The sequence below is a fragment of the Rutidosis leptorrhynchoides genome, chromosome 8, assembly GCF_046630445.1.
Source record: "Rutidosis leptorrhynchoides isolate AG116_Rl617_1_P2 chromosome 8, CSIRO_AGI_Rlap_v1, whole genome shotgun sequence".
NCBI lineage: Eukaryota > Viridiplantae > Streptophyta > Magnoliopsida > Asterales > Asteraceae > Rutidosis > Rutidosis leptorrhynchoides.
This window is the reverse complement of record NC_092340.1, coordinates 35,138,147-35,210,235: the sequence shown is the minus strand read 5'-3', so window position 1 is coordinate 35,210,235 and position 72,089 is coordinate 35,138,147. Positions and strand designations below refer to the sequence as shown.

Genomic DNA, 72,089 nt, shown 5'->3' with positions numbered 1-72,089 from the left:
ACACAGAAGCAGTTAAAATATGAAAGCTTTTTTATGGTGATGTTATACTATTCTTGATTCTTTATGTTTATGAAATTGAAATTTGATTTTGTGTTATAATCTCTGATAATTTAATAAGAATATGTAATATGTATATAGATATATGTATTGTGTGATATGTTGAATTGGAAAAATTAACGATAAAAGAAATTGATAAAATGGAGATGAATAGGAAGAAAGGAATGAATTTGATTTTATTAGGATTTATGATTTATGATTTTGGGACATTGAATATCGAAGAAGAAGAAGACACAATTACGCTCATCGTCCTTGTAGTTTAATGACTTTTTTACCCCCACATTCTCTGCACGTGATAGGAGGGGTACGGCAAAATAGACAGAAAATAGACGGGAGGACGAGGGATGTATATTTCTGATACATTAGGGACGAGGGATGCACAAAAAAAGAAAAAGGACAAGGAGTCAAAGTTGATGTAAAGTTCAGGGACGAGGAATGAAATTTTGTCAAATACGAATGATACTGTATTCCTTTACATATGTTGCAGCATGTGTTTTAAGTTTATTTTTTGTTGATGAAATGTAAGACGCATCTAAGGTGTTTGATAAAATGTCTGAAAGAAATGATTGATTAAGACATGCAGGCGGGAGCAAGAGGCACCTTGCGTCCTTGCGTTCCCGGGGAGCAAGGTCGCAATAGGCACCTTGCGCCCTTGCGTCCCCGGGGAGCAAGGTCGCAATAGGCACCTTGCGTCCTTGCTTCCACCGAGGAGCAAGGTCGCAAAGAGGCATCTTGCACCCTTGCGCCTTGCGCGGGCAAATTGTCAACTTTTTTTTTAATGGGTTCTGAGTCAAACACGTTAGAAAAAATGGGCATTTAGATGATAATCCCAATAAATATTCACGTGAAAAGGTCTAATCATAAAGTAAACCAATTGCACTTGTATTTAGCTAATTAGCGTTTGGCCCAAGCCCACTTTACTTATCATCCATGAAAGTGTTAGTGGAGATTTTAGGTTAGTGTTTGTGCCAAGCCTGTTGTACTTATCTACTTGTGCATTCTAGTGTTCTACTCAATTATGTGTTATGGAAGATAAATTGATTATCATGTTTTGTTTTTTTTTTTTTTTTTTTTTTTTTTTGGTTGCAAAGCAAGCAATATATTAACCAACCAAACGATTACAATGTTAACATAGCCTAAACCGTAAAATCTAAAATACTTGTATCCTCACCCACGACTTTGTGCCTCTAAAGTCAAAGATACCATTGTATTAATTATTATCTCAATGCAAAATGGTTTTATTGAATTTCTTTGAAGATGAATACGTTCACTTAATTATTATCTAAATTCAAAGATACCATTGTATTAATACATCTATTGTTGAAGTCCAAATCCATTACAAATGTCATGAAATATGGGCTTACTCTACTAAGGAGTCCATAACTATTAAGAAGTTTTCTTCCTGCTACAGTTTGTATTAGATAGGGGAAATTCGTCAAAATTTCCTCGTTATCGGAACTCTTTAATAATACCTCCTCAAAAAATTGAAATTGAAAAATATGACCCCATTGACGCATCACGCACCACGCATCACACACTAACCAACCAGAAACACGCATGATGTGTGTTGACCATTTACAAGACTCACTAACCAACCATATACACACGCACGCAAACATTTAAAGCACACACCAACGGTGATTATCCAGAATTCGTTCGGCTCATTTCTTTTTTTGCATCTTGCACTCTCGGTCGTAGTTAACATTGAATATACTACAATAATTACTCCCGGATTACCACTATTAACACCCGAATGTGCACCATAAAACCCACTTTCGCGTTCGTATGAGAAAAAACCTTACACTCGGATATATAAAAGTTGGTAATCAAGAAGTTGGACAATTGAAGAACATCTATAATGGCAAAAAATCATGTAAAATCACTTTTCTAAGCTTTTATTGTAACATCCCGTTTTTTCCGTACGTATCGAAAGGTAAATACTTAATCATTTGTACGTTTGTAACTCGTTGTTTATTCGTAATTGTGTAGATATATATATATGTACTTGTTAATGTGTGCGTATATAAGTTTGTAAATGAGTTTCGGTTAGTGTTAAGTCTTGTGAGACTTAGATATGAGTTTTAGACGTGTATTGGAAGCTTGAACGAATTGAATGTTGTGTAAAACGATTTTTATGTTTAAGGTTGTCGAACTAGCCAGATAGTGCCTTAGGCCGCGCCGCGACAAACGGGTCCGCGCCGCGGCAAAGCAAGCAAACCAGGAACAGAAGTTGAGTTAAGAAGGGTCAATTTTTATGTTGTATGTTGCGCCGCGACGAACTGGCCGCGCCGCGGCAATTCTGCTGGACAGGTGCCGAACTTAGATCTTTTTAAGAGATTTTGAAGGGCAATTTGGTAATTTGACGTATGGATCAGATTGGAGCATTAAATCTGCACCACTAGTTCATTTAATTCATTTCCTTTTTCAATTTCTTTCTTTTTCTCTCCAAAAAAACCTCAGCACCCATTTAGATTAAAAGTGAGATTTGAGAGTGAAGGATTGAGGGTTGATCTTTGGAGCAAGAATTAAAGTTGTTTCTTGTGTCTCTAGCTACGCGTTGATAGTATCGGTAAGTTCCAACTCTAAGTTTTGAGTTTTAATTGGTTAATGGCTAGGGTTTTGGTTACTAGAGACTTGTTTGACCCATTTGAGGATAAAATGGGCGAATTTGGGTTATGTTGTTGTAATGGAACCCTAATAGCCACAAACTAGGGTTTTGGTCTTGTGATTTGGGGTTGTAAGTGTCAAATAGTGTTGCTAGTCACTAATACACTTTTAGATTTATGAAAGAAGTGTTAATGGGTAAGTTTGGCTTGATTGAGAGGCTAAGTAATTTAAAATGGGTCAAAATGTACTAGTTGACCTAGTTTGGGTGAAATGGGTATGAATTACCCTAAGTTTGTGTTAACTGAAGTTACTAGACTTTAATTCACTAGCTTTAGTGTTTAAAGTCGAGTCTTGGCCATTAAAGGGGCGGTTGTGGTGTGTTTGAGTCATTTAATGCGAGTTGGGTCATTAAATGCTCAAGTAGGTGTAATGTGGTTAATTCCACTAGTTGTGTATTGAAATTGTACTTAATGTATTAGGTACTTTGCTTTGAAGCTCGGAAGTGCATAATCATCACCGAAGTGTTAAGGTGAGTGAAATAACTATATGCGTGCATATATGATGTATTTATTTGTGTAGTTGAGTTGTGAAGTGTCGACGTGTTAAGACACCACTCCTCACGTGGCGAGTGAAGTGTCGATGTGTTAAGACACCACTCGGGAGTGAAGTATCGATGTGTTAAGATGCCACTCCGAGAGATGTAACGAGTGAAGTGTCGATGTGCTAAGACACCAATCGGGGTGAAGTGTTGAAGTGTTAAGGCACCACCCGGGGTGAAGTATCGACGTGTTAAGATGCCACCCGTGGGGTTAGTGTACGAAGTGTTAAGTGCACTAATGGTTGTTATGAACTCCGACGATCTTTAAACACCGTTCCCTCGTTCGTTTGGTTAATCATGGTTGTGTGTGTGGATTGTAGCATATTATATTATTTAAACTATATGCTATTGTTATGCTAGCTCGTATGGTGGAAGGTTTAGTGTTATACTTGTGATGGTATGATTACTTATAATGCTAGCATGTATGCGGTAAATGCGTAAGTGATTGCAAGTAAGTAGGTTGTATATGTAAACGTATAATTGTTGCACTCACTAAGCATTAGCTTACCCCTCTCGTTGTTTATCTTTTTAGATGCAGGCGTGGATAAGGGCAAGGGAGTTGTTGGGCACTAGGTGTCCCTTGATGATGTTATGTTGGAGCTTTTGGAAGTTGGCCTAGCGTTTTGGGTAGTTTATCCCCAAACCATGCTCGATGTGTTGTTTGGTTTAAAACTATCATTTTTGTATTGGTCAAACTTGTATCACATTCGTTAATGGCCTTTGTGCCTTTTGTAAACACTAAACTTGTTGTATGTTTTAACGAAACGTGTGGAATGGTTTACATATTTAATTGGCGCGTAAATGTGTATTATTTAAAAAAAAAAATTATCGTATGAAATACGGGTTGGGTTGTTTCAAGTGGTATCAGAGTATGGTCTAAGGGATTTAGGCGACTTGAGATAGGTGCCTAGACTTAGACTTTATTGTGCATGCGCTTTTATGCGGGACTTGTAGGACTTTGGGTCTAATCGAGAATTGTTAGTGCTTTGGTTATGTGAACTAACCTCGTGCTAATTGATTTGTGTTGTGTTTAGCAATCATCAAGCGAGATGGACGTTGTACTAGCAAGTTAATGCGACGTGCTCGCGTAACAATGATTAGCTACCATTGTTACGGGTGCAAATCGTGTCAAACAAGTAATGTACGACGATTGTTGAGTAAGATGGAGTAGTGTGGGGTATACGTATGTGCATACGTGTTACGTCCTTTTGTTTCGTTCGTTGTTTAATCTTTTTCGTTTTATAGAATGAAGATGAGAAACGGACACGACACCGAAAATGGGGGCACTAGTGAGGACCCCAAATTCACGGCTAAAGTCGAGGCCATTTTGAAAAGTCAACATGCGTCTTTCCTTGAAGATGTTAAGAAAATGTTTCTAGATACGATTGACGAGCAATTAGTCAATGTAGTAAAGGAGCAAATTAAAGTTGTCCTTCAAGGGGACAATGTCGGGAGACGAGACTTTTTCTATAAGAATTTTAAAGATGCTCAACCTCCTACTCTTGAGGGCGAAAGAGACCCGTTAAAGAGTGCCCGGTGGATCTCCGATATGGAGGGGGCCTTTCGAACTTGTGAATGCCCGATTGATAAAAAGACAAGGTATGGTTGTAGCATGCTAAGAGGTGATGCGAAGCTATGGTGGGATGCAAAAATCCAAGTTTATGGCGAAGAACAATGCATGGATTTTACTTGGGATAAGTTCAAAACGGAGTTCTTCCAAGAGTACCGAACTTCGGCCGATCTTACTAGGATTAAGGACGAGTTACGTTCCTTGAGGCAAGGGTCGATGGATTTGAATACTCTTAAATCCGTTTACTTGTCGAAAACTCAATTTTGCCCGGAGTATGTCGGGAATGATAAAATGTTGAAGGAAGACTTTTACCGAATCTTGAATGATAATTATCAAGAGAAGATAAGCGTGAATGTGGTGAAGAGTTTTGATGAGTTATTTGATATGGCCAAAGGGTTTGAGTCACTCATCTTGAGAAAGAGTGGCTTTACCTTCGGCAAAAAGAAGTTTGAAGCTATTAGTCATTCGAACTTTTCTAACAAGAAGGACAAGAAGGGCTCCGAGGGTGTTGGTAGTGTTAAGAAGGGTGCTTCCGGTGATTTTACTTATGCTTGCTACAATTGTGGGCAAAGGGGGCACATGGCTCGTGAGTGCCCAAAACAACTATCCACAACCAAGCTCACTTGTTTTAACTGCGGTAAAGAAGGGCATAAGAAGTCGGAGTGTCCCGACTTGCGGGGTGATCATGTTAGGAGGTTAGAGAAGGCGGCGGGCACGGCTAAGGGGCGAAATTATTTGATGACCAATGATGAGGCCAGGCATTCCAATGAAGTTTTCTCAGGTACTTTCATGGTTAACTCTAATCCGGCAAAGATATTATTTGATAGCGGTGCTAATTTGTCTTTTGTATCCCCTCTATTTGTGTCTAAGCTTAACAAATCGTTAGCTAAGTTAAGTCATCAGCTAGAAGTTGAAATAGCGGATGGTAAGACGGTACTAGCGGTCGATGTGTGTAAAGATTGTAATGTTGTGTTTGGTACCGAAACGTTTAAAATCGATCTCATTCCGATGACTTTGGGTGAGTTTGATATTGTTATTGGCATGGATTGGCTCGATCATTATAGAGCCGATATTGCATGTCATGATAAGTTCATTCGTGTGAGAACCCCAAGTGGGGGAGAGTTGATTATTCATGGTGATAAACGAAGAAGACTCGTACCATTATGCACTTATGCACGGGCACGACGTTTTCTCAAGAGTGGTGGTGTATGTTATCTCGCTCATGTAGTTGATACTCGTGATGAGCCACCACCCATTCTTATAATTCCGGTGGTTAACGAGTTTGAAGACGTTTTTCCGGATGAGTTACCGGGTGTTCCGGCGGAAAGACAAGTAGAATTTCGCATTGAGTTGGTTCCGGGAGCTACTCCCATTGCTAAAACTCCTTACCGTTTAGCGCCGACGGAAATGCAAGAGTTGTTAAATTAAACCCAAGAGTTGCTTGAGAAGGGTTTCATTCGACCGAGCTCCTCGCCATGGGGTGCACCGGTTTTGTTTGTGAAAAAGAAAGATGGAAGTATGCGGATGTGCATCGATTATAGGGAGTTGAATAAAGTGACGATCAAGAATCGTTATCCATTGCCTCGGATTGACGATTTGTTTGACCAACTCCAAGGTGCAACATATTTTTCTAAGATTGACTTACGGTCCGGCTATCATCAAGTGCGGGTCAGTGAGGAAGACATAGAGAAAACTGCTTTTCGAACGCGTTATGGGCATTTTGAGTTTATAGTTATGCCTTTTGGTCTTACGAATGCACCGGCGGCATTCATGGATCTTATGAACCGAGTGTGCCAACCTATGTTGGACAAGTCGGTAATTGTGTTCATCGACGACATACTTGTTTATTCTAAGAGTATGAAGGAACATGAGCACCATTTGCGTGAAGTGTTAAAGACATTGCGGAAGGAGAAGTTGTATGCAAAATTCTCCAAATGTGAATTTTGGCTAAGGGAAGTTCAATTCCTTGGCCATATTGTGAATCAAGAAGGTATTCAAGTAGATCCGGGGAAGATAGAAACGGTGAAGAGTTGGGGACAACCGAATACGCCTACGGAAATCCGAAGCTTTCTCGGATTGGCCAGTTATTATCGTCGGTTCATCCAAGACTTTTCTAAGATTGCTTCTCCTTTGACTAAATTGATGAGGAAGAACGTAAGGTTCAATTGGGAGAACGAGCAAGAAATCGCTTTTCAATTGTTAAAGGAGAAATTGTGTCAAGCTCCGGTGTTAGTGTTACCGGAAGGGGTAAAAGACATGACGGTTTATTGTGATGCTTCTTTAAATGGGCTCGGGTGTGTTTTGATGCAAAGAGGTAAAGTCATCGCTTACGCCTCTCGATAATTAAAGGAACACGAAAAGAGATACCCGACTCACGATCTTGAATTGGCGGCGGTGGTTCATGCGTTAAAAATTTCGCGCCACTACTTGTATGGTGTCAAGTGTGATGACCCGGGAATTTCTGACCAAATTTAAACTTAATCTTTATATAGTTTTGACACGATAAGCAAGGTCTGTAATGTTAATGTTTTCAAAAAAAAAAAAAAAAAAAAAAAAAAAACTTTGAATTGTGTTAATGTAATCAATTACCCTTCGATTATTCCCGACGATTCACGAACAACTATATAAATAGATGCATACAGATATTATTGAAATAATATATGATTACACTGTTGGAATTAAATATGTAAAATTACATGCGATGTAATGGAAACAATATTTATAAATATATATATATATATATATATATATATATATATATATATATATAATTATGTATATAAATATTATTTGTAAATATATAAAGTTATATTAAATCTAATTGTTTAAAAATATATAATATATTTGTTTTAGTAACTAAACTTGCTAATTTTAAAACTGTTTTGATATATAATGTGAACATATTAAAAATAAATGATTTCGAGCTTAATTAGTAAATGTTAGTAACACTCGGTTTACGTTTTGTTAATTTTAATATAGATATAGTACTTGTTCATGATGGATTGAAATAAAAGTTGAACTGCAATTTGATTTCAAAGATCTTAGATTTTTTTAATATATTTATACCCTTTTTAGTTTGAATATTGGTACTCCGTACATATAAATTGGAACAGAAGATAAATATTTATCGAACATTTTTAATCAGGTTTCAATCAGATAATGAGTGAAATAATTAAATATTTTTAATCTAAAAATTTGGGATTTTTAGGAACACTTTTTCTTTCGTAACTGTTTAGCAATGGATAAACTGTCGGCAGTGCCTACTGTGTATGTTCCAATCATTCAATTATCAATATCTTATATTTTAATTATTATTATTATTATTATTATTAAATATTATAAATATTATATATAATACATAATATATATATATATATATATATATATATATATATATATATATATATATATATATATATATGTAATATATGTATATGTATATGTACACTGTAAGAGAGGGAGAAGAGAGACTCGCCGCCACCATACCCGTCACCTCACCTCCGCTGAACCACCACCTTTAACCCATCACCATCGAATCACACCACCTACGATTGTTTTTCTTTTTGCTACGGTTTTGTGTTAAAGCATCCCAATTACCACAGCCCACCATCGTGAAGCCACCACCACTGCCATCTTCTTAAAACCCACATCACTATCGACCACCTTTTATTTCCCTGCAAACCACCACCGTAAAACCACCATCGAACTACCAGCTACTGCTGATGTTTACGTTTTTTGTCTGAACAGCTCAAACCCGAACACCCACTTGTTTAGTTTTTGCTACTGTAACCTACTGCTCTTTTCTATTTCTTTTGTTGTTGTAAACAACCGGAATAAACCACCACAGCTATGCTTCCATCGATCTGTTGACTGCTGATTTTTCTCTCTTATTTCTTTTTCAACCGGAACACCATGACCATCAATCTCTTTACTGCAGTTCATGTTTTCTGTTTTAGGAAGCTGAGAACGAAGGAGGTAAAAGAGATGATATTACAGCGGAAAAAAAATAAATAAATAAATAAATAAATAAATAAAACCATCGAAGAAGAAGATGAACAGTAGATGATGATGATAACCGTGATGTAAAAGTGTTATCATGGTGTAGGACTTGACGAGGTAATGGATGATGAAATGAAATGAAGAATGATGATGGTGATGCTATGTAACGAAGATGATTTGATGATGTATGATAATAGAAATGGTGATGGCAACGGTGATTGATGATAATGATTTTCACGATGAGATTTGACGATGCAAATGATGGTAGATGATGCCTGATATCATAGATGATGATGAGGATGATGATGGGAAGATGATGATGATAATGAATCGGTGAAGATGAAGGGAAGGGAGATAAAATTTACGGGTTAATTAATTTCGGTTGTAAGATTTATCAGAAAAACAATGGTAGAGCATTGGTTTGGACAGGAAGTAGGGGAGCGGGAGCTCTCGGGTTCGAGCCCGGCTGGTGGCGTCTTTTTTTTTTCAGTCTATTTTAAGAGGTAGTGGTTTTATTATTTGTGTTATTAGTATCTTTTTTATTATTGTTGTTATTATTATTATTATTATTATTAATTATTGTTGTTAATTGTTATTATTACTAATATCATTAATGTGTTTATTAGAATACTTAAGAGTATTATTACCATGGTTACTACAAGTATAACTATTATTAACGTATTATGATTATTATTATTATTATTGTTATTTATCACTTACTATTATTTTTATGACTATGTAAGTATAATTATTATTAATATTATTATTATTATTAATATTATCATTAGTATTATAGATATTACTAGAAATATAAATCTTATCATTTTAGAATTAATATCATTATTATGAGTATGATTAATATCATTATTATGATTATGGAAATAATACAATTTATATTCATAAACATTAGTATTACTATCATTGTAAAAGTATTAGAGTTATTATCATTAACATAAGTATTATTAATAGGATTATCAGTATTAGTATTATTAACATTAAAAATTATTATAATTATAATCAACTACAATTTTTATTTACTATTATCAATATTATATATTATCTTGTATATAAAGATATACTTAAAAGTCATATTACATATATGTAGGAATTAATTATATTAACAACCTTTATATAAATATCCATATATAATAAATTAGGTACTTTTTTTTAAAACTATATAAATAATAATCATTTTTAAATATATATACAAATCAAATAATAGTATATAAAGTTATAATACATGAAGTTGTTCGATTAAAGTTATATGTATTAATGAATATACAAATGATATAGGTTCGTGAATCAGAGGCCAACCCTGCATTGTTCAATTGTTAAAAATAGTCCTATGTATTTTTACTACAAAATACATTAGGTGAGTTTTATTTGATCCCTTTTACTCATTATATATTTTTGGGACTGAGAATACATGCGCTGCTTTTATAAATGTTTTACGAAATAGACACAAGTAATCGAAACTACATTCTATGGTTGGATTATCAAATCGAATATCACCCTATATAGTCTGGTAATCTAAGAATTAGGGAACAGAAACCCTAATTGACGCGAACTCTAAAGATAGATCTATCGGGCCCAACAAGCCCCGTCCAAAGTACCGGATGCTTTAGTACTTCGAAATTAATATCATGTCTGAAGGAGGATCCCGGAATGATGGGGATATTCTTATATGCATATTGTGAATGTCGGTTACCAGGTGTTCAATCCATATGAATGATATTTTTGTCTCTATGCATGGGACGTATGTTTATGAGAAATGGAAATATGAAATCTTGTGGTCTATTAAAATTATGAAATGATTATTTATGTTAAACTAATGAACTCACCAACCTTTTGGTTGACACTTGAAAGCATGTTTATTCTTAGGTACGAAAGAAATCTTCCGCTGTGCATTTGCTCATTTTTGAAATATTACGTGGAGTCATTAATCACATATTTCAAAAGACGTTGCATTCGAGTTATCAAATTCATCAAGATTATTATTAAGTCAATTATAGTTAGATATATTATGAAATGGTATGCATGCCGTCAACTTTCGATTTAATGAAAGATTGTCTTTTCAAAAACGAATGCAATGTTTGTAAAATGTATCATATAGAGGTCAAGTACCTCGCGATGTAAGCAACTGTTGTGAATCATTTATAATCGATATGGACTTCGTCCGGATGGATTAGGACGGGGCATTTCATTTGGTATCAGAGCGGTGGTCTTAGTGAACCAGGTCTTGCATTAGTATATCTAACTGATAGTTGTTAGGATGCATTAGTGAGTCTGGACTTCGACCGTGTCTGCATGTCAAAAGTTTTGCTTATCATTTTGTGTCAAAAATTACCTGCTTATCATTCTTAGAGAATTACTTGTTTATCATTCTTAGTCTAGACACGTTTTACTGCATTGACTGCATGAATAGTGTATAGACAAAATTCATATCTTAGCGTATCTGTTACTTCATATCTTAGCGTATCTGTTACTGTAACTTTGCCTGACAACTTTAGTAGATTCCACCGTAGTTTATGGGATTTTAGTATTATATATGCATATGTAAATTATGTATTGCAGGGTACTAATCTACATCCTATAATCTATTTCTTATCGAAAAGTCCTTCCTCTAATCATACGAGATGAATCCCTCAACCAGTTCGAGTCCCTCAGATTTCGATAGCTATTCCGATAGTTATTCCGACATCTATTCCGACATGGATGTTCACCTAAGCTCCGAAAGCAGCGTCACCAGAATGAATCAACCAATCATCCATCCTCAATTCATTTGATGAGTTCATAGTCGACTTAATCAATGGAGACGCGAAGAAAGCGATCTTTTTCATCAACCGAATTCACCTCTTGACAATGAACCTGAAGCGTTTACCGGCGAACCTGTTTGAGACACCATTTTCAGTCTCATTTCCAGGGTAACTCGACAAGATTATATTCTATCCACAATTCTGAACCTTATTCATCCGCTCGTTCTGACCGACAATCATCCTGGAGTAATAAGTCAACGAACTTCGCGCTCGAATAATCAATTTGAAGAATATGGTGCAAAATGTACCAGCTTCAGCAACATCACCGGCACCAACAGTACCATCAATAACAGCACCAGTACCATCAACAATCCATGCTTCAATATCATCATCTGTACTTTGAGTATGATCTTCGTTCTACGTATCGTTCTACCTCATTTATCTTCGTTCGACATGGCGAATATGTAATCTCTAAAGTTTTAGAGATTATTTATTCTAGTTAAAACCGAAAAGCAAATGAGTTTAATATCATATTAACTCATTAAATCATGAATACATCTGAAGAAAATATATATGTATATATGTTTTCAAAAAGATTGTAATTAAAAATTCTCTTGTACAAACTGTTAATGGTGAAAATATTTTAACGGGTAGGTAATACCCGAGGAATATTCAGATTTCACATTAATAAGTTACATTGTACATTCTATCAAATCTGATTCAACAGTCATTTACTATCCTATTTACATCCACCGATGCACGTATCCGTTCACCACAAAATAACCATTTTCATTCAATTTCATATTCGGATTTTGATTTATCAGAATCCAACAAGTGGCATAATGAAGAAAACATTTGACAAAAATAAAATTTGTTAGAAACAAACAAATTAACTATGAGAAATTTTGTTAAGAATCCACGCTAACTGTTCCTAACTAATTGTTCCCAGCTAACTGATTACACTTTATTTATCGCAATTTAATTATCGCAATTTACATTCTCGCAATTTTATTTATCGTCATTTAATTTCTGTTATTTACTTTACGCACTTTATTTATCGTCATTTAATTTCTGTTATTTATTTTTACGCACTTTAAATACCGGGACACGTATACAAGGTTTTGACATATCATATCGACGCATCTATATATATTATTTGGAATCACCATAGACACTCTATATGCAGTAATGATCGAGTTCTCTATACAGGGTTGAGGTTGATTCTACAATAATATATATACTTTGAGTTGTGATCGAGTCTGAGACGAATACGGGTCACGATACGTATTAATTAATTCGAATATTATATATTAAACTATGTATGAATTATTGAATTGCTAACTGTGGACTACCAACATTGGACGATTAAAATGAATTAAAATATTGACTATAACATATGAAACTAAACAATTCTTCAAGTTTGCCACTTGATTTCGTCTTTGACATCATTTGTATCTTCACGATTACATTCTGCGTTCAAACCTTTCATGATTCTTGAAAACATCTCAATCGAGAGAATGAACCAACCACACTTCATTTACGGGAGAAAAGATTGATACATATAGTTATGCGCCTGAAAAATTCTCGGAACCTGAATAAACGTTTAACGCGTAGCTGTGCCAATTTCCTTTAGCGTTATTACTACCGAAAATAACTTTTCAATCTCTTTCCAAATTAGCCAATTTTGTCACAGCTCCAGCAAGGCAAACTCGACTTTTCGTTCGAAACAACCTTATTATAACCTTGATATATATGTGTGCTCTTTTATCGTTACCAGAGAACCTTTTATATTCCACCATATTACCATTAGCGTTTAATCATCTAAAAACACAATTCATTTGAAACCACCTCGGATTGACAACCGACGATTCAGATATGGTAGCATTAAATATAGAGGAAACAGCAAAATTGTAAATGGTCTAAACAGCCAAGAGTTTGATGATAAAAAATGGAGTGTTGGGAACGCTCGATAGAAAATTTGGTATTGAAAAAACGGATTGAGCTAACCGTGAAGGAGACCAAGGACAAATACAAGGACCAAACCCTATATTCAAAGAATTCAGGTAATTCTGGATCCGTTGAAATCTTTAGAGAATATCTTGCTCCGAAGTCATGTTAAAATCTTGCGGAAAATCTTTCTCCATCAACCATCGAACTTAGAAATTTCAAAATATCATCATCAATATCTTCGATATTTCTGAGGATATTTTCATAAATATTCTCGTCCGAAATTATATACCTCCTCGTGCTTCCTGTGTATTATTATATTGGAAACATTCAATAGAAAATTTAGTACCGAAAAGCAGATTATACGAAACTAGGAAGAAAGCCATGGACAAATCACAAAGAATAAGTTTGACTTCAAAGAATCCAAATGACTCTGTTTCTGATGAAATCTTTAGCGAATACCTTGCTTCCGAATCTAAACCCTTACGGATAAATCTTCTTCATCATCCATCGATATTAGAAATTCCAAGATATCATCATATCTTTCATTATAAATATCCTCCATAATTCTGAAGATATTTTCATAACTGTTCTTATCTGAAATCATTAATCTCTTCGTGCTATCAGTGTTACATCATATAGAAACTGTTAGTTTCTATATTATGTAAACTTTCGAGCTTAAAATATGAATGTTATTGAAGTAATGTTGGGAACTGATGCATGAGTTAGTATAATATAATGACACTTGATCAACGTGATTATATTACAGTAAGTCATGCTGAGTTTCTAATGGGACGTGATGATTCACAGATCCTAACGTCATCATGTGCCATGTTACATAACTTTTTCATTCTACTTAACTCCTGAACAAATCAAGAAAATGTATTCTTGATGGTTCTATCTTCCATGATGTTGATAAATTTGAAAATCAAATCGTGCTATCACGTTCCTTCCTGCTTAGAACATTATAATCATTCGAAACTCTATATCTACACATTCTGGACCATTATTCGCTTGACTTGAAGTCGGGAAGAGAAAATAAAAGCATAGAGCTTTGAAAAATAAGAGAGAATATAAAGCCCGATAACAACATATAAATTACAAACCGTGTATATCAATGTGTATCACAACATAAAGACACGGGAGAATTAAAAATATTATAATCCCCAGGATAAAGTAGAAGAAAGCAGATTCCTCTGGTGGAAGTTGGAAAAGGAGAATGATTGTTGCGATAGTAAGGATGAGGACAAGGATCAGAACTGGATTAAGCATTTTTAGAATCTTTTGGATGATGAAACAAGAAGGAAAATATAGGAATGGTGAGAATAATGGAACGGGAGAATTTAATTTATAATGGAAACATCAGACAGAGTAATCGAAGCAGATCACCGTATTTAATTATAGAGATCTTAATTTCCTTACTCACCGAAGAATCAAACCTTTTTGATTTTGAAGATTTTCTATAAATCCCATGAATTCCGGAATTCAACCTTGTTTACGTCAAAAGCTAAGGAAAAATCTTATTTTCTTCAATTCACTATTTTGCGATAGCTTCATTCGTATTCTTAGAATAATCAAATTATTTTATCATTATTATTCAATGATGATAAACCTCTAATTATCAACTCATATTGGTCATGAAAACATTTTTATTGTTAGCCATGACCACCTCACTCAAATTTCGGGACGAAATTTCTTTAACGGGTATGTACTGTGATGACCCGGGAATTTCTGACCAAATTTAAATTTAATCTTTATATAGTTTTGACACGATAAGCAAGGTCTGTAATGTTAATGTTTTCAAAAAAAAAAAAAAAAAAACTTTGAATTGTGTTAATGTAATCAATTACCCTTCGATTATTCCCGACGATTCACGAACAACTATATAAATAGATGCATACAGATATTATTGAAATAATATATGATTACACTGTTGGAATTAAATATGTAAAATTACATGCGATGTAATGGAAACAATATTTATAAATATATATATATATATATATATATATATATATATATATATATATATATATATATATATATATATATATATATATATATATATATATATATATATATATATATATAATTATGTATATAAATATTATTTGTAAATATATAAAGTTATATTAAATCTAATTGTTTAAAAATATATAATATATTTGTTTTAGTAACTAAACTTGCTAATTTTAAAACTGTTTTGATATATAATGTGAACATATTAAAAATAAATGATTTCAAGCTTAATTAGTAAATGTTAGTAACACTCGGTTTACGTTTTGTTAATTTTAATATAGATATAGTACTTGTTCATGATGGATTGAAATAAAAGTTGAACTGCAATTTGATTTCGAAGATCTTAGATTTTTTTAATATATTTATACCCTTTTTAGTTTGAATATTGGTACTCCGTACATATAAATTGGAACAGAAAATAAATCTTTATCGAACATTTTTAATCAGGTTTCAATCAGATAATGAGTGAAATAATTAAATATTTTTAATCTAAAAATTTGGGATTTTTAGGGACACTTTTTCTTTCGTAACTGTTTAGCAATGGACACGATACACCTATCCTTTATAAACTGTCGGCAGTGCCTACTGTGTATGTTCCAATCATTCAATTATCAATATCTTATATTTTAATTATTATTATTATTATTAATATTAAATATTATAAATATTATATATAATACATAATATATATCTATATATATATGTAATATATGTATATGTATATGTACACTGTAAGAGAGGGAGAAGAGAGACTCGCCGCCACCATACCCGTCACCTCACCTCCGCTGAACCACCACCTTTAACCCATCACCATCGAATCACACCACCTACGATTGTTTTTCTTTCTGCTAAGGTTTTGTGTTAAAGCATCCCAATTACCACAGCCCACCATCGTGAAGCCACCACCACTGCCATCTTCTTAAAACCCACATCACTATCAACCACCTTTTATTTCCCTGCAAACCACCACCGTAAAACCACCATCGAACTACCAGCTACTGCTGATGTTTACGTTTTTTGTCTGAACAGCTCAAACCCGAACACCCACTTGTTTAGTTTTTGCTACTGTAACCTACTGCTCTTTTCTGTTTCTTTTGTTGTTGTAAACAACCGGAATAAACCACCACAGCTATGCTTCCATCGAGCTGTTGACTGCTGCTTTTTCTCTCTTATTTCTTCTTCAACCGGAACACCATGACCATCAATCTCTTTACTGCAGTTCATGTTTTCTGTTTTAGGAAGCTGAGAACGAAGGAGGTAAAAGAGATGATATTACAGCGAAAAAAAAATAAATAAATAAAACCATCGAAGAAGAAGATGAACAGTAGATGATGATGATAACCGTGATGTAAAAGTGTTATCATGGTGTAGGACTTGACGAGGTAACGGATGATGAAATGAAATGAAGAATGATGATGGTGATGCTATGTAACGAAGATGATTTGATGATGTATGATAATAGAAATGGTGATGGCAACGGTGATTGATGATAATGATTTTCACGATGAGATTTGACGATGCAAATGATGGTAGATGATGCCTGATATCATAGATGATGATGAGGATGATGATGGGAAGATGATGATGATAATGAATCGGTGAATATGAAGGGAAGGGAGATAAAATTTACGGGTTAATTAATTTCGGTTGTAAGATTTATCAGAAAAACAATGGTAGAGCATTGGTTTGGACAGGAAGTAGGGGAGCGGGAGGTCTCGGGTTCGAGCCCGGCTGGTGGCGTCTTTTTTTTTCAGTCTATTTTAAGAGGTAGTGGTTTTATTATTTGTGTTATTAGTATCTTTATTATTATTATTATTATTATTATTATTATTATTATTATTATTATTATTATTATTATTAATTATTGTTGTTAATTGTTATTATTACTAATATCATTAATGTGTTTATTAGAATACTTAAGAGTATTATTACCATGGTTACTACAAGTATAACTATTATTAACGTATTATGATTATTATTATTATTATTGTTATTTATCACTTACTATTATTTTTATGACTATGTAAGTATAATTATTATTAATATTATTATTATTATTAATATTATCATTAGTATTATAGATTATAGATATTACTAGAAATATAAATCTTATCATTTTAGAATTAATATCATTATTATGAGTATGATTAATATCATTATTATGATTATGGAAATAATACAATTTATATTCATAAACATTAGTATTACTATCATTGTAAAAGTATTAGAGTTATTATCATTAGCATAAGTATTATTAATAGGATTATCAGTATTAGTATTATTAACATTAAAAATTATTATAATTATAATCAACTACAATTTTTATTTACTATTATCAATATTATATATTATCTTGTATATAAAGATATACTTAAAAGTCATATTACATATATGTAGGAATTAATTATATTAACAACCTTTATATAAATATCCATATATAATAAATTAGGTATTTTTTTTTTAAAACTATATAAATAATAATCATTTTTAAATATATATACAAATCAAATAATAGTATATAAAGTTATAATACATGAAGTTGTTCGATTAAAGTTATATGTATTAATGAATATACAAATGATATAGGTTCGTGAATCAGAGGCCAACCCTGCATTGTTCAGTTGTTAAAAATAGTCCTATGTATTTTTACTACAAAATACATTAGGTGAGTTTCATTTGATCCCTTTTACTCATTATATGTTTTTGGGACTGAGAATACATGCGCTGCTTTTATAAATGTTTTACGAAATAGACACAAGTAATCGAAACTACATTCTATGGTTGGATTATCAAATTGAATATCACCCTATATAGTCTGGTAATCTAAGAATTAGGGAACAGAAACCCTAATTGACGTGAACTCTAAAGATAGATCTATCGGGCCCAACAAGCCCCGTCCAAAGTACCGGATGCTTTAGTACTTCGAAATTAATATCATGTCCGAAGGAGGATCCCGGAATGATGGGGATATTCTTATATGCATATTGTGAATGTCGGTTACCAGGTGTTCAATCCATATGAATGATATTTTTGTCTCTATGCATGGGACGTATGTTTATGAGAAATGGAAATATGAAATCTTGTGGTCTATTAAAATTATGAAATGATTATTTATGTTAAACTAATGAACTCACCAACCTTTTGGTTGACACTTGAAAGCATGTTTATTCTCAGGTACGAAAGAAATCTTCCGCTGTGCATTTGCTCATTTTTGAAATATTACGTGGAGTCATTAATCACATATTTCAAAAGACGTTGCATTCGAGTTATCAAATTCATCAAGATTATTATTAAGTCAATTATAGTTAGATATATTATGAAATGGTATGCATGCCGTCAACTTTCGATTTAATGAAAGATTGTCTTTTCAAAAACGAATGCAATGTTTGTAAAATGTATCATATAGAGGTCAAGTACCTCACGATGTAAGCAACTGTTGTGAATCATTTATAATCGATATGGACTTCATCCGGATGGATTAGGACGGGGCATTTCATCAAGTGTACGATTTATTCGGACCATAAGAGTTTGAAACATCTCTTTACTCAACGAGATTTGAATTATCGTCAACGTAGGTGGATGGATGTGGTAAAGGATTATGATTGTGAGATACTCTACCATCCGGGAAAGGCGAACGTGGTCGCAGATGCGTGGAGTCGAAAGAGTCAACATCCGGCGATACGAGTAGGATCGTTACGCATGATTATTACTAACGATTTCCTTGTAAAGCTTGGTGAGATTCAAAAAGAAGCGTATGTTCACAACAAACATGAAGAGCGGATTGTGGGGCAAACGGAGTTCATTACTATGGGTTCGCGTGGTTTGTTGTCGTTTCAAGGAAGAGTGTGGGTACCTAAGATGGGTGGTAACTGACAAGTGCTACTAGATGAAGCACATAAGTTAAAGTATTCCATTCATCCGGGTGCAACAAAGATGTACTATGACTTGAAGAAAGATTATTGGTGGCCCGGTATGAAACGTGATGTGGTTAAGTATGTTGAACAATGCGTCACGTGTTTGCAAGTTAAAGCCGAACACCAAAAGCCGTACGGTAAGTTACAACCCTTGGAAGTCCCGAAATGGAAATGGGAGCACATTACCATGGACTTCATTACTAAGTTACCGAAGACGGCGAGAACCCAATATGATACGATTTGGGTGATAGTTGATCGATTGACGAAAAGTGCTTTGTTTCTTCCCATTCGGGAAAGGACATCATCGGAGACTTTATCCAAGTTGTTTATCAAGGAGGTGATATCGAGACATGGGGTTCCTATATCTATTGTTTCGGATCGAGATACTCGTTTTACGTCCCGGTTTTGGAACAAGTTTCATGAAGATATGGGTACTCAATTGAAAATGAGCACGGCGTATAATCCTCAAACGGACGGTCAAACCGAGCGTACGAACCAAACGTTAGAGGATATTGTAACTTCCGTGATACATCCGTCCCATATCGGTTGGAGAGGGGAACGAAGCATGCCTTATAATGGTGTGGAGACCTTTCCTAGCATGACGCATTTTGGGACCACAAGCGCAGCAGATCCCATGAGAACTCTGCAGTTAAGCGTACTCAGGCAAGAGCACTACCAGGATGGGTGACCTCCTGGGAAAGTGCTCGTCGTGTTTGGTTGCCAAGAAAAATCCGTGCGCCTACGGGCAAAGCGGACAATGTCATGCTACGGGGAACGTTTACCTGGGATGTTACAGATGGTATCAGAGCCAGGCCCCGGATCAAACGTGCACAGCGAGGACGCTGTGTCCCATTAGGGGGGAGGATTGTAATACCCGTGTTACATCCATCCCACATCGGTTGGAGAGGGGAACGAAGCATGCCTTATAAGGATGTGGAGACCTTTCCTAGCATGACGCGTTTTGGGACCACAAGCGCAGCAGATCCCATGAGAACTCTGCAGTTAAGCGTGCTCAGGCTAGAGCACTACCAGGATGGGTGACCTCCTGGGAAAGTGCTCATCGTGTTTGGTTGCCAAGAAAAATCCGTGTGCCTACGGGCAAAGCGGACAATATCATGTTACGGGGAATGTTTACCTGGGATGTTACAATATGTTAAGGACGTGTATTATTGATTTTGGTGGAAGTTGGGATGAGCACTTACCCTTGGTGGAATTCTCATACAACAATAGTTACCACACTAGTATTGGAATGCCACCTTATGAGATGCTATATGGGCGTAGGTGTCGAACTCCCATTTGTTGGGGAGAAGTGGGTCAACGAGAAATCGGAAGTTCCGACTTGGTTTTGGAGACGAATAGTAAAATTGAGATGATTCGGGCTCGACTTAAAGCGGCACAAGATCGACAAAAGTCTAATGCCGATAAAGGTAGGAGAACGATTGAGTTTCGAGAAGGTGACATGGTGATGCTTAAGGTTTCTCCATGGAAGGGTGTTATCCGGTTTCGGAAACGAGGAAAGTTAGCTCCGCGGTTTATTGGTCCTTTCAAGGTTTTGGCACGTGTTGGTGAGGTTGCTTATCGACTAGAGTTGCCCGAAGAACTTGAGGGAATTCATAACACGTTTCATATTTCCCATCTTCGTAAGTGTCTTGCGGATGACTCGACTTGGGTGCCTTTAGATGAGATTACGTTAAATAACAAACTAGAGTATGCGGAAGAACCGGTTGCAATCCTTGATGAGAAGGTTAAGATGTTACGAAACAAGGAAGTTAGAACTTTCAAGGTGCAATGGCAACATCGAAAGGGTTCCGAGTTTACATGGGAATCCGAAGAGTTTGTCTTGGTCTATCTTCCGGCTTGTCATGCGGCTTGGATCGCGAGGACGCGCTCCGATACAAGTGGGGGAGAGTTGTAACATCCCGTTTTTCCCGTACGTATCGAAAGGTAAATACTTAATCATTTGTACGTTTGTAACTCGTTGTTTATTCGTAATTGTGTAGATATATATATATATATATATATATATATATATATATATATATATATATATATATATATATATATATATATATATATATATATATATATATATATATATATATATATATATATATATATATATATGTACTTGTTAATGTGTGCGTATATAAGTTTGTGAATGAGTTTCGGTTAGTGTTAAGTCTTGTGAGACTTAGATATGAGTTTTAGACGTGTATTGGAAGCTTGAACGAATTGAACGTTGTGTAAAACGATTTTTGTGTTTAAGGTTGTCGAACTGGCCAGATAGTGCCTTAGGCCGCGCCGCGGCAAAGCAAGCAAACCAGGAACAGAAGTTGAGTTAAGAAGGGTCAATTTTTATGTTGTATATCGCGCCGCGACGAACTGGCCGCGCCGCGGCAATTCTGCTGGACAGGTGCCGAACTTAGATCTTTTTAAGAGATTTTGAAGGGCAATTTGGTAATTTGACATATGGATCAGATTGGAGCATTAAATCTGCACCACTAGTTCATTTAATTCATTTTCTTTTTCAATTTCTTTCTTTTTCTCTCAAAAAAAACTCAACACCCATTTAGATTAAAAGTGAGATTTGAGAGTGAAGGATTGAGGGTTGATCTTTGGAGCAAGAATTAAAGTTGTTCCTTGTGTCTCTAGCTACGCGTTGATAGTCTCGGTAAGTTCCAACTCTAAGTTTTGAGTTTTAATTGGTTAATGGCTAGGGTTTTGGTTACTAGAGGCTTGTTTGACCCATTTGAGGATAAAATGGGCGAATTTGGGTTATGTTGTTGTAATGGAACCCTAATAGCCACAAACTAGGGTTTTGGTCTTGTGATTTGGGGTTGTAAGTGTCAAATAGTGTTGCTAGTCACTAATACACTTTTAGATTTATGAAAGAAGTGTTAATGGGTAAGTTTGGCTTGATTGAGAGGCTAAGTAATTTAAAATGGGTCAAAATGTACTAGTTGACCTAGTTTGGGTGAAATGGGTATGAATTACCCTAAGTTTGTGTTAACTGAAGTTACTAGACTTTAATTCACTAGCTTTAGTGTTTAAAGTCGAGTCTTGGCCATTAAAGGGGCGGTTGTGGTGTGTTTGAGTCATTTAATGCGAGTTGGGTCATTAAATGCTCAAGTAGGTGTAATGTGGTTAATTCCACTAGTTGTGTATTGAAATTGTACTTAATGTATTAGGTACTTTGCTTTGAAGCTCGGAAGTGCATAATCATCACCGAAGTGTTAAGGTGAGTGGAATAATTATATGCGTGCATATATGATGTATTTATTTGTGTAATTGAGTTGTGAAGTGTCGACGTGTTAAGACACCACTCCTCACGTGGCGAGTGAAGTGTCAATGTGTTAAGACACCACTCGGGAGTGAAGTATCGATGTGTTAAGATGCCACTCCGAGAGATGTAACGAGTGAAGTGTCGATGTGCTAAGACACCACTCGGGGTGAAGTGTCGAAGTGTTAAGGCACCACCCAGGGTGAAGTATCGACGTGTTAAGATGCCACCCGTGGGGTTAGTGTACGAAGTGTTAAGTGCACTAATGGTTGTTATGAACTCCGAAGGTCTTTAAACACCATTCCCTCGTTCGTTTGGTTAACCATGGTTGTGTGTGTGGATTGTAGCATATTATATTGTTTAAACTATATGCTATTGTTATGCTAGCTCGTATGGTGGAAGGTTTAGTGTTATACTTGTGATGGTATGATTACTTATAATGCTAGCATGTATGCGGTAAATGCGTAAGTGATTGCAAGTAAGTAGGTTGTATATGTAAACGTATAATTGTTGTACTCACTAAGCATTAGCTTACCCCTCTCGTTGTTTATCTTTTTAGATGCAGGCGTGGACAAGGGCAAGGGGGTTGTTGGGCACTAGGTGTCCCTTGATGATGTTATGTTGGAGCTTTTGGAAGTTGGCCTAGCGTTTTGGGTAGTTTAGTCCCAAACCATGCTCGATGTGTTGTTTGGTTTAAAACTATCATTTTTGTATTGGTCAAACTTGTATCACATTCGTTAATGGCCTTTGTGCCTTTTGTAAACACTAAACTTGTTGTATGTTTTAACGAAACGTGTGGAATGGTTTACATATTTAATTGGCGTGTAAATGTGTATTATTTAAAAAAAAAAAAATTTATCGTATGGAATACGGGTTGGGTTGTTTCATTTATTTCATTATTTGTTAACATACATTTGGTCGAACACCTTGTGTGCCTATATGTATAATCTGTTGTTGGTTAATTTGCATTGGTGTATGTAATATATATGTATTGTAAGTAGTGGTAATCTTTTGTTCATGTTGTTTAGCCTTAGATTTTTGTTTGACTGAATAAAAATTAAGAGAAACCGTTGATACGACCTTTTTGTGCACGCAAGCAAGCAGGAACCACGCACCACGCTCGCTTTGTGCCTGAATTGATTGTGCATGGTGCATGCTGCTAACGGTTTTTTGGTTGACTGTTTGATTTATGTTCTTTATGGTTTGATTTTAGAAATATTTATCGGGTAAGTTGACCTTGAAGAATAATTTGGCTGCAATCTGAAGCATAGCAATTGAGTTGACTAAAAGGCAGCGGGCTATATTTGATGGAACTATTTATGGTCCATGGTTAGATGTCCGGTATCCAGACAACAATCCTATCTATGTACACGCGATGCTTCAAAAGAAGCGTAGATAGCCCACTAGGGGCCAATGCCCATGCACCTAAGAAAGTGTCCTATGGTTTGCGTTGTCCCGTAAACATCTTAAAATAACGCATCAACTTAAATCAACTACTTTACATTTTAAGGTAAGTTATCTTGTTTAACACATCTTTAGGAGATTCATGGTCCACCATTTGTATCAAAATCTTATCATCCTCATTGACCGCATGTCACCTATTTCGTCAAGTCCCTAGTATCCTCGACGGATGAAAAAAATAGCCACTCACGTAACCACTATTACTCAACTAGTCTATCATATTGGTCCTCGTTGATGGTTCAAGTTTTATTGAATTGTAAGTGTTGAGTCAAGTACAAGATACTTGAACTTAAAATTAAAATTAAAAACGTAAAGTTACATAACTAGTGGATTAAATGGTAATAAGTACTTGACAACAGAGTGGAATGTTTTGAATACCTGAATGGATTAATATCGGTGTATTTTAATATACAAAACAACCATAAAGTCACCATTTGACTTATATAACCAAGTGGAGAAAGGGAAGAAAGGGAATGACATATACCAAAGTCTATGTTTTAAAAATCTCCTCCAAACTGCTTAAATATGCACGGTTTGCTTCATCATTTGGGACTTCATTAAGCGTTGACAACGCAATGATTAAACACCGCATTGTCAAAGCTTAATGAAGTCACAAACGATCAAACAGACCATGCGTATTAAAACATCTGGTGGAGATGTTTATAAACATCGACTTAGGTAGATGTCATCCCTATTTCACTTGGTTATTAGAGTCACATGTTGTACTGGATGGTTGTTGTTGTATGAAAAAAGACAGACATAGTCATCCGTTCAGGTATTCAAAACATTCCGCCATTAACACATACTTGTTACCATCTTAACCCACCAGCAATGTAACCATAATTTTAATAAGTGTGACTTTAAATAAGCATTAAACTGACTCCATGCACTAAACAATTATAGTTCGATTAAACCTAGACCACCAAAGATGAGAAATATGATGGACAAGTTGAGAAATGACGGTTACCTGAGTTGTTATTTTCCTCATCTATTGAGGTTGGTGGGGTGAATGTCGAGGAATAAGGTGAATGGGGGCGAATGTCGATGAAAAGATCTTGACACAAATGGTGGATCATCAACAACTTCAAGATATCTTTAACAAGATTAGTTATCCTGAAATATAAAGTAGATGATCAGTTATCCTGAAAACTCAAGATACAACTGATGAGCTGTTTTAAGCTCGTGAAACATATTTTTTCTCTTCTTCATTCGGGTTACTTCATTTTTGTGCAACACGCACTACTACGCACGATGCACCAATCAACACACACCACGTACCAAATCACCTTTTGCTTGCGTGCGTGTTTTTCAATGATTGTTGTCCATTCAATGCCCAAAAGAACCAGTAAGCGTGAGTTTAACTCTCGGTTTAATGCCCAAACATTACTCTCGGTTCAAATACTCACTTAACTGGATACATTTGGGAATTCAATGGACAACTAAGAGATATTGTTGGTGGTGATATTGGTGGTTGTATAAAGATATTGGTGGTGGTGATGCTGGGACAGAGCCTAAACCTTTATCGATGATATTGGTGTGGTGGTGGTGATGATGTTGTGGTGGTGGTAAAGATATATGATGCGTTTTGGTGTTGGTGATGTTGTTGGTGATATTTATGGACGTTTAATGTGTTGGTGCCCGTGAGCTTGGGATCCCCACTTTTGACTTTAATTTAATGTCTTAATAACCGACAATAAACAAGAAAAAATGATATGCGTTTGGCTTTTACTGTGTTGGTAACGTTTTAATGTGGCTTAATGGCGTTTAAGATCTTGATAATCGAATGAAATATCAGAAAATCTTATCATGAATATCCTTATCTTATCTGTTGCTTCACGCACCATGCACGAACCAACACGCATTGTGCGTGTTGTGCTATGCGTGATGTTGGTTGCTTGGAACATTAGCTGAGCACCAAGATATGTTCGGTTACACGCATCGCACACTATGGGGTACGCATGATGCGTGGTGCTTGGACATGGGGCATATCTTGCAATTTCGTCTTTTTAGGTCATATTGTTAGAGATTTCCGGTAACGGAGGCATTTTGACTAATTTACCTTAAATAGGAGTTCTGTTACGTTCATGATTGTATCTGGTATATATATAGATACGCTTCCTATTAGTTGAATAATGTAATTGAGCTCAATCAAGATTTTATATTTTTATATTTCTGTATCGGAGATTACTACTCCATTTATTCATTTAATACAAATGATTAAACAATGCGAAATGAGATATCAAAAGGATATATACTACAATGGGGTAACTTTGAAGTAGTATAGACTATCTGTAGTGGTTAGGGGCGTGTGTTAGGGACGTGAGTTGCTTTTTGTACCTTTTTGATGACTAGGATGTGTGGGTTGTTTTTGTAGAGTAATGGTGGTGTGAGTTTTTAGTGTGGGTTAAGAGTGTTGTGATGATGTGGTAAAATATGATTGGTATAAAGGATAAAAATTGAATTAAAATAATATATTAAAAATATTAACAAAAATGCAACCAATCATATTGCTTGCCTTACCGTTGCTTGGGCCGTGACTATCCAAAGAACCATGGGGTACGCATGATGCGTGGTGCGTGGACATGGGGCATATCTTGCAATTTCGCCTTTTTAGTCATATTGTTAGAGATTTCCGGTAACGGAGGCATTTTGACTAATTTACCTTAAATAGGAGTTCTGTTACATTCATGATTGTATCTGGTATATATATAGATACGCTTCCTATTAGTTGAATAATGTAATTGAGCTCAATCAAGATTTTATATTTTTATATTTCTGTATCGGAGATTACTACTCCATTTATTCATTTAATCCAAATGATTAAACAATGCGAAATGAGATATCGAAAGGATTTATACTACAATGGGGTAACTTTGAAGTAGTATAGACTATTTGTAGTGGTTAGGGGAGTGTGTTAGGGACGTGAGTTGCTTTTTGTACCTTTTTGATGACTAGGATGTGTGGGTTGTTTTTGTAGAGTAATGGTGGTGTGGGTTTTTAGTGTGGATTAAGAGTGTTGTGATGATGTGGTAAAATATGATTGGTATAAGGGATAAAAATTGAATTAAAATAATATATTAAAAATATTAACAAAAAAGCAACCAATCATATTGCTTGCCTTGCCGTTGCTTGGGCCGTGACTATCCAAAGAACGCTCGATAAAATCAAAAAGCAATGCCTTGATACTGGACATGGGGGGCGGCGCTTGAAGCCACCTCACCCTCCCCACGTCGTTGCATGCTGCCGCTACAAGAGGTCTAAGACGTCATTGTATTGAAGGAATCTTGAAATTGTCGTGTTCAAAACAATGACACCAGTTAGACCATAGATAATGGTGACTGTGACGTGGAGTGGTGGAGTTGCACTTTTTGGGGAAAAACTGTGACTGGGCCATGACATTTTGGGGGGGGGGGGGGGGGGGAGTTGTAATGGGGGGCTTTTGTTTTGGTAAGCCTGTGACGTGGCATTTCCTTTTTCTTTTTTTTAATTGTTTTTAAATTATTTTTTATTTTGTTTAATACAAAATATAAACTTAATTAGACAAAAGTACATTAATTATTTAAAAAAAAAACACGCAAAAAAAAAAAAAAAAAAAAAACATTACAGTACATTATTAAAAAAAACACTAGTTATGCATCGAGCGAAAGTTTGGCGGGAGGTTCCAAATATGAGTCGTTAAATCTTCACGAAGTTGATCGTGCACGTCTCGATCGCGAATCTCTTTCTCTCGTGATCGACGATCTTTGACCCTTCTTCGAATATTGCGACGAGGCCGGTTTTCGGGTTTATCTAACTATTCTTGTTCCCAAGTACTTAACGCAAACCCGTTATCTTCTTGTATCATGTTGTACATAACAATACAACTATACATTATCCTTCTCATCTTATTAACACTCATAACTCGTGCCGGTGTTTTTAAAATCGCAAACCGACCTTGTAAAACACCAAATGTACGCTCAACATCCTTTCTAGCACTCGCTTGAAATCTAGTAAATTTTTTTCTAGGCTCTTCAATTGGAGTCGTGTACCCCTTTATTAGTGTTGTCCAATCGGGATATATCCCGTCCGCCAAGTAGTAACCAAAGGGATACTGGTTTCCGTTTACTTCAAACGGTGAAGGTGCGGCTCTATCCTTACGAAGGGAATCAAACAACGGAGAATGATTTAACACATTAATGTCATTGTTTGAACCCGCCATCCCAAAAAACGCATGCCATATCCACATATCGTATGAAGCAACCGCTTCAAGCATGATCGTCGGGTGACCGTGATCACCTCTCGTATATTGACCTTTCCATGCTACGGGACAATTTTTCCATGCCCAATGTATACAGTCAATACTACCCAACATTCCCTTGAAACCATGTTTCTCCTCGTGCGCCGAATACAACCGAGCAATGTCAGTTGCATTAGGCTTCCTCAAATATTCCCGCCCATATAAGTCAATTATACACTTGCAAAAATTATTTAAAGTAACATAACCCGTTTTTTCCGCCATTTTAATATATTCATCAAATATATCCGCGGTCATCCCATACGATAATTGCCGTAACGCGCAAGTTATTTTTTGAATAGTTGAGAAACCAAGACGTCCAAGTGCATCCGGACGTTGTTGGAAAAAAGTAAAATGATCGGGGGCATTAGGAGTATAAAAGTGTTGAAGAATACCGTCTTTGATACGGAGAAATAAAACTTTGCGCATCCGAAATCGTCTCTTGAAAATGTCGTCCAGAAACGTCGGATTTTCACAAAAGTAATCGTTCCACAATAATTGACCCGCTGCTTCACGATCTCTATTTAAAAAACGTCGTGGTTGTCTTTGAAAACGAGTTCTTGGTTGGATTTCTTCCTCTTCTTCGGACGACGTTGAATCGAATAGCAAATCGATACTTAAGGCTAAAAAATCCATATTTTTTAGTTACTAAAACAAAAAGAAAATATAAACTTTTATATATATGTGAGTGTGTATATATGTGAGTGTGTAGTGAATACAAGTGTGAAAAATGAAAATAAAGAGTGTGTATTTATAGAAGAAAAAAAAAAAAAGCAACGGCTAGCTTCTCCAACGGATATAAAATTTGAACCAATCAAAACGTGCCACGTCCCCTTAAATTGCGTTTGTACCAGCGTTTTTAAAGCACAAACGCCCCTCCACAAACGCCCACAAACGCCCATTCCGGGCGTTTGTGGTCGGAAAACGGCGACAAACGCCTGCGTTATCTATGGTCTTACACCACCTTTTCACACTTTAACATCCTTTTTAGTAATTAAATTAACATTTGACATCAATAATTATAATTACAAGTTGGTTGTTTTGCATGACTTCAAACTTTGGGGGCTTAACTTGTAATATTATATGTATCTTTCAATCTTGATTAGCTCTTCATATACATTGAAGTCTACTAAATTTAGTTTCATTTTCAGTTTATTCTTCTGTGTGATTTAGGGAGGTATATCAAACGAATAAACGGGTAAACATATAAGGTTTAGAGAAGTTTGAAAACAATGACAATTGGAATAATGGAGGTAAATCTTGTTGATGCTCACGGTCTTAAAAAGTCCGATTTCCTCAGTACGTTATTACTTATTACTCCTATTCCGATTCTTCTTATAGTTGTTATGCAACTTATCTTGATTATCGATAAAAAGTCATTGATAGCGAACACCAGATAACTCAATGCTCTTTATTTGTTATTGAGCAGACAAAATAGATCCATATGTATTAATCCAATACAGGAGTCAAGAGCATAAGAGCACTATTGCCAAAGGTAAATAAACAAACTTTAACAATTATCTACTATTATTTTATTATTATTATTATTATTATTATTATTATTATTATTATTATTATTATTATTATTATTATTATTATCTATTATCTACACACACTAAAAGGGATACAATTTACTATTCATAGTATCACCTTGGTAATATTCCCACTTTTAGGGGTAACTTAGTTATTCAAGTTTTCTTTTTATAAAAAAACTTACTTTCTAATGATTTTCTTTATGCTTTTTTCCTACTTTTTTTTTTTACTATCATTTTACATTCTTTATTTTTTAATGTTAAATTAAATGAACCGTTCACTAAACTAACTGTTAACCGACCAAAATCACCTTGCATTGAAGCGTATTTTTTTTATATTCCCCCTCTTTTTTTAAATATTTTTTTTAAATGTTCGATTAATCAACCGTTAAAAGTGCAATAAACTGACCATGAACCAGCCAAAACCATCTTACAGCGAAGCGCATGTTTTTTTTATCCTCGTCTGATACATTTGTCATATGTCACCATTTGAGAAATAGTATGGCAATAATTAAATAGGTGCATTTTTTATTTAGTTTGTACGCTTCATCTCATCAAAGATATGTTAATTCATTGTCAAAGTTAACCATTATTATATATATACTATAGACTTTGGTGACGTAAAAAGATGTAAATATTATCCCAAAATATCTTTAAACCTGATCCATTTACTCGTTATATATGAAACCTTAAAATTATGCAGGGCAGGGAAGTAATCATAAGTGGAACGAAAAGTTCACTTTTAGGGTAGAATATCCAGGTGAGGACAAGCAACCTAAGCTTGTTCTAAAGATAATGGATCATGACACCTTCTCATCTGATGACAACTTAGGACAAACAACGTAAGACCCTGATACCCTGAAATCTTTATTATTGGTTGACAAAATTACACGATTTTTTTTAAAATATTCTATCCTTATTGTTATTGTCGTGCATTCAGGATATACTTGAAAGAACTTTTGGAACTAGGAGTGGAGAATGGAAGCGCTGAACTACATCCTCAAAAGTTTCGTGTTGTGGATAGTAACGAAAGCTACTGTGGAGATATTCGAGTTGGTGTAACCTTCACCCCGAGGGTACTCATTTTATCTTTAATAATTTAGGAAACTAACAAAATAAAATTAAAAAAATTAATTATCAAAGTAATTAGATCATATCTAAGATAGTGTTACTTATATGTTTTCTGTATGTTGGCTGTTAATATATATTTCTCAGGTTGAAACCGAAGCGTATGCACAAGACTTTGGAGGATGGAAGGAGAGTCAATGTCAGAATAGGAGAATGTAGATGTTTGGTAAATACTGAAATTAAGATGAAAATGTTCGTAGAACGTGAACTAGCCTTGTAAGGCTCACGCGTAATCTTGGCTTTTGTATAAATTTTATATTTATGAAGTTAAATGATATAAATATAAATAAACATTAATCTTAGGCAAAGATAGCTTGTAACTTAGTGTTTGTGAAAAAATCCCCACCTAATCACCTACTGACGTCCCCGGTCTCATTCATAATACATCGAAGAGTATAATTTGTAATATATGATTGTATAATATATTTATCGAAGGATAAATACATCAAATGTCGTTCATTGGTGCAAAAAGGTTTGTACGTTACCGCCATTAATTAATGACTGTAATGCTATGTAGACTATTATTATGTTTCCATCAATCTAAGAATTTATATTTATAGTCGAACCCTAAATTTATAAGACCACCATTAACCAGACTTATAAAAAACGAAAAGAAACGCCCCCAAATATGATCTGACATGTGAGTTGGAAAGAAATTTGTCGCCCTGACGCCATTAACCCTGACGTCCGGGGGCGTTAGTCACAAAATTGACGGAAAAAAGTACGCGTCAGGGGTGTATGAGCTAATCAAAATTTATGATTAATCTTTATATATTATTAATTTATTTATTTTATACTTAACTTCAAATCATATTTCACCACATCACTCAAAATCATTTCACTCACCTAAATTTAACACTCACTACTATCTAACTTTATTGTCACGTCACAGTTAAAAAATTCACGTTTTCATCTGACTGACTACATGTCACCGCTAGGGTTGATACAAAATCAAACAACAGGGACTATTTTTGATGAAAAAAACATAAGAACCACGAGTATAATCAGATACAAATAAGAGGGACCATCAATGAAATTCTGTCTATTTGAATTTAATTTAAAATTAATTAAAATATTAATAAAGCCCAATAAAATAAACATTGGTTCGTTAAAATATCGCCGAAGCTGAATTCCGAAATTACAAGAATCCCCAAATTAAACCCTAGAAAACCCTAAAATCTAAAATCTTAGAACCCTGTCGTAAACCCTAAAAAATCTAAAATTGGACAACTTCATCGATATATTTATCTCGCTATTCCACATTCCGCCTCGTATCTTGCTGTAATGGATGTGGTGGGTGAGATACTTGCAAGGTTGGATGTAGAAGATGTTCTCCGATGCAAGAGTGTTTGTAAGTCATGGTATAATTATTTATCAACTAGTTATTTTGTTAATAAAGTTCATCTAAAACATAGTATTAATAGGAATCGTGAGCATGGAGATTTAAGAATTCAATTACATTATAAATTCTTTTATAGCACTAATAACATGGTTGGTTCATGTAACGGCCTTGTTTGCATCTCTTTTTTTAAAAAAAGAGATAGATTTTTAGTAACTAATCCTTCCACTCGGGAGGTTAGAGAACTGCCAATGCTTCTTCCTTACAAGTTCAACAATAGAGTCGTATGGGGTTTTGGTTATGATTCTACCACGGATGATTACAAGGTTGTTTTTGGTAGTGATAAATCCAATCATCATATGGGTTTTCAAGTGTTATCTTTAAAGTCGAATAAATGGAAATACACCGTCGGAGAATGTGATGACTATTTAACTTATAATGCTCATCATCGTTTTCTTGCCGGTGTTTTATACGATGGGGCGCTTCATTGGTTTGTGAATGATATGAAGAAGAACAAAACTGTTATTCTTTCTTACGATTTATCTCTAGACAAATTCAAAGAAGTCCCCCAACCATGTGATGCGAAATATGTATGTGGTGATGAGCATGAAAACATACTAGGAGTGTTTGAAGGATGTCTATGCATAATTCGACCATATGATTTGGTTAGTGATGACTGCCACGCATGGGTGATGAGAAACTATAATTGTTGGCAAATGCTTCCACATGATTACCAAGGTAATAAGTATGCTGCTCCTGCTGCCACTATTGCGTACAAGCTCGATCGCCTTCCAAACAACACTTGGCGTTTATGTGATGATGATAAAGGAAATGTAGATCTGTCTTCGCAGGATTGGTTTAATATTCCTGCCCCAATATATGTCAAGTCACTTGTATCTCCCTATCTCTTCATGAAACCAAGCAACAACAACAACAACAACAAGAGGGAATTGGATTCTAGTTTTGAGAAACCAGAGAAAAAGAATAAAAAGAGGATATTCTTATCATTATGAATGCTTCTTTCTATAGATACATGATGGTATGGACAAATGTTATGCTTTCTTATTATTACATTACATAATACATAATACATAATATTATTACATTACATTACATATTAAATTAAATGTGGATATGTAATATGTATATATGTATGTATCTTTATGATAATGATTGATTGCTTATATTTATTGCTGATCAATCGTGTTCCAAAGGATGTGCCTTTAATTTATTTGGGTGCCAGTTTTCTTCTAACTGTTTACTAACAGAAGAAGTTTATAAATTGTTAGTCGCACACATGTTTTTTTTTTGTTTTTTTATTTTATTTTAAATTTTGCTTTGTTGTACTACTTACGTTGCATATATATATATATATATATATATATATATATATATATATATATATATATACTGATATTCTGTTTTGTATTTTCATTTAATTAAGGGACATTCTCCTACTAGCTCCAGGGACTAGTGCTACTTTGGATACTATTTATCATGTATTCAAAATGATACCAAATTCTTGCATGGATTTCAATAAGTTGCAGCTTAATAGATTTCAATAACTTGTATATGATGGTTTTATAAGATTTTTTATCTACTATTTTTTTTTTTCCTTTTTAATGTGAGACTCTGTTATTAACGTTTATATATGGTTCGAAATCAAACCCGTAAGAGGAATTTTCTATTTTTTTTTTTTTTTTTTTTTTTGTGAACGTCTTATATTTAGGATTTTATTTCCTCGTATTTGTAAAATATACTATTCATTTATTGAATAGAAATTGGTCGTTGGAATGTGCCATCTAGGCCTAACTTGATTTGTTCCAAACCCGTAAGAGAATGGGTTTTTTGTTTATAAGAGCATTTTTAAGTCGGCTCGCCTCAGATATTATAAAATCTATGACCATCTCTGATTATCGCCAAAAATGGGTGATGAAAACCTGCAGTTGTTGGCATCTGCTTCTACGTGAGTACCAAGGTAATAAGTAATCAATTGGACATCCAATTCGCGCATATATGACATGATCGATAGATATACTCCAACATTCCACTTTTATTTCATATCATATTCATGGAATATGATTCACTTTAAGATGCGTTGGTGGTGAAATGGTAGACACGCGAGACTCAAAATCTTGTGTTGTCCGCCCTTCTCCATTCTATTTTAAAGAGTAAGGCTTTCCAGACTCGTAAAAGACGGTTACAAACAAGAGCAGGGGTTAGTAGTCTCTCCTGTTGCAGCTCCATCCTTGACACTTATGTGGGGTGAGATACCAATCATCTGATATCGCCCATAAAGCTAAGAGGCCACTGGCACCGAATAATACCCATTAAGAACACTAAGGTGCAATATGGATATTGAACACCAAATAACTTAATGCTCTTTATTCGTTCTTGCGCACACAAAATAGATCCATGTGTGTTAATCCAATACAGGAGTCAAGAGCACAATAACACCATTGCAAAAGGTAAAGTCAATGAACAAATAAATATACAACAATTTTGTACATTGTCATATGTGATCATTTAAAAAATAGTATGCAATAACCAGAATAACTAGGTGCCTTCATTTAGTTTATATAAACTATCGCAAGGCAAACGAGTATTTGAGGTTCTGATATCTTCACGAAAAGTCTTAGATTCAAACCTTATTAACTACTCTGTATATAATTCTCCTTCCCCGGTTAGCATTAACATAAAAAAACTTATCTGTATTCGTTTAATCATTTAGTTTATATACTTCATCTTTTTTTTTTAGAACGGCAGAATTAAATTAAGCTAGCAAGAAGCTAGGAAAAAATTACAAAATGTTCAAAGGAAATTGAAGCCAAACATTCCAATCGATCTTAAATAACTTAGATCTAGAGGATAACCAATCAAAAGCATTAACAACAATGTAGTCTAAAAGATGGCTCTTCTTGAACAAACCGGAGCTGAAGACAATATCGTTCCTGAGCCTCCAAATAGACCAGAGAGATGTGATGCAGATGCAGTGTAAAACAAGCGTAACTTTTGGGTCTGGGGAGGCCGAAGCTAGCCAATTCCGAAGCTCCAACCCATTTGACCACCTAGGCAGGGAAATACCGGTCCATGAAGCAACAAAACTCCACACTTGAGAAGCAGACTGACAATGAAAGAAAATATGGTTCGAATCCTCCAAGAAAAATCCGCAATCAGAGCACGAGAAAGTAGAACAATACACATTTCGGGCCTGCAAATTCTTCTTATGGGGCAATCTATTAAGCAAAAGGCGCCAATAAAAAATAAGGACTTTAGAAGGGATCACTTTATTCCAGTACGTGTGTCGGGAGACGTCCATAGAGCTATCTAAAATATGCCGAAGAGAGCTAACCGAAAACACATTATCAGAAGTAAGAGACCAAACCCACTTGTCCACCTTATCCGTACATGAAACATTCTCCAATAAGTTGCAAAGAGAAGTGAGTTGATCAGCTTCTGCCCCACCACGAACACCTCTTCGCCATTGCCAAACCCAATTAAGGTTCTGCCATCTATCAGAAACCAAGCATTCCCTATTCACGTCAAGGTAGAAAAGACGTGGGAAAAGAGCACCAAGAGTGGAATCATGACACCATCTATCCATCCAGAATCTAGTATGAAGACCATTTCCAACATGAATGGACAAGATTGAAGGGTGAATAACCTGCAAAGAGTGCAAAGATAAAAGACAACTGTTAATTTTGCCCCAACAAGTAGCAGGAGCACGCGTGATGCAAGGATAAAGGCCATCCGGTTGAACACCATGAATAGCTTGAATAATTTTGACCCAAATTTGGTTCTTGTTATGGACATAACGCCACCTCCATTTATAAAGAAGAGAATTGTTGAGAGATTCCATGCTAATCACACCAAGACCGCCCTTATCTTTTTCTTTCAAAATGTCATCCCACTTGACCCAATGAATCTTTCTATTGTTTAAGTTTATATACTTCATCTCATCGCAAGATAAACTGACTATATGTTATAACCCATCTCTAATGTTTCTTTGTCACAGTCGATTATTACTCCCTAGAGACTTATTTTGGGACAAATAAAATTGAAAATTTAAACAATTATTTTGAGACGAGTAGAGTATATAATACGGACTTAATTGAGATATAAAAAATGTAAATGGTATCCCAAAATATATGTGAGTATGTGAACCAACATCTTTATGCTTGCAGCCTTAAATGATGCAAGACACTAGGGCTAGGAAGTAAATTTTAAATGGAACGAAAAGTTCACATTCATGGTAGAGTATCCAGGTGCTGACAAACAGCCAAAGCTTGTTCTAAAGATTATGGATCATGACACCCTCTCATACTGATGAAGAAATAGGACAAACAATGTAAGAAGACCCTGATCTAAGCATAATATGGGACATACACGACTCACATAATGTGATAATGGTTGTGGCAATGGTGCTCTTGTGCTTTTAACTACTCTATTGAAAATTTTATTCATTTACCCATTGCTGATACTACACTACAATGTATAAAACCATGATGATGTTAATCTCGGATGATATTAAAAGAGTCAAAGGATGACTTTGACTTAGTCAAAGTCACATCCTTTGTGGAATTTTCAGTTTTATATTTTAACATTAAAGAAACTAAAAGTACTTAAACTGCCAATGATTACAAAATACAGGGGTAGAAAAGTAAATATTGTAAGTCATGACGTCCTCATTTTCTTTATTACTCATATTTAGTAAGTTCATGTAAAATGCCGTCTGCGTGTGATTTTCTCAATTTCATCATTTCTAATTAAATACGTCATTTTTAATTTATTAATTTTCTGTTCGTGTTTGAAATTGAAGATAGTGAAATGACGATCGGAATAATGGAGGTGAATCTGGTGGATGCTCACGGTCTCACCAAATCCGATTTCCTCAGTACGTATTCTACCCAAATTTCACTTCTCGTTCAGTTTTTTCCTCAAAATCTGTTTAATCGACCGATATCGTTCAGTTTATCTGTAGTTCAAGCTTTTTAAATCGTTTTATTATGATTTTAGCGTAATTTTTGGCTGAAATTTCGTGTTCCTTCATGTTGACCGTGAATATAGGTGGTTGACGTGGCCGGTGTTGGCCGGTCACAAATGTAAACTCCACCTTTTTTTTATGTGATCGGTTGGCTAATAGTCTCAAAACGACATCATTTTATTTAGAAAAGAATATAACAATAATAAATAAAATTACATGGTACGGATTAGTATTTATTGCTTTGGTTGTAGCTAATTAACCATTGAATGTTCAATTGTTCATCGTGTGAGCCTCACCTAACAATATAATAAGTATAAGTATATTCTGTAATAAAAGTGTTAAATACAATTTGTTAGTTGGGAATAATTATTATTTTTATAAATTGGCTACATTGTCAAACGCCTTGGTAGCTGATTTGAGGACTAAGGTTCAGAGTTTGTTTGATCTAATGGCATTTGAGTAATCCATAGCTGGGGATCATAAGTTGTAATGAAACCTTTCTAAAAATATACTCCGTATTAAGCATGTGGTGATTGACCTGTATACTGTTTACATTTGTCATACTTTTCACCTTCTTTGTTTCATTATTTTATTTTAGATTATAAATTTCTGTCATTAAGAATACTATATTATACAGTATATTACGACTAGTCTACTACTATGTTTGGAGTTCATTTAGTTCTTGGTTTAAACCATATCTGCCTATCTAAATTTGTTATCAACAATAAATGTTAAAATAATTAGGCCTAATATATTTACAATTTTAAACTCAGTTTACTTTTATTATAAACTACAAAAAGTTAATTTCCTTTGTGATACCAACTTTCTTTATTTGATTTTGATATGAATGTTTATGTATGATAACTTTGAACTATTAATATTGAATTAAGTTAAATATGACAGGCTATAGTTAGCATTTGGTGACCCATATTATGACAAACATTTTACCATAGATTGTATAGTTGTTTATCATGTGTATTGATTTAATCTGCTCTGGACCTCAGGTTGCATGACTAGCTGATTATGTCTGTACACCCTTTATACTTATCATGATAACTTTATTGTGTTATACTGTATTATATTATGTTCCATCCATTCCTCTTTCAGAATTATTAAGGAATTATTATGTTATGTATATACTTTATAATTGATTTATTTTCTTGTATTCCTTGTGGTGTAGACAACATAGATCCATATGTGCTGATCAAATACAAGAGTCAAGAGCACAAGAGCACTGTTGCCAAAGGTAAGATTAATTTGATCTCAACTGACTGAAATAAATTATCAAAATTATGTTACCATTTAAAATAAGAGCACTAAAGATTCTTTGGTAATATTATATGCTACCATTTAAATAAGAGAGTGTACATACATGAATTGAAATGTTGATTCCAAACATTGACATACATATAATATACTGAGTATTAGTTTGACTTTGAATTGGCCATGGCAAGATGCAATTTTTTGTGCTAATACATGATTATTTGTATATATATATATATACATATATATATATATATATATATATATATATATATATATATATATATATATATATATATATATATTAATGTTTTGAATGATGTAGGACAAGGTAGCAACCCAAAGTGGAACGAAAAATTCAGCTTCAGGGTAGAGTTTCCTGGAGCAGATGAACAGCCTAAACTTGTTCTCAAGATCATGGACCATGACACCTTCTCAGCTGATGACTACATTGGTCAAACAACGTAAGATTTTACTTTGACCAAATTTTGAATGTTGATCTCACAAATGAATAGCTAGGTAGTAGTTATAGAGTAATATACATGTTCATCTTGTTGGAGGTGGCCAAATGGTCGTCTGTTTGGAAAGGGTTGCAGGACATAAAAGAACTTTTCCAATATTATATTTATTTTATTCCAACATAATTACAAATTATCTTTTCTAACAACATACTCATAGGTGTTACCTATTTACTGTGTCTACGTAGGATCTACTTGAAAGAAGTACTGGAATTAGGAGTGGAAAATGGAACCGCTGAGATACGTACTCAAAAGTACAGTGTTGTGAATAGTAGTGAAACCTACTCTGGAGATATTCGCGTTGGTATCACCTTCACTCCAAGGGTACTTAAATCTCGAACCTTTTTAAAACTTTATTCAGATTCAGATATCAACACAGAAAACAACAGACATCTCCAATAGTTTCACTTGTTTTTTCATTTGGGTTTTCATGGATACAGGAGGAAACCGAAACATATGGGCAAGAATTTGGAGGATGGAAAGAGAACCGGTGGTAGTTTATGAGTAATTTCTAGATTTGGTCTATGGAATTCATGAATGTTCAGTTTTGGAGTCTCTAAATTTAAGTTCTAGTTGAATTCTTTAGTGGTAAAACTCTATAGTCTTGCTTCTTCACAACATACACATGACTGATGCCTTATTTAAATCAATGATTCGTTTCAATATATCATAGGTTCCTTGCCTTTGTTAGACATGTAAACTTGTGTATAAATAAGCAAGCAAAATCACTACAACAATAGCAACAACAAAGCTCAATCCAACATATGTGGGCTATGGGGGAGGTAAGATGTAGACAATCATTCCCCTATCCTAGAATAAAGAGAAGTCGTTTCTCCACTCAGAGTGAAACACCCCAACAGTAGAGAAAGTCCTCACTCTTAATGTCCTATGGATAGAGAGATTGTTTCTGAATGAACCTCTTGCCAGTAGGTAGGTTGAACAAGCAAAATCACTGTAACATACATTTTTTTTAAAAAAAAAAGCAAGGTATGAAATATATAGTTCCAAACGAGATACAAAAGGGCAACGACCATAGTAAATAGGCTGAGCCAAAACCGAAGAAAAATCGCGAATACAAATTAGGGTGCAAAGATTGCATCCCACACGAATTTTTAACTATCTAAATACAAAGATGGGTTGACGAGCCAAGTGTGCCAGTCGATGCTTTTTCATTTAAGTCTACACGAAATCCAATCATATGACATTACTTGAATTTCATTAACCACGACCGGAGCAATGTTACCTTTGTCATGAAAAACCTTCATATTTCAATTTTTTCATAGTAGATACGCACAAACCCACTCCACGGCTTGCCAAAATTTTGTTTTGATATTTGACATGACATGGGGTGACTTTCCTCGAAACAAATCGGCATAATTTAGGTTGGAGATATTACCAAAGTTCCACCACTTATAAACACGAGACTAAACATCCAAAGAGAAACTACATGTAGCCAAAGAGTGGTCAACCGATTCAAGACCGTCATCGCACACGGGGCAACGAACGCTATGTAGATCGATGCCTCGTTTGTCAAGTTCGATCCGAACCTGAAGCCTCTTTTTAATAGCTCTCCACACGAAGATTTCTATCTTTTCGGGAACAATTAACTTAATCAATAAACATTATCATTTTCAATTCACTTTTGCCAAATGATACCAAAGCTTCAGTGTTGATCTTGGATCTAAACACTCTATTAAGCTTCAATCATCTACCAAAGAATCGAGTTGTCATGTCTAACGATGATAATTTAATTCATCAAACCAACAACACCAACCCAATCAATAAATTCAGCATACACAATTCCAAATCCGAGCAAAAGGGCTCATCATGTTAACTTACTTGGATATTTTCTAGCAAACACCACTTGTCAACATCAAAATTGGAGATTTCGTAGCCCGTCCATGAGGAAAAAAGATGAGGACGACGGAGAGAGCGACAACGGTAGCGACGGCCGGCGGCAAAGTGATATTACCAACAACAGTGCCTCAAGAATTGACGTGAAAAGCATATGTTTGTATCAGAAATCAATTAAGACACAGAAACTTACAGGCACACAACAGAGTTTACTACAGTCACCACATTCCAACAAAACAAAGACGAACTTCATCGAGCAAATGAAAAGCCTTCCCTCCGAAATCAAGAAGAAATCGGTATAATTTCCTGGTTCGTTTTAGGTGGAACCGAGAGGAGGCCCTTTCTCCTGGACCAATGTGTCGGCTTAATTCCAGATGAAATTTGTGACGAACGGCAAGTCAATTCGAAAATATGACTTTTTGATACAAATTTAGTTTTGCGTATCATCAGACATGGTCTCAGATTTTGTCATGATACAATGAATGTGATATGAAATTCCTTGTAAGAAAAAGCATGGAGAATTAGAATTATGCATCTTTTATTCTGAATTTTTGGTATTAAAGTTTATGACATGCTAGACTTAGACTTGTTAATGATGATCACCTGTAGAGAACTATTAGTAGCAAATATTCTATTGTCTGAAATTTATGTAAAGATAAACTCGGAGCTTCATTCAGTAACCGAAATATTTGATGACAATAATGATATGGATTATCTCCATTGCATATGAAACTCGGTAAATTTGATGTGCATCTTTATTATATTATCTTGGATGTTGAATTGCCTAACTAGATATCAGATTTGCAAATATAATTTGAGTGTGAAAACTTTGTTAAGTTTTTTAATTCAATGTCTCTAGGTTCAACCAAGAATATGACTAAGAATTGCTCAATATGTGTTAAAATCTTAAACACAAAAGATGTAAATCTTATGTGAGGGCATTTGACTACATCATTGATTAAGATCATATATGATACATATGATTATGGTTAATTATATATTAAGTTGCAAGATATGTAGGGAAGCTATGAAAGGTGAAATGCCCCGTTCATATCGATTATAAACGTTACATAATAATTGATTTCATTGCGAGGTATTTGACCTCTATATGATACATTTTACAAACATTGCATTCGTTTTTAAAAGACAAACTTTCATTTCTACGAAAGTTGACAGACATGCATACCATTTCATAATATCCAAACTGTAAATGACCTAATTTTAATCTTGATGAACTCAACGACTCGAATGTAACGTCTTTTGAAATATGTCATGAATGACTCCAAGTAATATCTCTAAAATGAGTAAATGCACAGCGGAAGATTTCTTTAATACCTGAGAATAAACATGTTTTAAAAGTGTCAACCAAAAGGTTGGTGAGTTCATAGGTTTATCATAAACAATAAAATTCATCATTTTGATAGACCACAAGATTTAAATGTGCATGGTACAAATGGGCCCGAATCCTACACCCACCTGTAATGTACATGCGATTTCCTTTAAATACAGTACACATATCTCGTGTACGAAATTATTTTTCAAAATGCTTAATAACCGTACACATATCTCGTGTACAAAATATCATACACATAACCTGTGTATAAAAATCATTCTCTCGATATATAACATTCACTTTGCTCTCTTTGCTTGGTAACCGACCTTAACATTTAATGCGCATCATAAATATCCCCAAAATAAACAGAACTTTCAGTCTGTAATAAATATATAAACCTCGAAGTACTAAACACCACGACCACTAGCTCTTCCGTCTAGTGAACATTCTGGGTGGGGGTGTTAAACCCGGTAGCTACCTTTAGGATTCGCGTGAATTAGGGGCCATACCCGTTTACTAATTCTTAGGTTACCAAGCTATAATAATCAGGGGGAAATATTCACATCAATTAGTGGCAATTATAACGTCCAACTAATTCAGATATAATAATCAACATAACCTCTCGTCTGTATAATAATTCATTCGAGGAATGTTTTGCTTGTGTCTATCTCGTCAAACATTTATAAAAGCATTTCATGTATTCTCAGTCCAAAAAATATAGATTGCAAAAGCATTTAATAAAACAGTTATAAAAACAGCGCATGTATTCTCAGTCCCAAAAATGTAAAGAGTAAAAGGGAATCAAATAAACTCACAATACTGTATTTTGTAGTAAAAATACATATGACGACATTGAACAAGTGTAGGGTTGATCTCGAATTCACGACCCTATATCATTTATATATATTAACTCATATAATTGTAATCGAACAGCTTTATATATTATAAATGTTATCTTAATAAATTATGTGTTCATTAATAACTTAATTAAATGTATTAAAATTTATATTAATATATATGATTATATTAAAATATATTTTTATATCACTAATACTTTACTTGGTAAAATAATATTAAAAATAGGAAGTTGTAATATTTTTATAATACTAATAATAGTAATAATAATAAATAATAGTATTGATAGTAAAAATAATGATAATAATATATAAAAATCTTGATAATGATAAAATTAATAATAATAGTAATAAGTTATTTTACTTTTATAATAATAAAAAAAAATATTGATAATAATACTTAATACTAATAATAAGTAATAATAATACTAATTATAATAATAATGATAAAAATAATAATTTTACTAATAATGTTAATCTTAATAAAATACTAATTTTAATTTATAATAATGATAATAATAATACTTATATTCCTAATAATAATAATAATAATAATAATAATAATAATAATAATAATAATAATAATAATAATAATAATAATAATAATAATAATAATAAGACTACCTTATGAGGAAAAACTTCAAAAAGAAAATAAACTGCCTCAGCCCGGGCTCAAACCCGCGACCTCCCGCTAACCCGAAAACACTCTTAACCATTCGTCCAACTTTGTTTTTCTGAAAGTATATCACCCTAAAATATATATAACCCGTTTTTAATCTGTATAAATTTTCTTCTTCATCTTCCCAAATCATCTTTCCATCATCATCTTTTATTATCATAATCTTCATCAATTATTATTATTAATGTTATCTATATTAAAGCATCATCATAATCCTAACCATAATCATAATCATTTTAATCCCATCATCTTTATCGTGCATCATTTTATTTGTCATCAACGACTTCATCATCTTACTCATCATGATCTCGCTACTAATCCTCATCCTCAACATAGAGTCTTCATTATCATGATCAACTCATAAAAAAATTGATGCTGAGTGGTGGTTGTAAACAACAACGATGGTGGCAGTGGTATTATATTGGGCTTCATAAAACAAGTGGATTTGCTAGCAGCCCAATACGGTTCATAAGCCCAGCAAGGAAGTCGAAAATAAAATAAATAAAACGGCCCAATCACTTAATTTACTTAAACCAATCGATGGTTGTAGGCTTTTGTAGTTAGGATCTTAAGGAACTGAAACGAGCTAGTAATCGGTGGGGTTATAGGGTTTGACAACACATCATAATATAATCATCAAAGTTACTTTAGAAAGAAAAAAATGGAACGTCCTTTATTTGAGTGACCCAAATTGGTCGGCAAGATTGGTGCTTTTTGTTCCACTTGTTTATTAACACATGCGTTATTTATAATGCATCCAAATTGAGCGAGTTTAAACATGTTCTTGTCCTCTTCCTCTCGTCACAGATTGTGGGTTTTCTTTGCAGAAACAGCGGCAATAGCAGATGCAGGTTAGATGGCTGTTTGATTTGGTTATAATTCGAAGTAGAAGTCAGAAGTAGAAAACATCATAGCAAGTTATGTTTAAGAAAGGAAAAAAAGATGTAGCGGTAGCAGAAAGAGATGATAGAAAGCTGTTTGGCTTCGGTTTCAAAACAGAAGAAAAATACAGTGAGAGAGAGAGAGATAGTTAGATAGAGGTAGTCGTGGGTTTTGATTGATCGAATAGCAAAACAATAAAAGCAACAAAGAGTGGTGATTGACGATAGTTCTGGTGGTGGTATTCGAACAATTAACAACAAAAACGTTGCTGTACAGTAGGGTTACAAGCAACAACTTGTAGTAGTCGAATAGGTAATATTTTTGAGTAGTTTAGTGTGACGATTAAACGAAGAACAAGGTGGTATTTCATGAAGGTTGTCAAAGAAGAAGGTGGTTGTCGTGGAGGTGGTAAATGGTTGTGGGTGGAGTGATATTGTGAAGGAGAATTCATGGGTTGAAACAGAAAGATAAACGCAGCAGGCACCTAACAAGTTTGTAATGTAAATCGATGATTGTTTGGGTCTGTTTGAAAGTAACAGAAACATATAGAAAACTGCAGCAGCAGCTATGGGTGTTTGATTAGGAAGAAGAGATGTAGCAGTGATTGAATCCCCTAACTACTTGTATTAATCAAATTATATTATGAATATGGTGTAAACAGAATTATTCGAGCCAGGAAGGAGAAGACAAAAATAAAATATAAAGCAGATGGTAATTTGTACCCGATAGTGATATGTAACAGAACTCAATTATATATCTGATGTTATATATAATATCTAATATATCTATGTGTGCAATTCTATATATATAGAATTTGTTAAAGGAGAAAAGAAAATAGTGTCCCATAGATGAATTATTCACTCACGGATGTAAACAACAAGAGCAATAGGAAGTTTAAAAGTTGATGGATAAGTGTAACAAACTTCAGACAAGAATATCAATCAGAAGAAATAATTAAAAGTAGACATGGATGTTAATTGAATTTGTTTTCATCCGAATTATAATTTATATTTATTTAATATTAATAATTAATAAATATTAATAATAATACTTTTAATATCATTAATAATAATAAAAATAATAATAATAATATTACTAATAAGAAAAAAAATGATAATTGTTAATAATAATAATATCAAAATAATAATACTAATAATAAGAATGATATTAATATTTCCAGTTATTATATATATATATATATATATATATATATATATATATATATATATAATTAATTGTTCGTGAATCGTCGGAACAGTCGAAGGTCAAATGAATTCATGAAAATAAATTCAAAATTTTTGAAACTCAATCTAACAGACTTTGCTTATCGTGTCAAAAATATAATATCGTATCGAGAGTTTGATTTTAAATTAGTCGAAATTTTCCGGGTCATGACAAAAGGATGAGCATTAACCCACTGGGTGTGTAAGTTGAACACAAAACCATGGATGTGTGGGGGTGTTCTTGCGTTTTGATATCAAGTACACGATTCATTGAATGGCCAAATATAAGAATCTAGTAGATGTTAAAATTAAATTATAGACTATGTGCCAATGATGATAACTAAGATTGACATAGTGAATATAATTACAACAGAACAACTAATCTTTTTGTTGAAAATACAATACCCGAAACAATTTTTAATAACAAAAACGAATTATCATACATATATGATAAATGTTATGGTTACAAAATGATTAATCATACCACAAGTTTTAATACAATAAAACATCGATCGGGATACATATTATCACAAAGAACAGTCGGCGGATGATACTCATGAACAAAAGATGGAGCCGAGGTCAAAGTTAGACATGGTTCTCTTAAAAAAAGATTTGTCATCTACGTGTCGTCTGTTTTCTAGGGTACAACGGCCAAAATAATTACTGACGGACATGACCACCATGCCTGAAAATATTGTTGGAGCCTTCTTAAAAATCTTAATATTTTCATGGATGTTCTGAATGTGCTGTGTGTTATTCTTGTTAGGTTTCATATGTCATCTCTCTTCATAGTAATCCTATTTTATAGATGGACGTATAGGATTAAGTAATGATATCAATGATCCATTTAGAAACTATTACCATTCGTAAGTAATAAGATTTGTTTGGTAGACATAAAAAATAGAGCTTATGAAAATCATAAGCTCTAGAAAAATAAGCTACTTCTATTAGCTTATGAAAAAAAAGTAGAGCTTATGAATTGGAAAATAAGCTCCAGCTATTTTACCAAACACTTATAGAAAATAATAAGCTCTAGCTAACAGCTTCAAAAATAAGCTCCAGCTCTAGCTCTAGTTATGACATAACAATTTAAATTGTTGTGGCTTAAAAAAAAAAAAAAAAATTTGTTGTCATACATAGTGAATGGTCTAATATAAACTGGACTCGACCGATATACATAAGTACCCTTCAATTCATTTTTAAGCATTTCCTTTGAAAACCTTTTTCTAATTTTTAGCCCTTAACTTTTATGAATATTAATGTAGCCCCTTATTACTGTTTTGTATTTAAAAGTTTATAAAATAATTCGACATTGATAACTATGAAAATTGTATTCTTCATTAAACATAAATTATGTGTACCAAATTAAAAAGATCATACGACTAAGACCAATTTTAACCCTGCCTGTGACGTCACAGGCAGATTATTCACTTTTTGACAAAAAAAATGCAATCTGCCTGTGACGTGACAGTGTCACCCTTTTACACCAAAATAACTCTGACGCCCCTCCTGTGTCAAATAGGTCCCACCAGTTTTATACAATTTAAATTTAAAACATTATTAAATAAAAACTAAAATATTTTAAACATTAATAAACTTAAAAACATACATTCGGTTAAAAAAACACACAATACGGAAAAAAATAATAATTATTCGGTACTAAAATACTTAAAAACTAATCGTCGTCTTCGGATGAGTCGTTGTTTTGAGGTGGTGGGGCAAAACAATTAGTATTTGTTGTAGATGGCTCGGCCCTCGGGTGTGATGAACCTTGACCTATGTACGATCCGTACCTCAACATATCGGTGTACGAAACGTACTCGTTCGGATATGGTGGTCTTTGATTCGGATTCGACATAGTGATTTTTTTAAAAAAAATTGAAGTTTGAGAGATGGAGGATTTGGGTGTGAAGAAGATAAAAGTGTTTGGTGAAAGATGATGATAAAATTGGGTGAATATAGGATAAATTCGGGTTAAAAAAATAAAAATAAAAATAACCCAAACGTTCAAAGTATCCGTTGGGTGAACCGACCAATCATAACTTGCCACGTAGCCCTGACGCGTCTGTTACCTTCCGTTCCAAAACTCACTGATGCCCCTTTTTCGTTACGTGTGACTCCCCACTATAGGCGTCAGAGGGCGTCACCCGACGCCAGCGCGTCTGACGGGACCCCTCTGACGCCGCGTTAAAATTGGTCTAAAAGAAATAAGGGCATATAATTTAATGGAATTGACATTTTATGTTATTTTACCATTCGATATCTTTGATAGTATTTGAATATTTTATTCTACTTTTATTTTCTTCAACTCATTAAAATAGTTTATATCATGTCCCATTGTCCCTATCAAAAACTGACATTTGTGATATGAGCCCAGTCAGGCTCCCGCGAAGGTAATTAGCGAAATTCAAGTCAAAACGTATGAATGAATTAAAAATCGTTCAAATGGGTTTTCGGGCGAGTGGCTTCAATGGTTATTATGTCCAACAAATATGGGTTCTCCAAGTACTAATAACCTTGATCCGGGTTAATTTAGTTCTTGTGTGATCTGTTATGTTTCGTTAGTTGTACATAATTTGCGATCCGGTTTTTCGTTGGGGTGAATTTCTTCCCCCTAAAGCATAGTGTATACTTGTACTTACCTGTTTATATATTTATAAAAGTTGATTGCTTTTCAAAAAAAAAAAAAGAGAGAGAGAAAGATATGCCATAATTTTTTTAATCATTTATTTTTCATAATAAGATAAAGATAAAAGCTAAATGACAATTAGCACCAAAATTTAAATGTATAATAATAATAATCAGTGGAATCATATACACATAATTTTTTTTACAATTCTTGATTTCAAACCGCTAAAGACAATGTATAATTATTAAGATACGGAGTATAACGCAGCTGATGATTTTCCACTATGAAATTGTCATGTTTTTCTCACTCGAATGTTTACATATACCGTTTACGTAACACGGGTTATGTACTTTGATCTAACCAATTCACATCATAGTTTCGTTCATATTTTCTATCATATTTTTCTAGTGAAAATTATGTTTGAATATACTCCGTATATCTTAAGTACACTTATAACATTTACAATATATATAATGGTGTTTGAATTTTTCAACTTTTTTTTTTCAACCTGGGTATGTAACTTTTTTTTTAACTGACTAATTTCAGGACGACTACCCGCTTTGCGAGCAGCCCGAAGTCATTGCAGGTAACACCCGTGACCATGAGAGATAATAACTTTGTGAATGACTGGAATCGAACCCTTGACCTTCACATTGAAAGGCCAAAGTCTTACCATGCAACCACCACCGCATGGTTTATATCAAACTAGCTTGTTGCACCTCATTCTCACTATTTACTTAATGCATGTCGTTTTTCAAAAAAAAAAAAAAAAAAATAAATAAATAAAAAAAAATAAAAAAAAAATGCATCTCATTCAAACTACTTGGATCTATAGAGGATGCGGTATGATATAATTGTTGGGAAATTACGGTCTCACTAATTCCCACCACCCAGCCCAACAATAATAGTAAAGAAATAAAAACAATACACAACACAAGATTTAACGTGGAAACTCCAAAACAGGAGAAAAACCACCGGCCCCCAAAGAGAGAAATACACTATATCACAAATTGTTACAATGATATAGACGACTCTCTTAAGCCAACTACACTCTCCAAAATATTTAACTAATACAACTCTCAAACAAGGGTAAGAAAGAAAGAAATAATCAAATACTTAAAGTGTATTGATTGGTGCGATTTGGAATGAAGACTTAGCCCCTCTTATATAACCAAGTCACTCACCCCTCACATCTTCCTCCCACCAATGTGGGATAAACATATCTTCTACTAACCAAAATAAACCAACAAATCTCCACCTTTTGGATAGAAGAAGATAACCATGCTTCCACATTGCAAGGATAACCGATGTAGACGCTTCCTCGACGACAACTTCAAGATCCTCATCTTCATGCCGTTGACATTATCTCCCAAGAGACAAAACTTGCATCTTCATCGAACATTGTCTAAACCGACAATCATTGTCATCACAGACAATCATAACTCTTAACAAGAATTATCATACTCCACCATTAAGAGTATAGCACTTAGAATATCACATTCCAAGCATTTCACCTCGGCACATGTTGTTGAACAACCAGCTGAAACTTTATGGTACAACTTCCCTGTTTGGCTTTCCCGAAAGTCCCATCAGCTACAACATCAGTTTCCACCACACAACCTGCATAAATGCCAAACCAATGCCCATGTGTAATTGTGGAACCGCTAACAAACATCCCTTTCCATGGTGGCGCGGACACACCATGAGGATGACGTGACTTCAGAGGAATTCGTCACTCTCCGTAACAACGGAGACAATGTTAGCGTCTTTGGAGCCATTTGCCGGATTAGCTCCACCTGGACAATTAACCCTTACATGCCCAGTCTTCCCGCACCTCTAGCATACCAGATTCTTCCCAGAGTTTCTCTTTCGCCTATCCGAACACAACACTATCGTATCTCCTGATGACGAGACCCCGTTACCTTCCAGTCTTTTCTCCTCGGATAGGAGCTTGCTAGTAACGTCTTCAAACTTCAGAGTTTCTTTCCCATACATCAAAATAGGTTTCATGTGTTCATAAGACGATGACAAAGATAATATCAACCTCAAAGTTTTATCTTCATCATCCACTTTAACTCCAATAGCTTCAAGTTCTGAAACAATACCATTAAGAATACTTAGATGATCTGAAATCTTTGAACCCCCATCCATACGCAGAGTATGAAATTGTTCTTTAAGACACAACCGATTTGAGATGCCCTTGCCCTGGTACAACTGCTCTAGTTTAACCCAAAGCTCCTTTGCCGTTGATAACCCGTGCACATTTGCAAGCACGTTCTTTGCAAGACACAAACGAATCGCACTTGCTGCCCTCAAATCCATATCATCCCATTCTTCTTCATCGAACTTACTGCTAGAATCACTGCCAGGAACAAGGGTGGGTTTACCCTTCAAAGCCTTGTGTAAACCAGACTGAATCAACACATCCTTGACTTGAACCTGCCATAAGCCAAAATTGATCCTCCCATCAAATTTCTCTACATCAAACCTCATTGGACTGAACTTCGACATCGTATCCGTATCCTATAGACAACAACTTTCTCTGATTTTGCCCACGTTTCGAATAGCCAAAAGATGTAGCAGGTAGCCAGGACCCTTTAAATCGGAAATCCACAACTAGGCCACTAACAAATCCAACTATTACTACGAATCAGAAAAAATATTGTCTAACCAGATACCCTATACGATCAATAGAACTCGTTTCTGATGTGGACGATCCACTCCCGTGGCAACAACAGAGCATACTCCGACTCCTATAACCGAGACCCCCGTCAAACCTGACGCTCTGATACCAGTTGTTGGAAAATTACGGTCTCACTAATTCCCACCACCCAGCCCAACAATAATAGTAAAGAAATAAAAATAATACACAACACAAGATTTAACGTGGAAACTCCAAAACAGGAGAAAAACCACCGGCCCCCAAAGAGAGAAATACACTATATCACAAATTGTTACAATGATATAGACGACTCTCTTAAGCCAACTACACTCTCCAAAATATTTAACTAATACAACTCTCAAACAAGGGTAAGAAAGAAAGAAATAATCAAATACTTAAAGTGTATTGATTGGTGCGATTTGGAATGAAGACTTAACCCCTCTTATATAACCAAGTCACTCACCCCTCACATCTTCCTCCCACCAATGTGGGATAAACATATCTTCTACTAACCAAAATAAACCAACAATAATAAATATATCCCACTGGCAACTGCATACGTATATAGTTGAGCTCATGCCTCTTACAATTATGTTGCGAAATTATCAATAATAGTAGCTTATTATAAAAATAAGATCAAGTTAGCTGAATTCACTTTGATTTTTTTTATTCCACCAAAACTTCTTTGTGCTTTGATTTCAGCTTTCCCAATGCTTTGTTGCACGTTGCATCAAATAAGGTTCAAATCTTAACTACTATTATATATATTATATAACTAACTATATCGCCACAAACAAAGCCCGAACAGGAAAAAAATACTCCGAGTCTAACAATGCTTCACATTTGTAGATTTTTATTTTTATTTTTTCCAAGTTTTTATTAGGCATATATTGGTTGGCATGTCGTTATCATTTATCAAAGTAACTAATCATCATCATCATTATATATAACACTACTACCATTCTCTCTTTCACATCCAAAAGTTTACTATCTTAATAATATATATCAATTTAGTTAGTTCTTAAGATGGTATCGGTTGTAAGGACAATGGGTGTGATTGGAATAATAATGTTGCTTCTTGTTGCAACAACGGTTACGGCTGGTGATGATAAGAAACGAGGTGATCATAACGATCATGGGAAAATTTCTTCCCGCAAAATCGGCAATGTTGTTAACGTTAATACTTATAGAGTATTCGGTGGTCCTGAGGGTGGTGAAGCTGGCAATGCTGTTAACTCTACCACTTATAAAGCATTTGGTGGTCCTGAGGGTGGTGAAACTGGCAATGTTGTTAACGTTATTACTTATCAAGCATCTGGTGGTCCCGAGGGTGGTGAAACTGGCAATGATGTTAACGTTACTACTTATCAAGCATCTGGTGGTCCTGAGGATGGTGAAACTGGCAATGCTGTTAACGTTACTACTTATAAAGTATCTGGTCGTTCCGAGGGTGGTGAAACCGGCAATGATGTTAACGATATGACTTATAAAGCATTCGGTGGTCCTGAGGGTGGTGAAACTGGCAATGTTGTTCACGTTACTACTTATAAAGTATTCGGTAACCCCGAGGGTACTGGCAATGTTGTTAACGAGACTACTTATAAAGTATTCGGTGGTCCTGAAGGTGGTGGTAAGAAATGACGTGCCATGTGTCAATCCAATCGCTAACTAAGCCACGCGCCTAGCTACTTAGCTAGTAATTGCTCAACACTTTCGAATATGTCAATCGCATGAACCATTTGTTTGCATTTCTTTGGTTTCGGATAAACGTGATGTTGTGCCTATTGTGTATGAATAAAATCATGTTATATTACAAAGTCGAGATCCTTGAATCCGTATGCTCTCATATGATTTTTGGTTATTATTCCCTTGAATATGTATGATTTTCAAATTTGATTTTCGAATATATTAGTTATTTCCTGAAAAAAATAAATATTTAAATAAACAGTGTTAATGTGACTTTAGGGACAAAATTTCATTCCTCGTCCCTGAACTTAACATCGACTTTGACTCCCGGTCCTTTTTCTTTTTTTTGTGCAATCCGAGTCCCCAAACTATGAAAAGGGTACAGCCCTCGTCCCCCCGTCTACTTTCTGTCAAAACCTACCGTTACCCCTTATCACGTGCATGTCATGTGAGGGCATTTTTGTCATTGTATTCTCTTCTTCTATCATAAAAACCCCCAAAACTTCACCTCACTCTTTATTCTTCGTCCCCAAATTAGGTCAAGTTCTTCTTTAACGATCCTGAGGCTCGTATTCGATGGATTACACAATTCGACCTATAGATCCTGATTATGATCTTGGATTTATTTACGGTGAGTATCTGTGTATCTTAATTGCATTTTTTGTTCTGTAATTTCACACTCGATATCATTTTAAACCCTAATTTTTTACATTTTATTTTGTGTTTTATTCGTAACAGGGTGTGATGATTTACTGTTTACACTAAAGATTCATCATGGTGGAGAGTTTACTGATGCTCCAGGAAGGGAATATGTGAATGGGAAAGTAAGTTACATTGATTTTATTGACATGGATATGTTTTCAATACATGAGCTTGACCATCTCATTCAAGACTTGGGATATGATGGTTTCAAGGTGATAGTATATCACTTTCTTAGGCCTGGTAGTGACCTTGATTTTGGTTTAGAACCATTAGGTTCAGATGATGATGTTAGAAATATGCTTAAATATGTCAAAGAAAGTAGGAAGAAGAATAGGGTTGTGGAAATGTCTGTTTACACAGAACATGAACTCAACCCAAAGGTGATTGTGCCTGAGTTTGTTAGTCCAGCTGGTAGAAGTAAATTTGTGCTAAAGGAGATAGTTGAGGAAGAGGAAATAACAGTTAAGAAAAAACCAAAAGGTAAAAAAGGCAAAGTTGCTAAGAAGCTAGTTGTAGAAGGAGCTGAAGTAACAGTTAGTGAAGTTCCATTGGTCCCTGCATGTGAAGTTCCAGTAGTAATGGATGAAGCTAATAATGTTGAAGATGATGAACCATTGGTGCTATCTAGTGAAGTTCCAGTAGTTAGTGAAGTTCCATTGGACCCTGCATGTGAAGTTTCAGTAATTAGGGATGAAGCTAATAATGTTGAAGATGATGAACCAGTGGTCCTTTCTAGTGAAGCTCCAGTAGTTAGTGAAGAAGGTGTTGAAGATGATCAGCCTGAGGCATTAATTGAAAGTGATAATGATGATGATGAAGATGATGCTGAGTTTATTGTAGATGAAGAGAATGATATATTTGATGAGTTTGTTGACATGAGAGAATTTGTAAACAATATTGATATTGATGTTGAATACATGGGAAATTCAACCAAACAACCTACTGAAGCACAAAAGGATGACTATGTTGATAATGAAGTTTTTGGTATTGATCAATTTGATAGTGATATTGGTGATGAGGATGACCCTGGTTTTATGAGGAAAAAAAAAATTAAACAATTGAAGGCACAAGAGCAGGAAAGACCAATTGGAGTTGGTACTATTAGGTTCATTCATGGTCAAGAGTTTGGAACTAAGGCAGAGGTTACAGAAGCAATAAATTTGCATGCAGTTGAGAGTAGAAGGAATCTGGTAATAGTGAAAAATGACAAGATTAGAGTGAGGGCAAGGTGTGAGGGTGTTGTTTGGAAAGAGTCTGGTCAAACTTCAAAAGATGTGAAGGTAGGTGAGACTAGTGGGACCAAATTAAAGGTGGGAAATAAAGGGAAAAAGACAAATACACCCACTACACCCAATAAAGATAAGAATAAAAAATCACATCATAGGGCAAAGCACATTGAATGTGACTGGGTTTTACATGTGTCCAAGGAACCTAATGCAGATACATGGGTGGTTAAAACATACAGAGATCGGCATGATTGTTTTGAATCAAGAATCATTAGGCAATGTACATCAAAATTACTTTCTAAACAGTTGGTTGATCATTTACAAACAAACCCAGAAATCCCAGTGAAAGCAGTGAAAGCCCAATTAGAGAAGGATTTGGAGGTCAAAATACATCCACATAAAGCTTTTAGGGCACTTCAAAAAGCCAGACAATTGATAAAGGGAAGCTACATGGATCAATATGGAGAACTAAGAGATTATATACTTGAACTGAGAAGGTCTAACCCTGGTAGCACTGTTAAGCTTGAGGTAGAAGATTGTGATACACCATCATCAATGACAAGAGTGTTCAAAAGGATTTACATATGTTTGGGTCCATTGAAAAGAGGTTTTAATGCTATTGGAAGAGATCTTCTTGGTTTGGATGGAGCTTTTATGAAAGAACCAGCTAGTGGTTTTATGTTAACAGCTGTTGGTCTTGACTCCAATAATGGAATATACCCTCTTGCTTATGCAATTGTGGAATCAGAATGCTACAGTTCATGGTTGTGGTTTCTTGAATTATTGGCTAGAGACTTGGATTTGACTGAGATGTCCAATTTCACTTTCATAAGTGATAGGCAGAAGGTACCATTAATACCATGTCTAATTTATGTCATATATTACTTAGTTTTTAATGTCTAATTTATATACTATGGTTATACTGTGGTTACAGGGACTAATAGCTGCTGTTGGTAAAGTTTTTCCTGTGGCTGAACATAGATTCTGTTTGAGGCACATTCAACAGAATATGAAGAAGTATTGGAGTGGGGTTGCATATAAGAATCATTTGTGGGCTTGTGCAAGTGCCACCACTGTACCTCAGTTTGAAAGGAGAATGGCTGAGTTTAAAGATTTTAGTGAACCTGCACATCTGTATCTTTCTAAAATACAACCTGCACAATGGGCAAGAAGTCATTTTACAGGTAAAATTGGTCTTTATTTCCTTTAAATTCATAGTTTGGTACCATTTACAGTTGCATTTTATTAAAGTTTTAAATATACTGTCCCATAGGGCGTGCACATTCAGACATATTGTTAAACAATCATTGTGAAGTGCTAAATAGATGGCTATGTGAGGCTAGAGACAAGCCAATCATTACTGCTTTGGAGTATATCAGAACATATTTGATGAAAAGAATTGCTAATGTTAGAACAACAATCTCAAAGTCTAAAGGGCCACTTACACCAGCTGCCACTAAGATGTTTGACAACATAAAGAAAGAAGCAATGAAATGTGATGTTATTTGGAATGGGGATGATAAGTATCAGGTGAATGGTCATCATCATGACCAATGTGTGGTTGACATGACTTTGAGAACTTGCAGCTGTAGAAAATGGGAGCTTACAGGCATGCCTTGTAAGCATGCAGTAGCTGCAATGTTGAACATGTCTGTTTATAGTCAAGATGTTGTTTTAGAGTCAAATGTTCATCCTGTTTATTGGTTATCTACTTGGGAACAAACTTATTCACATACCATTAACCCTGTGAAAGGCAAATCTGAGTGGGTCAAGTCTCCAGTACCAACAACTTTGGTATGTCCAAAAAAAATTCCAACTGCAGGTCGTCCTAAGAAGAACAGGAGGAAATCACTTGAAGAAAAAGATGACATGGTTAATAAAGGAAAGCTGTCAAAGAAGGGTACAAGTATTAAATGTTCAAGGTGTGGAATATATGGTCATAATGTAAGGGGTTGCCCAACTAGAGGTGAAGGGTTGAAAAGAAAGCAAGCAAGTGGTAAAGGTGCCAACAAGCAATCAAGTGGTAAAGGTAGCAAGAAGAAAGCAAAAACTGGAAATGGTGGTCCTTGAATGTGATTCTGTTTATTGTCTTTTGGTTTGTGTTACTTGTCTTTAGAACAATGTTATTTGGTATTTGGTGTTAATGTAATGAACAATCTAGTGTATTGTCTTTTGGTAATTTGGTACTTTTGTAACGAACAATGAATTGCTTTAATTAGTACTTGTCTTTTGGTAAATTGGTACTTGTTATGTGGTACTTGTCATTAGCTAAATTAGATGTTATTTCTCTTGCTAATTGATGTTATTTTGCAAACACAATGAGAAAGAATCAAAACATTGATTTTTATTGATGTTAAAACACAACATTGGCACATACAGTACTTCAGCATACATTACCAACATTTTACAATCCCAAACAACACCATTGACAACTTAAAATACAATAAAGTACAATATAATTCCAACCCAATGAAGAAAAATAATCCACTTTAGTCTTCTTGTTTTTTGCTTTTCCAATTGAAGCAAATCTTGTTGTGGCTCATCCCCGATAGCGTCAGCCCTAGTAGGTGGATCAATCCAACAAAAGAAACCACAATCTGAAAACTGCAAATATAACAGATTACAAAGCATTTAATCAAACCTCATTTCTGGATTCGACATCAAAATCAGAACTAAAATTAAAATAAAATTAGTCAAAAAGAAGAACCTGATTTCGACATCTGAAGAAACGCCTATCTGGATTCTTTCGTGTTGTTGACGTTCGTTGAGCTGCAAGTATACCGCAATTACAATAAACCATCGTTATTTGATGTGTTTGTTGACGACCTGCGTGCTCGCTTTTTAGAAAGATGAACAGGTAGCTTTTTGGAAAGATGGAACCCTAATTTGGGGACGTTTGGGGGTTTTTATGATAGAAGAAGAGAATACAATGACAAAAATGCCCTCACATGACATGCACGTGATAAGGGGTAACGGTAGGTTTTGACAGAAAGTAGACGGGGGGACGAGGGCTGTACCCTTTTCATAGTTTGGGGACTCGGATTGCACAAAAAAAAGAAAAAGGACCGGGAGTCAAAGTCGATGTTAAGTTCAGGGACGAGGAATGAAATTTTGTCGACTTTAGGCCACACCTTTCCATATACATCCACCTCCTCACTCTGCTCTTGTTTATCCCCAAATTTAAAACCCTAATTTCACCTCCGGGGTTTCTCTTTCAACTATCTCCAATAAAATTATAATCCCCAAAACTATGAAAATTTGACATAACTCTCGGTCGCTTGTTCCTGCTGCTGCACTCACTAACTATTGCAGGTTCGTACACGAAGCTCCAATGTATTTTACTAAAAATAGTAAATATTTTATATGCATTATGTAGAATCTGTGAAATGTATGTGTCGTTGTAACTGACATACGAAAATTTATCTGTTCAGTTTGCTTTGCAATTGAATGTTTAAATTTAGGGTTTATGACTCTGGACTGTAAATGTAAACGTAAATTAATATACCGCAAAAGATTTACCAATAATAGACTCCAATTGTTATAGAAATCGAATCATGTGAATATTACTACAATGTTATGAATCATGAGTTACAAAAATGTACATCTATATTTTCGATAACGAACCTGTTGTCTTCATCATAGTTTATCTGATCTTCAGCGCTAGTAATTGTCAATATAAGCTGTATCTTCATTTTAGTTGAAATGAAATTTAATATAGACATGACAAAATTCTTATATTGTTAGCATTTTTTGCTCAACAGAAAAATGGAGGATTATATGGATCAAAGCTCTGGAGGAGACACTGATGGGAGTGATTCTGAGGTGGAGGAATTTGTGGATGAATCGTACGAAGACTTAAAGAGTGGAAAACACCAGGTCAAGTTATCCGAAGGAACATTTACTTGCCCGTATTGTCGTAATAAGAAAAAGCGTGAGTTTCAATACAAGGAGCTACTACAGCATGCTACAATGGTAGGCAAAAGTGACTCGCAAAAGAGAAATCCGAGAGACAAAGCAAATCATCTCGCACTTGTTAAATTTCTTGAAAACAATTCATCTGAAACCACTTCTGGTTCAAAACCTAAAGAAAAAGTTAATCATCTTTCTGAACATGATGGTGATGAAATGTTTGTTTGGCCATGGAAGGGTATTGTTGTCAATCTACCTACTGAACTGAAAGACGGTCGTTATGTAGGAAAAAGTGGCTCGAACATGAGGGACCATTTAACTGCACGAGGTTTTAATCCCACGCGGGTGCACCCGTTGTGGAATTATCGTGGGCATTCGGGGTGTGCTGTAGTTGAGTTTAATAAAGGTTGGGATGGGTTTAATAATGCCATGTCATTTGAAAAGGCTTACGAGGCTGAACATCGTGGAAAACGGGATTGGAAAGTTAATAATGATGCTAAGTTTATTTACGGTTGGGTGGCTCGTGCTGATGATTTCAAAGCATTAAATATAATCGGGGAGCATTTGCGTAAAATTGGTGATTTAAGGACCGTGTCTGATATTATGGCGGAAGAAGATCGTAAGGCGAATACACTCGTGTCGAATTTGACAAGTGTGATTGAATCTAAGAAAAGAAACTTTGAAGAAATGGAGAGTAAATTTGTTGAGACAGAAAATTCACTTAGCAAGCTAATTGCAGAAAAAGATAAGTTACATCAATCTTATAATGAAGGTACGTGTTGTTTTCTTCAAGCTCTGCTATTTATTTACATATGCTTGTAAAGTTATTAACTAATTTGCTTTTGTTTATTAGATTTGAAGAAAATGCAGATTGGCACACGAGAACATTTCCAAAGAATCTTTAATGAGCATGAGAGGATTAAAGAGCAGTTAGTAAACCAAAAGAGAGAACTCGAGCTTCGGGGGCAAGAGTTGGAGAAACGTGAAGTTGTGAATGAAAATCAAAGGAAAAAGCTCGCTGAAGAACTTGAAGAGGTGTGACATTTTTTATTTATGTACAATTGTGTTTTTTGGTTTGTCTGTTTTATAATATTTCAAACATCATTGTCATTTGTCATTTAATTGTTTTTTTTTTAATTCGTGTGATAGAATGCTGCAAAAAATAGTTTGCTTGAGATGGCGTCTGATGAACAAAGGAAAGCTGATCAAAGTGTGATGAAACTTGCTGAAGATCAAAAGGTTTGTGCTTAATTCTTTTTAAATCTTGTTAATTCTTGATTACAAGGTTTCATTTGTTGTGATAAGTGTTGTTTATTTATGATAATTAACTGTAGAAACAAAAAGAGGAACTACACAAGAAGATTATATTACTTGAGAAACAACTGGATGCAAAACAAGCAGTAGAGCTTGAGATAGAACGTTTGAGGGGTCAATTAAACGTGATGAAACATATCGGAGATGATGACATGGAGGTTTTAAAGAAAGTTGAGGAGATACACAAGAATTTAAGGGAACGAGAGGAAGAACTTGAAGATTTAGAAAGCTTAAACCAAACTCTTGTTGTTCAGGAACGTAAAAGCAACGATGAACTGCAGGATGCACGTAAAGAATTAATCGAAGTCGGTATATATCTTCTGATAAGACACCAAATAAAGATATCATAATATATTGTTGATTACTTTATTGTTATGTTTTAGGGTTTTAAAGAACTATCAAAAACTGCACATATTGGTGTCAAGAGAATGGGAGAGCTTGAGAATAAACCATTTCTCGATGCGATGAAGATGAAATATGGTGACATGGATGCAGAGGACCGGGCTTCGGAAATGTGCTCGTTGTGGGAAGAATACCTTCGAGATCCCAATTGGCATCCATTTAAAATGTTAACTGATAATGGAAAATCAAAGGTATGTTGTAAACCGTCATTTTTATATGTTCGAAGGGACAAATTAACTATAAGGTTTATGTTATTGATGCAGGAAATTATTGATGAAAATGATGATAAATTGAAGGGTTTAAAGAGAGATTTGGGTGAAGATGTGTATAAAGCTGTGGTGACTGCTTTAATGGAGATTAACGATTACAATCCGAGTGGAAGATACATTACAACTGAGCTGTGGAACTTTACTGAAGGGAGAAAAGCTACTTTGCAGGAAGGGGTTACTTCTCTTTTAAACATGTGGGATTATCAAAAACGCAAACGATTAATGTGACCGATCGCTGCTTTCGGAAGAAGTTGGTAGTGTTATTTCATATAGATGGAATTCAGATTCTTATTATTGGGACTTGTTTATGACAAAGACTCTCCAACAAGGTGTAATAAAAGACTTTGATTTAGTAATAATTGTTGGTGGTTAGACTTTTAATGTATTGAATTTGTCTGAATGTGTTTCAAAAACGTTGATCATTTTATAAAGAAGTCATTTTTATTGTGCATATGGCAATGGCAATATGGCATAGTGCTGGTTTGCACGGGTCAATGGCCTTGTCTGTGCCCAATTGTATTATGTAATGGGCTGATTTTTAAGCCCTGATCCAAAATATGCGAGCAGCCCAAACTGAGAAAAACATAATCATGTTGCGGTAGATATCAATGCCTATCGGAAGTTTTTTTTTGGGTTGATCCGATTTTAGAAGAATGCATTAATCAATAAGTTTGTGACAACCCGATTGTTTCCTAAGATTTCCATCTTGTTGGAGACAACCAAACTTTTTATGTGTTAAATCATATTCATTTTTGCCTAATTCATGTGAATTATGCATGATGATTGAATGGGCTTGCTAGGGTGAACATGTTTTGAGGAAGTAAAGCAATTATTAAATTGTCAAAATATGTTTTCATTTGTACAATTGTTAAAAATAATTTTGTACTCCGATTATGTGGAGCTGTAATTTTTCGACAAAATGTGTCAATACTCATGCCAATTAGTACATACTTAACATCAAGGTTGCAAAATTCGCTATTCGGGGATTAATCAGTAGAGACTTTAGAAAGATTAATCGCTAATTCGGAGATTAAACGGGGATTAATCGAATTGTACTTTATACATTTAAATATTAAATTTTAGTAATTATGTGTAAATATAGAAAAAAATCATAAATATAAAAATAAACTTTAACATAATTATCTAAAATTATCATTTGATCAAAAACTATAAAGTTCTAGTTTAAATTCATGTTAAAATGTTAACCATGTTTTACTTTGACCGACATTGATTACTAAATTCGATTTAAATTTGGGTTCGAATCCTGCCATAGGCAGACGAACTTAATAGTGGCCCCTGACAAGAGGGTGCTTTTCCTGGCACATGTGATACCTGCGTTGCCTGCTGCCCCAAGGTTTACGCGCTGCGCTGAGGACAATGTGCCTATTCGTAGTAGTGGTTCCTCGGTTACCAAAAAAAAAATAAAAAATTCGATTTTAACCCATTAATTGACGTTGACCGTTTAATTAAACGAATTTTTAAAAATCGAAACGGATTGCTCTAAAAAATAATTAATCGGGGATTAATCGAAAACGTACTGCTTAACATAGACTAAAATATATCGAAACACTTTCCTTTAAGCACGAAGAATAAAATAAAGTTAAGCCAACACAAAATAAGATATTCAATTCTCATTATATTAATATTAAATTAAAATTAAATATTAAAGATGAAAAACACATATATGAAAAGCTGCGGGCCGTCATTGGGATTGAAGGCATGACTTTAGAGCCACTTCAGCTCTTCTTACAAACCATTTCTCAATTGCCCAAAAATAACTTAAAACAAACCTCCTCATTACACTCCCCTAAAACGGCTAAACTTTCCCACCATTTCTTTCTTTTCTTTTTTTTTCTTCTTTCAAAATCGTAATTTTAAATTAAAAACAACACTATTACACAAAACGTTTATTATAAGTTTTGTGACCTTAATATAAAGAGTTTAAAACATTCATATCTTTAACTAAATAAGTCATTAACACTCAAACTGCAACTAAACTCGAAAGTTCTTTCCAACGAATGTTTGACCAAACTTCCAATTGTCCGGAACAATGTTCCACGAAGTGGAAGTGCGACGATCACTACCCGTGACCCTAAACGAAAGTGACTGACCCATGAGAACCGCATTTGATTGCCAATTCTGACCCCAATTACGACTCAAACTCATCCATCCGGTCTTCGAACCTTTGACCCACACTCGTGTTACATCCCCTGCCCCCGCAACATTAGTAACGAGAACCAAGTTGAAGTAACGGAATCCGTTAATGGTGAACCTTATCCCACCTCGCTTTCGGCATGGCACCCTGTGCCACCAAAATGAAATTCTTTTTAGTTGGTGTACAAGGGTATATATGTCATATTGCACAAGTAAAATCGTACATGTACAAACACGGTTTTGAGAACCGGGTCAGACCCCACTACTCATGCTTTTTAGATAGTAAAGTCAAAATGTTAGGAAATTTAAGGTAAATCACCATATTAAAATGAATATACACCGTATTTCTATACATAAAGCCGCAATTTCATCAACCTTTATAAAGTATAAATTATCTAGATAAAACATGTTAAATTAGTACATTCAAGGGTATTACTAATCATAAATTAATTAAATTTATTAAGTTTTCTTCTTTTATTTCGAATAATGACTGACAAATCAGAGACTAACCGGCGATAAGAGACGGGGACTATGCCAGCTCGATATTCGGCTATTTTGAGAAACATAGGCATCGCAAGATCGAAATGGGTTCGAGGAGGGTTACACCACCCACCATTATCACTAGCTTGAGCGAAATTCGGAGGACAAAAGTTCGTAGCGGTAACGAAAATAGACGGGCTACCCGAATGACACCATCTCGGGTCATCCACACACTTTATTTCAAAACACGCACCACAACTTAGCCCGTTGTTAAATAAAGCAGTACTTAGTGCAGCCGTGTTAACCCCGTACCCTTGGCTGTATAAATTCCCATAACCACATGCACCACCTATTTATATATGTAACACAAATACTCCGTATTTATGAATTATGGAGTTAATAATAAATTAAAATTAATTACATGAACTTTGAGTAATGATGATAGTTAATAAAAATTGGAATGATGACGTACCCATGGTGCCGGAAGCATCATTGCCACCGTAGAAAGTGGCGTGAGCGCTTTCCCATTGTGATCCGGTGTAGACTCCAGGGATACGAGCGTTAACGGACGTTACCGTTAATGTGTAAAGAGTTAGAGTTAAGATGTAACGGAGACAAACGAACTCCATTTTCACTCAAGCGTACAACAAGAGATGCAGAGTTACTTGAGAGTTGAAAGTGTGAAGAGAATGAAATCTTGAAGCGCTACTTATTGTAGCCAATGAGGAGAGAGAAGTTTAATAAAGGAGGGATGATATAATTTAGGAATCTTATTTTAATTTATTTTGGATTTTATTATGACGAATTAAATTGGAGTGATATTGTAAAAATTTATACTGTCCTCTGGAATGTGATGTGGCTTATCCGAAGATAAAGAAAAAACAATGGACATGATTAATTAATTAATTAAGTATAAATATATTCAAATTTTTGAACTAAATTCAATTAATTTTAAAATATACCTCCTTCTAGTAGATTTTGTTGGGAAAATTATAAACGTTGATTGATTGAGTACTATGTTTAAACTTACTATATTTTGATTTATAAATTCAGCTAAACTAATTATAAAATAAATATTAAATATTCATTTTTGTAATGACTTTACTATTTTATGGTAAACAAACTTATTACCATACTAACTATTAGACAAAATCGATGAATAGTAATCAGGAGTATTTCTGTCATTTCACCTTTTTGTTGTTGTTGTTGTTGTTTTCATCTTTTAGTTCGCCAAAAAGGCTCCCACACTTTGGTTAAAATTTAAATCGGCCCCCCATTTTGGGATAAAGTGTCAAATACCCATTTTCATAAAAAATCTTAAATAAACTCCACCCAAATATTTAACGGGTTATATCTTCTCGCTCGCAACAAGTTAAATTTTTCCGACAACATCGTTAAACTCGAAATAATTTTAGGAACACAATGTCACTAACTATACACAAAACGGACGCTTTTTTAAAAAACGCTAAATATTTGAGGTACTTTTCATACACGTTGATTTTGCGTTAAATTTTTAAAAGTCGACAATTCCATAACGAAACGGGGAGATGCACATATATTGTTAATTTAAAATAATATTTAAATCTTTCACGGATTATACCTTTTAGTTCGACTCGAGTTGTGCTTCAACGACATCATCGTTAGCCACGAAATAATTTTACAAACTAAACGCAATAAAATACATTGAAAACCGAACCACCGGCGTGAAGCGAGGGTTCGAAAACTAGTTTAGATAATTAAACAATATCTATTCATTGTAACTTTAAATTATATAAAGAACCACGAAATAAATTATACTTCATCCGTTCCAATTTTAATAGTCCCGATTTTCTTTTTTGTCTGTTCTAAATTAATAGTTTAATTCTATAACTAGATAAAAATAATTGATTAAAATACTTTTATATCCTTACTTTATTTAAATAAGACAAAAAAGTAGGTAAAAATTAAGTGGTAAAACTGAAAAATAGACAAAAAGGTATATATGTGTCAGTCACTTTTCTTAAATTGTGTGTTTTCTATTTGGGGACTTCTAAGTTGGGACTGAGGGAGTATATATAGTATGATTAAACCTAGTCTTATGGATATGATTAGTATTTTTATATTTAACAATTTAACGTAGTTTTACTAATCATGTACAACTATTAATGATGCATTACAACCAAGGTTGTAAAAGTCGCGAGTCGGGGACGCATCGGTCGAAACCTAAAAAGGACGCGTCGGCCGAGTCGGGGGACGCGTCGGGGACGCATCGGTCGTTGACCAACGTTGACTTTATTAATAATTTCCTAAATATATATTTATATATATAAAGTAGTTGATTATGTACCATAAATTTCTTAAATAAGAACTCGAATTTAAAAACAATCAAACTTCAAACTCAATTAATGTTACCGAGTACATAATCAGTAAGGACACAAAGAAAAGAGAGGCCCAAAAAATGAAAACAACCCATAATTTTAAAATATATCAGATCTTGACGAAAATTTGACTGACGTTGACCATTTTTGACCGTCTTTGACAGACTTTGACCGAACTTTTAGCTCTAACCGTCTTTTGAGTCGTTTTCTGAAAAAACGGAACGGAGAACAAAAAAAAAACGACGCATCGGCACGCGTCGGTCAAGTCGGCCGACTTTTACAATACTGATTACAACTACACAATACATGATAAAAATGGATTTATATAAAATAAAGTGGAAATATTATTAGCCTCTTATTAATGATTAAACTTACTTTTAAAGAATTATATATTACATTATTTACCTAATTTACCCTCGTATATAATAACGTGATATAGAAATTAGAAAGAATATTTTAGTTGTTGTTTGGTGATTCCTTAATTACAGCCATTTTAGTTGTTGTTTGGTGATTCCTTAATTACAGCCACTAGTAGCGGTAGGCGATTTTTCTAATTTTGATTGACAAGATAAGTCATCTTGTAAAACAAGCCCTTATTGTACTTTCCGTACTATGTCTAAAATACCCTTCCCCTCCCAGAATCTTCACTGAAAAGGACAAGGGTAACACTGGAATTCACAACAAATTTTGAGATTTGGAACAATTTTAGAAGACTAAAAAGTGTGAAAAAGGTCCACAAGTGTGCCGCTTTGCTTTATTATGAAGTTGTGCTTGCTATATGCTACTATTAAAAACACAAATATTCATTAGTAGGCGGATAAATGTACCCCTTTACTTTTATCTATTACCAAGTTCAGCCTCTAATCTATAAATATTCTTAAATTGTATTCTTTTTACATTTTTGAGTATTATCTAAATTGAAGGATATTGTACAATCACGAATGAATAAATATCGTGAGCAAGATAAGATGACTTCAAGATTCTATAGATTGAGAACCATAAAACTTTTCTACAAACACTTTGCATTTATTATTTACACGTACTAAAATGTTTGGCGTTGATAGTTGAAATGAAATAAGATTCAGTTCTATGATGTTGTATGTCTATTTTCTGTACTTTGAGAGTTTAGCTATCAATTTTGTTCTGATGGAAAAGTTGTCACATCTTGTTGTTTTGCCGGTCTAACGAAGAACAACTACTAGAATTATATGCATGTACCGTATCAAAGATCATTAACCTAGCAATATTGTAGTGCTCTCTAATCATAATGTTATAGGTTCAAGTATAGAAGTAAAGAAGTATGGCCGCGGCCTCAAAAGATGTGTTAGATATGCGGTCGAATAGAGTTCAAAATTTGAGAGGCCCCAAAAATAAAATGAAAAAATCGTTATATATACAATATACAAGGTATTATATTCGGATCAAATATTTATTTATTTTTTGAACCAAAATGGTGAATGAACTTGAATACATAAATATGTTTGCTGGACTAATTTAATACTTTAAAGGCTTATGCAATTTTAGGTTAAAAATATATTTTCAATTTTCATAAATTGAAGCAACTGTAAAAAATACATGCCTGATAATTTGCCAATTGAAACACAAACATACCAAAGTTGAAGTAGCCGCAAAATTTGGAATTTTTATGTTTTTAACGGGAATTTATAAATGAATGAGGCGGCTATGTGAACAATATGTTATATTCGCGGAAAATAATCAAAATGTTTAATGTGCTCAGTTGCTTTCTAAAAAAAAAACATACTTATGTCAAATTGAAAACATGTGAAACTGAACTTAGACCATTTATAATGGTAGACACGTGAGTTTCTGGTGTGAGATGTTTTTTTTTTTCCCTACACTTTTTGGATGATTAGGCTATGTGGATTTTTGATGAAAGTAATGGTAGTGTAATTTTTGGTGTGAGAAAGGATTGTTATGAAGATGTGTTAAATATAATTCATAATTGTTAAAGTAATTTAAAATCACTCATCTTTGAGTGACATGTGGACAATATCAAAAGGAACACATGTTGTTTCCTGCGTTGGAAAGCAACGGACGCTTCCCATAAAATGACAAGCAACGCCTGGATAGGCCATTTTTGGGTGTGGCTTCTTTGCCAACTCGGATCCCAGAGTGTGGGTACTTTAGCGTTACAAATGGTCTTATAATTAACAAATTATGTGTTTCATGAGTATTTATTTGTTTTACGAAGTATTATTTTTACTTTTACTCGGTATAGTATGTGTGTTTAACACATTATTCAGCAAATAGGGGCATCTCACATAATCAAAAAATAAATAAAAAATCTATGCAAAGAGAAATCAATTTCTATTATGGGCGTACTTCATGTTTTATTATTTAATACTCCGTGGGGTATTAGAGGAAAGCATTCTAGACCACACAATCATATATATTTAATTTTTATATATTGTTCACACCTTGTCGCACACATTTACCTTCTTAAATACGTGGCTTAAAATGTTTTCCCCACCTTCCCCCAAACATGTTTTTTTCCTTTTGACCGTGTATATATATATATATATATATATATATATATATATATATATATATATATATATATATATATGTATGTATGTATGTATGTATGTATGTATGTATGTGTTGGTTGGTTGTAGCAAATGAAATTAAATCTCTTTAAATATATTACTCCGTATATTATATATATAGCTTCATTTGCTTCAACTATGTCATAATATAACAATGTTAGATCTAAAATCTGTTAAAATAACGGATAAGAATCATCTGGAACAATTTTTCAATATGACTAGCCGTGTTATAAACAGGGCCGTCTCATTGATTTTGAAGGCCTGTTAGAGACGTAAAAATTGGCCCTTATTATTTGGTCTAAACGCGGAGTTTTTCTGTGACAACCCGAAAATTTCTGACCAAATTTAAACTTAATCTTTATATGTTTCCGACACGATAAGCAAAGTCTATAATGTTGAGTCTCGAAAATTTTGGAACTATGTTCATATATTCAATTGATCTTTGACTATGCCCGACGATTCACGAACAATTGTGTGTGTGTGTGTGTTTGTATATATATATATATATATATATATATATATATATATATAACAAAATAAATATAAGAGTATATATATATATATATAAATATAAGAGTATATATATATATATATATATATATATATATATATATATATATATATATATATATATATATATATATATATATATATATATAACATTTTGAATTAATAAAGTATACTTTAATAAATTAGTTCAAAAATGTAAAATGATAAATAAATTAATTAGGTTACTATTAAAATGAATATATATAAATATATACATACTTTATATTAATAATTATTTGTAATAAATATAAAACATAAATGTTATTGTATAATTGTATTATTAATGTATTAAATGTAATCACAAGTTTAATTCTAGTGGATATAATTTTTATTACATTCATTATTATTAATACTAATATTTATACTATTATTATATTTGAAAATTATTATATAAAATTTAATACATATGAATTGTTGTGTTATTATTATAATTATTATTGTTAATATCATTATTATTATAATTAGTAATTATAATTTTAGCCACTTTGATTAATAATTGGTATTATTATTAGATATTATTATTACTATTATCATTAATAATGATTATTATACATTATTATTATTTGTTTCATTTATATTAGATGTTAATATTTGTATAATTAATATTAGTATGTTTCTTTAAGTATATAATATACAAATACATATATATTTGATATATGATTAAATAAATACAGATATAAAAAAACAGAAAAAACAGTCCGTAATGCTCTGTACTTCATAATTTATTCAAAATCTCGAAATCAAATCCCATTTCAAAATTTATAAATGTAGTCTTGTTAGGAATTCTCTGTTGAATCTTTCTGCAAAAATTGAGCTCTCAATTCATCTTAACGAATCTCAATTTTCGAGTCAAAGTTTCTATTTTCAAAAGTCAACAGTCTGTTCTTGGCAAAAATTCGAACTCAGTTTAATGATTCAAGTTAAATTGATGATGGCAGAAGTTTCTAGGATGGATTTTAAATATATTTCATGTAGGAATTTTCTTTTAAAACGATCTAAAATTTGATATCAAGTATTGAGTTCATCATCATTTTTTCTCGCATAACAGATGTCGATTTTAATTTCTTTCTGATTGTGTCTGTTAAATAAAATCATAAGTATAAGTCGTTTTTGTTTCAAATTAAGAACTTAGATTGTGTAGTAATGAATTGTTTGATGATTCATTACCCTGGTCGACTGAATGAGTAAGAAAAAGAAGAAGGAAAAGGATAAAAACAGAAAAGGGTTAATTATATATTGAATTTAAATATAATCAGATAAACTGAAACAGAGTATTGGTCTTGGGTGTTGCGGTTAAACATGAGGTCGCGGGTTCGAGCCCTGCTCGGGGTATTTCTTTTTATGAAAGGATTTTGGGAGGTTCGTGAATCGAAGACCAACCCTACAATTATTCAATGCCGTCATATGTATTTTTACTACGAAATACAGTATTGTGAGTTTCATTTACTCCCTTTTTAAATGCGTTTGCAATATATATTTTTGGGACTGAGAATACATGCGCTTTTATAAATGCTTTACGAAATAGACACAAGTGATCGAAACTACATTCTATGGTTGGATTATCAAACCGAATATGCCCCTTTTTAGCTTGGTAGCCTAAGAATTGGTGTTTATGATAATTGCCACCAATTGACGCGAATCCTAAAGATAGATCTATCGGGCCCAACGAGCCCCATCCGAGTTACGGATGCTTTAGTACTTCGAATTTATCATGTCTGATGTGAGTCCCAGAATGATGGGGATATTCTATATGCATCTTGTTAAGGTCGGTTACCAGGTGTTCACCATATGAATGAATTTTAATTCTCGAGTTACGCGTGACAATATATGAAATCTTGTGGTATATTAAAATGATGAGAATGAATGATTATGATAAACTAGTGAACTCACCAATCTTTTGGTTGACACTTGAAAGCATGTTTATTCTCAGGTATGAAAGAAATCTTCCGCTGTGCATTTGCTCATATTAGAGATATTACTCGGAGTCATTCATGACATATTTCAAAAGACGTTGCATTCGAGTCGTCGAGTTCATCAAGATTATTATTAAGTCAATTATAGTTAGATATATTATGAAATGGTATGCATGCCGTCAACTTTCGATGTAATGAAAGTTTGTCTTTTAAAAACGAATGCAATGTTTGTAAAATGTATCATATAGAGGTCAAGTACCTCACGATGTAATCAACTATTGCGAATCGTTTATAATGTATATGAACGGGACATTTCAGCTGGTATCAGAGCGGTGGTCTTAGCGAACCAGGTCTTGCATTAGTGTGTCTAACAGAAATTCGTTAGGATACATTAGTGAGTCTGGACTTCGACCGTGTCTGCATTTCAAAAGTTTTGCTTATCATTTTGTGTCAAAAATTACCTGCTTATCATTCTTAGTCTAGACACGTCTTACTGTATTTAGTGCATCGATAGTGTATAGACAAAATTCATATCTTGGCGTATCTGATAATTCATATCTTAGCGTATCTGTTACTGTAGACGTGCCTGACATATTCCGTAAATTCCTCCGTAATCTACGAAACCTTTTGTTCTATATATATAGATATTCTATGTAATTTGAATACCATTTGATAGCCGGAAATCATCTTATATCGAAAAATCCTCTATTCAATCGTACGAAATGGAACTAGCCACTAGTTCAAGTTCTTCGGAACCCGACAGCTAATCCGACATGGATGTTCACCTAAGCTCCGGAAGCAGCGTCACCAGAATGAAACAACCAATCAGACATCCCCAATTCATATGATGGGTTCGTAGCCTACTCAATCAATGGAGACGCGAAGAAGGCGATCCCTTCCGCCAACCGAATTCACCTCTTGGCGATGAACCTGAAGCACTTACCAGCGAACCAGTCCGAAACACCATTTTCAGCCTCATTTTCAGGGTAGCTCAACACGATTATATTCTATCCACAATTCTAAACCTTATTCGTCTGCTCGTTCCAACCGTCAACCATCCCGGAGTAATAGAAGAAGTCAACGAAATTCGCGCTCGAGTAATCCATTTGGAATACATGGTGCAAAACGTACCAGCTTCAGCAACACCACCGACATCAACAGTACCACCAACAACCAAGTTTCAACATAACATGCCTCAAC

At 34.2% G+C, this 72,089-nt stretch overlaps 7 protein-coding genes across 7 annotated transcripts; 5 read left to right on the top strand and 2 right to left on the bottom strand.

Annotated features, from left to right (window-relative positions):
* Positions 1-28,001: 28,001 nt before the first annotated feature.
* On the bottom strand, positions 28,002-29,117 carry LOC139863298 (protein ALP1-like). Its single transcript, XM_071851932.1, has one exon. It carries the CDS (start codon positions 29,115-29,117, stop codon positions 28,002-28,004), a length of 1,116 nt encoding a protein of 371 aa, XP_071708033.1.
* A 596-nt stretch (positions 29,118-29,713) lies between these two features.
* LOC139863297 (16 kDa phloem protein 1-like) lies at positions 29,714-31,300 on the top strand. Its single transcript, XM_071851931.1, has 5 exons — positions 29,714-29,780; positions 29,911-29,976; positions 30,717-30,855; positions 30,954-31,089; positions 31,229-31,300. Exons 1-5 carry the CDS (start codon positions 29,714-29,716, stop codon positions 31,298-31,300), a joined length of 480 nt encoding a protein of 159 aa, XP_071708032.1.
* A 983-nt stretch (positions 31,301-32,283) lies between these two features.
* LOC139862971 (F-box protein CPR1-like) lies at positions 32,284-34,067 on the top strand. Its single transcript, XM_071851607.1, has 2 exons — positions 32,284-33,519; positions 33,925-34,067. The coding sequence occupies exon 1, from the start codon at positions 32,426-32,428 to the stop codon at positions 33,491-33,493; it is 1,068 nt and encodes a 355-aa protein (XP_071707708.1). The 5' UTR covers positions 32,284-32,425; the 3' UTR covers positions 33,494-33,519; positions 33,925-34,067.
* Positions 34,068-37,234: 3,167 nt separating this feature from the next.
* On the top strand, positions 37,235-39,877 carry LOC139864792 (16 kDa phloem protein 1-like). Its single transcript, XM_071853363.1, has 5 exons — positions 37,235-37,374; positions 38,645-38,710; positions 39,053-39,191; positions 39,434-39,569; positions 39,686-39,877. Exons 1-5 carry the CDS (start codon positions 37,308-37,310, stop codon positions 39,740-39,742), a joined length of 465 nt encoding a protein of 154 aa, XP_071709464.1. The 5' UTR covers positions 37,235-37,307; the 3' UTR covers positions 39,743-39,877.
* A 13,746-nt stretch (positions 39,878-53,623) lies between these two features.
* Positions 53,624-57,045, top strand: LOC139863296 (uncharacterized). The gene is made up of 4 exons (XM_071851930.1): positions 53,624-53,678; positions 53,786-55,821; positions 55,910-56,159; positions 56,249-57,045. The coding sequence occupies exons 1-4, from the start codon at positions 53,624-53,626 to the stop codon at positions 57,043-57,045; spliced, it is 3,138 nt and encodes a 1,045-aa protein (XP_071708031.1).
* A 1,073-nt stretch (positions 57,046-58,118) lies between these two features.
* On the top strand, positions 58,119-61,416 carry LOC139861632 (protein INVOLVED IN DE NOVO 2-like). Its single transcript, XM_071850080.1, has 7 exons — positions 58,119-58,287; positions 58,737-59,656; positions 59,738-59,919; positions 60,034-60,123; positions 60,219-60,503; positions 60,582-60,791; positions 60,864-61,416. The coding sequence occupies exons 2-7, from the start codon at positions 58,741-58,743 to the stop codon at positions 61,095-61,097; spliced, it is 1,917 nt and encodes a 638-aa protein (XP_071706181.1). The 5' UTR covers positions 58,119-58,287; positions 58,737-58,740; the 3' UTR covers positions 61,098-61,416.
* Positions 61,417-62,481: 1,065 nt separating this feature from the next.
* Positions 62,482-64,238, bottom strand: LOC139861733 (expansin-A6-like). The gene is made up of 3 exons (XM_071850230.1): positions 63,976-64,238; positions 63,534-63,852; positions 62,482-63,171 (listed from the first exon to the last, which is right to left on the bottom strand). The coding sequence occupies exons 1-3, from the start codon at positions 64,130-64,132 to the stop codon at positions 62,862-62,864; spliced, it is 786 nt and encodes a 261-aa protein (XP_071706331.1). The 5' UTR covers positions 64,133-64,238; the 3' UTR covers positions 62,482-62,861.
* Positions 64,239-72,089: the final 7,851 nt, after the last annotated feature.

What these genes read in the sequence shown, in the direction of transcription:
- LOC139863298 (XM_071851932.1), bottom strand. Translation starts at nt 29,117, where the DNA reads ATGGATTTTTTAGCCTTAAGTATCGATTTGCTATTCGATTCAACGTCG.
- LOC139863297 (XM_071851931.1), top strand. Translation starts at nt 29,714, where the DNA reads ATGACAATTGGAATAATGGAGGTAAATCTTGTTGATGCTCACGGTCTT. An exon ending in TAAAAAGTCCGATTTCCTCA is followed by an intron (nt 29,781 to 29,910) that starts GTACGTTATTAC and finishes GTTATTGAGCAG; the next exon opens with ACAAAATAGATCCATATGTA. An exon ending in TAAGAGCACTATTGCCAAAG is followed by an intron (nt 29,977 to 30,716) that starts GTAAATAAACAA and finishes AAAATTATGCAG; the next exon opens with GGCAGGGAAGTAATCATAAG.
- LOC139862971 (XM_071851607.1), top strand. Translation starts at nt 32,426, where the DNA reads ATGGATGTGGTGGGTGAGATACTTGCAAGGTTGGATGTAGAAGATGTT.
- LOC139864792 (XM_071853363.1), top strand. Translation starts at nt 37,308, where the DNA reads ATGACGATCGGAATAATGGAGGTGAATCTGGTGGATGCTCACGGTCTC. An exon ending in CACCAAATCCGATTTCCTCA is followed by an intron (nt 37,375 to 38,644) that starts GTACGTATTCTA and finishes CTTGTGGTGTAG; the next exon opens with ACAACATAGATCCATATGTG. An exon ending in GTATCACCTTCACTCCAAGG is followed by an intron (nt 39,570 to 39,685) that starts GTACTTAAATCT and finishes TCATGGATACAG; the next exon opens with GAGGAAACCGAAACATATGG.
- LOC139863296 (XM_071851930.1), top strand. Translation starts at nt 53,624, where the DNA reads ATGGATTACACAATTCGACCTATAGATCCTGATTATGATCTTGGATTT. An exon ending in TCATAAGTGATAGGCAGAAG is followed by an intron (nt 55,822 to 55,909) that starts GTACCATTAATA and finishes CTGTGGTTACAG; the next exon opens with GGACTAATAGCTGCTGTTGG. An exon ending in GGCAAGAAGTCATTTTACAG is followed by an intron (nt 56,160 to 56,248) that starts GTAAAATTGGTC and finishes ACTGTCCCATAG; the next exon opens with GGCGTGCACATTCAGACATA.
- LOC139861632 (XM_071850080.1), top strand. Translation starts at nt 58,741, where the DNA reads ATGGAGGATTATATGGATCAAAGCTCTGGAGGAGACACTGATGGGAGT. An exon ending in ACATCAATCTTATAATGAAG is followed by an intron (nt 59,657 to 59,737) that starts GTACGTGTTGTT and finishes TTTGTTTATTAG; the next exon opens with ATTTGAAGAAAATGCAGATT. An exon ending in CACGTAAAGAATTAATCGAA is followed by an intron (nt 60,504 to 60,581) that starts GTCGGTATATAT and finishes GTTATGTTTTAG; the next exon opens with GGTTTTAAAGAACTATCAAA.
- LOC139861733 (XM_071850230.1), bottom strand. Translation starts at nt 64,132, where the DNA reads ATGGAGTTCGTTTGTCTCCGTTACATCTTAACTCTAACTCTTTACACA. An exon ending in TGATGCTTCCGGCACCATGG is followed by an intron (nt 63,853 to 63,975) that starts GTACGTCATCAT and finishes ATATATAAATAG; the next exon opens with GTGGTGCATGTGGTTATGGG. An exon ending in GTCCCCGTCTCTTATCGCCG is followed by an intron (nt 63,172 to 63,533) that starts GTTAGTCTCTGA and finishes TTGGTGGCACAG; the next exon opens with GGTGCCATGCCGAAAGCGAG.